Genomic DNA, 63569 nt, shown 5'->3' with positions numbered 1-63569 from the left:
CACCTTAAGAATAAGTATCTTGCTTAGAAGAAGCTGTGTGGTAATTTATCACTGGGGGCAATACAGTGGTTATAGCCCCCGGAAAGAATGCAAAACACAGGCACTGGCCTCTTAGGCAGACTGGCTTGCTGGAGGATATCACAGTGGAAACCAGGGAACTGTGCAGCCTTAAAAACCCCATTCAGAAAGTAGTACGACATAGATCTCCACCCAAGAGAGGTGGCTGGGAGCCATGATTTTAAGTGAGTGCCCACACAGCAACACCAAGGGGTGCAGTTACTCTGAAACTGTGATAGATAACTACTGTCATCATTTACAAAACAAAAGCACTTTAAAAGCATGGCAATGAATAGTTAAATATGTTGAGTATTGCAATGTCCACGAAATAAGCATAATCTTCAATCAAGTATAAAGAAATATATATTTCTTAGTAGTCCAGTAACTTAACTCAAACCCATGGATTTAATGTATTCTTTTGATCTGGATTTCAATAGTAAAATGTTTTCTAACTGAGTTCCCATTGGCTAGGAGACAAATACATTTTTCAAATGACTAGGTTTTTTGGATAGCTATTTCTTGAATATTATATATGTAGGTCAGGAGAAAAAGTAAGGTTACTGATGTATGATTAAATTCTGTTGGCAATTCTGAAATATGGGGTAAAGAGCTGGCTGTACTGACTGATGCATGATGATTGGGCCATCCCAGCTTTACCTAAACTAGGAGATGCCACAGCAGCACACGAGGGATCCTTGCACACCTGACAAAACAAGAGAGGGGAAGAGGGGAACAAAAAAGGTAAGAAATGTGAGGCCAGCCCAGGATGACAGTAAAAGCAACATGTGATACGTTTGACAGGATAGGACAGCCAGTGTTGTCCTTAGGTGGTTTGATTTCTGCTGGTATTATGTGAAGCGGAAGATTTGTTGTGTAGTGCTACATCCTCCATGTATCTGTGACTCCTGTTTGAATCCTGCTCTATTTCTCTTCTCTTTCATTGTATAAATCACGTGCTCTGCATAGTTGAAGTGTAGCTAGAAAAACTGCATAAATTAATTTGAGAAATTAAAAAAGCAACCTCCCCAGCTCCAACTTGCTGAATTCAGGACTAGATCCATACGACTGATGTTAGCGAGGCAGAAATTCTACAAGTCTATAAGAAATCAATGCGAGTTAGGCACCTAGGCAGTTCTGAAAATCCCACTAGATGCCTATCTGCATTTTTAGGTGCCTCAATACCTTTAAAAATCTGGGTCTAAGACATTTACCCAAGATCAAAGAGAGTTTGGAGCAGAACAGGGAATGGAACCTAGGCTAGCCGCCTAATCACTGAACCATCCACCTTCTACCAGTGCAGGAGTATTCCCTACAGTGAGTTTTGCCTCTACCTTTTCAACCTTAAAGTAGAGTTATGACCTGGGTGAAATTTTGTCATTTCAGAAGGTCAGCTTAGATGATCTGGTGGTCCCTTCTGGCCTTAAACCCCATGACTCATTGAGATTGATAGGTGTGCGCTTATCCTTCAGTTAACCTAACTGTAAAGATAAGCCCCCATCTAGGACAAAGGAAGTATGTGAACCTGCCCAGGAGTTTTTGCTGAGTATTGGGGCCTGTGTGTAATTATTTTCCGTATATACATAATGTGGTTGGTTATTGCCTAGCTCTTTTGGCTTCCTTTATCGTTTTTGACTCTTTGTTTTTACTGGAATCAACATGATTATATTATTCCCCTCTGGTCTTTAAATAATCTTCCATTTTCTTCCCTCTTGCTAGTGTGTGTTTTTTGAGGTCATTTGAGCCTAAGAACTTCAGTTCACTTGACAATTGTCTCATGCCTATTTTTTTCATGGTTCATATTTTATGTTCCCTTTATAGCCTAAAACTATGTTTACTTTAAACCCAGCGATATATTATGATAAAACATCAATCTCGCATCAGATGTTACAGAATTTATCATATCTGGAAGCTCAATAAACGGTGAAAGATAAACCTGTTTTTTAATGCCTCCAGGAGCAGGCCCAGAGACTCTTTCTTTAATTCTTGTTGATAGCAGTGTAATTAAATCACCACCACCAAGACTTTAGCTCTCTTGCAGGTCTGTTACCACAGTGATCTTAGAACTTTAAACGTATAAAAAAAAAAGTGTCTTGTAAACCATAAACCATTACACTTCTCCCAAAACGCTGCCCTAATATAGTGGCAGGAAAAAAAAATTGCCGGTGTTTCCTTTCCTTTTCTTTTTTTTTAAGGCAATTATTTTGGTCACTATAATTTTTTCTACATTATAGTCCCTTCCTAGTGGCTGTAAATCCTAAAATTTCAATGAAAGAAAGTTAAGATGCCCCCCAGTTCTACAATGGCATCTTCACCAGGATAGAAGGTCTCAACAAGGCTCTGCAGAGGCACAAGGGTCAGTTTCTGCGTATCTCCTTGCAGAATCAGAGCCTGCATTTTTTTGTGCTGTGAAGATATGCCTGCCAAATGTAAACCAACAGCTAATTGGCTCCAGCCAGATTAGGACAGCAGCGCTGTCATTAGGTGAGGCGGGCCCATTTACATGCGGACTTTATTGAGCAAAGGCAAGCTCTCCTTTTAAGAAACAAGGAAACCAAATACAGAAAAAAAAAATTCCAGGAAAAAGTATTCCCATTCTGCCCACAGCTAATGGTGTGTACCCCATTAGCCTTCAATGGGGCCTTGAATGGGATTGCCCGGTAGTAAATAAGGAAAGAATTTAGCCTGCAGAATCTTTGTTACTGATGATGATGCATAGGAAGGAAAAAAACCAGCTTGACTATTAGGTCTCAGTCCTGCAATGAGTTGCATGTGAAACCCACTGATATCAATTAGGTGCTGGGAAGACACAGGTCCACCCACACAGAGCACATGGCAGAATGAGGGCCTTAGAATCTAGGGGGAATTTGCTGATATTTTCCAAGTGAAAAGGATTGCTTCTCAAACAGACAAGCCATGTATCATAGTGACACATAATAAAGCTGGAACTTTGTCATGCCACTTTGCGGAGGAGAAACACTTTAAATGTTGTAGGTATTTCTTTTTTTTCACATTTTATATATATATATATATATATATATATGAGATCTGCAAGGGCATGGCTCTTTCTATAATTTCCCTGTCTGCTGATTATTTCCTTTGTGCTTCCATAACAATTCTATGTCTGCAGACTCCCTTAGAACTGGGTGAGTCACTTTGGCTTCCCACTCCACCTGGTAATTAGAAGCATTACAGGTGTGCATTGTTTAGCACTCAGCATAGCTTCAGCCTTTCTATAGATGAAGTCCAATCCTCCTACACCTGTGTGCTCTAACTCTGTATAGCTGGTTCTCTCCACCTGCCACATTTTCTGTCATGCCTTATCTGCAGTAACTTGTCATTCATCTCTGTAACCCGGTTGAACAGTTTAAGAACCTCCACTTATGACTGTCAGTAACTCTCAATGTAGTATTGCATTCTTTTATTTCTAGATACCTTAACCTTAGCTTTAGCTTATGGAGGGGATGGTATGATGGGCCGGCCTACAATAGCATGTAGCCAACTTGTGACTGCTAGCCGCAAATATCTTCAGGCTCTGGTGATGGGACACTAGATGGGGTGGGCTCTGAGTTACTACAGAGAATTCTTTCCCAGATATCTGGTTGGTGAGTCTTGCCCACATGTTCAGGACCCAATTGATCACTGTATGTAGGGTCGGGAAGGAATTTCCCCCCAGGTCAGATTGGTAGAGACCCTGGGGTTGGTTTGGGGTTTGGTTTTTTTTTGGCCTTCCTCTGCAGCATGAACTTACTACACGGATGGGAGTGTGGCATATGAAAACCAGTTTGCAGCATGCCCCGTCTACCCCCCATATAAAAAACCATTCAGGTATTTCAAGGAGGAAAAAAGAAATTCCGCTCACTCACTTCCACATCATTAACATTTCAAAGAGGAGCAGCAACAATGAATAAGCTTATAATAATATGTAAATAATATGTGAAACAATAATATGCACCAGTAATTGTCAAGGTATAATAGGGTAATATTTTCAATGAGTCATCATTGAAGTTGATTTGCATGCACATTTGAAAGACTCCAGCTACATAAGAGCAAAAGGAATTGCTCCTGTGCTTCTCCAAAATGATAGTTTCATACACTTTTTAACCATTTAGTCTGGGATTTTCAAAGGAGTCTAAGGGAAATAGCAGCCCGGCTACCAGTGAATTTCAATGGGAATCAGGCACCTTGCTTCCTTTGGCTCTTCTGAGAATCCCAACCCTTATTTTTTCCCCCCATAAATCATGATAAAGGAGAAGCTCCTAGAGGAACTGGCTAGCTAGACCCTGTACTAGCACATGCTAGCGCTTCATTAGCTTGGCTGTTTATTTAAAACAAGAGAACAAAGAGTAGACTTCACTTTTATTATAGCAAGGCTTCCTGGTGCATTGAGGGCCAGATTTTTTGAAGGTATTTAGTCACCTAAAGATGCAGCTAGGGGCTTAGTCAGATTTTTACTAATGAGAATAACGCCCATGATTATTAATATTTAGTTTTTATAAGGCTTGATCCTGTGCCATTAAAATCAATCGGAGTTTTGCCATTGACTGTAATGGGAGCAGGACCAGCGCCCCATAGCACTTTGCAGTGATAGTTCTCAAAGCCGTTTTTAAAGTGGTGGTGTTAAACTCATTTTACAGTTGGGGAAACTGAGGCACAGACCCTTCCCCAAGATGCCAGAGCAAGTCAGTAGCGGAGTCAGGTTTTCTGACTCCCAGGCCACTAGGCCACACTGTGTTCTCATAAGAACAGCATCACTTCTCGGTGGCAGCGTTAGGCACCTGCAACACGTGCAATCGCAGGGGGCCTGAGGCAGTGATGCGGTCCTGACATGGTGATTCAGTTACTTTTCCTGGTGACAAACGGCGTTATAGTGGAGTCGGAACGTGTGCTACCTGGGGGGGCATGCCACTGTGCTCTACTAAATGGCACCCTCCCCATAGCTCCCCAGTGGGCCTTGAAGCCCTAGCTCGCTTCCCTGGTTTCCCATTTTATTTCACACCTAGTTACCACCATTCTGGACAGGAGGGCTGGATGTAGCTACCATTGGACCTTGTCCGGAATCAACCAGAAGTTTTTTTCAGTGCTTTCTTCTCCCATGGGAGCCTAAGGGCTTGTTTACACTTAAAACACTGCAGCGACACCGCTGTAGTGCTTCATTAAAGACACTACCTACACCAACAAGAGGGGTTTTCCCATCGCTGTAGGTACTCCATCTCCCAGATAGGAGGTTCTCCCTTTGACCTAGCGCTGTCTGCATCAGGTTGGTTTAACTGTGTCACTCAGGGTTGTGGATTTTTCACACTCCTGTGCAATGTAGGTATGCCGCCCTAACTGCGTAGCGTAGAGCAGGCCTGAGAGTAAAAGTTTCTGCTAGAACCTGATCCACCTCACTGAAAATCTCTCTCATGTCAATGGGAGAGCTTCTGGCTCCTGAAGTCATATTCCCTGGATGCTGGCACAATATTTCCAGATCACTAAGGGCTTGTCTACATGGGGACATCCAGGAAAGTTTATCCAAATTAAGTAAGGTGTGAATTTGAACTGGATTAGTTAAACCACATTAAACCTCTATGTAAACAACCTCATTGAACATTAGGGTGGTCTTAATTTGGTTTAGTTTAATTCCAAAGCTAATTAAACTAAACTAAATTGAATTAAGGCCCCTTAAATTCTGAATGCCAGCTACCATACAGGGATTTAATGTGGTTTAACTCAGCTACTTCAAAATTCACACCGTTAGTTAATTTGGATTAATTTTCCTGGATGTTCCCATGTAGACAAGCCCTGTGGCTCTAAGTCAGCATCTAATCAACAGCTTTAAACTTGTGCTTAAGTGTTTTACTGCACTAGGACCCAAGCTATGGCCATTTGTCAATAAATAGGATGTCAGTCTCCAAGATTATCAGGGTGGTACCTTTCCATCAGCATGTAGGTAGCTCTTCTACTACAGAAAATACAAACACTTGCTGCAGTCCAGTTTTTCTGTAAATTAAGGGTGGCCTATGCAGTCAGAAGCTTTCCCCCTTTGTTTGCTGTTTTTGTTCATTCAAGTACTGGGCAAATAAATGGTGAAGAGAAGTGACATGGAAGTTAGAAAGGACAGAAATGCTCTTTATTATTAGTTTTTATTCCATATTGTGCCATGCAACATTTTTCTTCTCCATCATACTAATTAGCAAGAAACTCCATCCATAAAAAATGCCTGAGCTTTTTGCTAGGTCACTGAGTACATGTTCTTTCTGGTAGCAAATGCTGTCTGTGATTATTGTGTTCATTAATTTTAATAATGAAAATAATACTCTTGCACTGGTATATATTAGCAAGTCAATTTCTGGCCCAAATAGAACTTCCTCCATGTCCTTTGTCAGTGCTAGGGGGGCCACCGGAGCTAATGCAATGACAAATCAGCTTTAAAAACGCAATTTTATCTTAACTGAACAGTAATTTAGTGTCCATTATGTTATGCAGGGTGAACTAGGGTAGTAATGATGCACTGTTTATGCTTTGGATGTGATTTTAGGGCACATAAAACATTTAAAAAAAAAAGAAAATTAGAAAAATTAATGGTTGTCTCTGAAAGCAAGATACCGAATATATAGCCTCGTAACTTTGGTTTAAGTCTACACACCTGGGTTCTGTTCCATAAGCTTAAGCTGCATTATTATACTGTCGTCTTATGCATCAGCTACACATGTTCTGGTAGCACCAAACATTGTAGGTTCTTCCAGCAGTGATTGCTTCAGTACTAGGGATTAAACTCAGTGTTGCATTTATTTATTTAGTACCTAGCACCATATAATTAAAATAAAGCTGGTTCAAAGCAAACTGACCACTCTGCCAGGGGAAGGGTAAAGCATACAGAATCCAAAACATGAAGGGGCAATCCTGTAAAATCAGCTGACTCACATACACCTGCCAAACTTTACATTAACTAAGTCTTGATGGTATCTGCTCTGAGGAGAAGGTTGCAGCAGCAACAGAGCAGCAATGCCTAAATACCTTAAACTTTGGGACCATAGTACTGATTAGAAATTTGATTTGTCTTTTGAAAATATTGATTTGCATTTAATTAAGACAGCAGGGAGCTGAGAACCATGGCATAAATACTGTTTCATTATTATTATTATTTAGTTTGCACCTAGAAGCCTCAACCAAACTGGCGTCCCATTGGCGTCTCATGGGTGGTTTGCTAAGCTGTGTCAACAATGCTTTTCAGGCCTGATAAACTTATTACACACAACACACTGTTTTCATAGTGTTTATCCAAAATGTGTCTTGTAAGGTATGTAATGAAAGCTGGTAGCACATTGGTCCTTAATATCATTGTGCAATGTATGCATTAACACTGCATGAGGAATTATGTACATACTGATATTATGTTTTGCAGTCTGTGACAAGGCAAAGTGGACAAACAGGTTTTCTGCCAGACAAAAGCATGTCTGTGCACCTATCCCTCTCTCTATGTAAATTAAGCATCGTGAGCCAAATACAACAGGAGTTACATCTGCAAGTGAAGTAAACAGGAAAAATAAATTAACATGGGGATATAAAGGTAGCAGCGTGCCAACACACTGCAGAACAAGTGACGGGGGAGAAGAATCTTACCTGGCGATATGCTTCAAATGGAGACATTTCAAAGGTTTACTGGACTAGAAGAAGAAGGAAAAAGAATCCCTTTGTTATTCATTTACTAAAGAAACCTCTTGTAGGGTATAGGGAAATCACGAAAATCGGGATGTTGGTATGACTGAAAACCAGCCAACTCTGCAGAAAAGCTAGGGTGAGAGACAGTTCTAGGCAAAGGATTGTAGCTTGTTACGGTTTAGTCTGTAGAAAGTGTATTCTACCTTTATTTTGTTTGTAACCATTTGCTCTCATTATCTTTGCTCACTACATCTTGGAATCCCTGTTCTTTGTTAATAAACTTATTCCCTTTTTATTCTAAATTCATCTCACTGCTGTGATATTAAGTAAAAATATGCATCCGCAGTTGAATCCAGCGATCTGGTGTGTACACTGTCTCTTTGGAGGTGACAGCTTTGGTAATTACTGTGAGTGTCCAGTTGCAGGGGCTGGACACTACAGGGAGACCCTTCTAAAGTGTTCGGGAACTGGGGTACACCAAGTGTTACCTGCAAGGTGGAATAAAGGCCAGCAGGGCTTCTGAGGAGATTGTTTGGGTGGCTAACAGACTGGGCTGATGGGAAGTTGACACCTAGTTTAACCCCTGCCAGTCTCTCGCTTGCTGAGACGGGGTTAGCAAATTGACTCGGAGTCCTGGGTACCTTGAGAAAATGTCATAACTAGGAACATACACATTGTCAGACAAAATCCCTGCTCCATTTATCTTAGAATCTACTCACAGACAAAATCTGGGGGAACAGAAGTAATATTATCCCCATTGTACAGTTGGAGAACTGATATTAATACTTAATATTTTTGTATCTTACCCAAGGTCTCATGGGGAGTCTGTAGCAGAGCTCAGACCTAAACCCAAATCTCCTGAGGCAAAGTCCACAGCTTTAATCACAGATCCAGCCTGCTTGTTTTGTAAAGGATTGTTGCCTAGTGGGTAGAGCAATTAAATGGGAATCAGGTTTTTTCCCTCGCTTTGCTATTGATTGTTCATATGCCTTTGGCCAAGTGCCTTAATCCACTATTTTCAGAGATGGCCTCTGACTTTGACTGCCTGACCTGAAACATGTTGGGCTTGAATTTTAGAGATGTGGAACACCCAAAACTCCAACTGATGTCAATGGGAATTCCAGGATCATAGCACCTTTGAAAATCAGATCCAAGGTGTCGCAAGTTTGGACTCTCAAAAGCCTGAGGCACCAAAAATCAGGGTCCAGTTTTAAAAATGTGGCCTATATTGCTCTGTACCTCAGTTTCCCTGTACCTAGCTCCAAGGGATGTGGTGACACTTAATTCTGCCTCAAATAATGTGTGTAACTTCCAGTAAAGCCAGTAGGATTTATATGTGTAGATCTGAAGGCTATACTTGGCCCTTTCTACAACTCAATAAGATTCTAAGGTGGCAGGTGCTAGGTAAGCTCAAAGTGTAATTTTAAACAATACATTATCATAATCACCTACCTGAGGTAGCACTGACCACAATAAATGACGACTAGAAAAAAACCCCATTTCCAATTAATTACCCTCTGATGGAAAAAGTAAAGAAAAGAATGCTGGAAGGACACTAACAGGGCTTGAGGATACAGTTTGATTTGTATTAAAAATTGTGATGAGGAAAGTTCTTCAGCTAATAAATATTTAGGACCTGATGGGGAGAGGGGCAAGGTAGCTGCATGTCTCATTAACTTCAATGGACATCATGGGTTCTAGAAACTCAGGACCTTAATATTTAAAAAAAAAAATTTTCCACTTCATCACCTAGAAATTTGCCCCCAACACCAGTTTTATAGGTCCTAGTAAAACACAATCTACTGTGAAATGAGAAGATGCTAAGAACGAGGCTGTTCTGAGTCTTGTGTGCCTCACTGCATTTACTTGGCATGATAGAAGTGCTGTGGCTGGCTTCTTAAGCCTGATCATCCGCTCGCTTTCCTAAAGCAGAATCTTAAATATTTCCCTTCCTGTTAGCCTTGTCCCTTTTTAGTACTGTTGACTTCATCCTTCACAGAGGAGAACGGCAACAGATGAATATTCTGCAAATGTACTTTTCCATTTTCCTCGGGGGCTTCTCATATCGCTTGCCAGAGGGCTGTTTGTTAGTTTTTGGTTTCTTCTAATTTCCTTCTGTTTGACAATAAAGGGTATAATAGGAAGGGCCATCTGCACATCTGTTCCTTTCTGCTGAGGATTATTTGGGTTGATGGAAGCTCAATGGAATTCTGAAGAATCAAATCTGTTTTTCATTGGAGGGAATGGCTTTACATTTCTGCTTTAAAAATCCAACTAGAAAAAAAAAATCCAACCAGTGTGCTCAGATGCTTGCCCACTCCCAGGAAAAATGCATTCCTATGTGACCTATTGGTCCTCTTGCCATTTATAAAATAGATCCCAAAATGATGGCTTTAGTGATTAAAAACTGAAGGGGGGAAAGAGTCCATCTGAATCATCAATGTGTTCTCCAGCAGATGTTAATATATGCTGTATTGGGAAAGGTTACTTTACTTTAGATGAAAATATTTCCTGGCTTTATAGCATGTAATCCCAACCCTAAATAAACTAACCCCTCAGGTTTACAGCTGATTGACATATTGGACCTTAGGAGGATGGAACATTCTGATTTTTTGTTTCAAAATTAATTTTTGTTTTCAAAGGAATTTTATATTATATTATAAACTAAAATAAAAAATTTAAATTAGAATGAAACATTTAGATTTTATTCAAATGGGACACTGTGATTGATCCAATTTTTTTTTTAAATTTGTTTAGCAGGAAATTTAAAAATGTTTTGGTTTTGTCCCAACAAATTTCAAAATGTCAGAATTTCCCACAAAACAGGAGTTCCAAGCCTTAACCTACTCTGAAAAAGCATCGGGGATCATGGTAGATAAGAAGCTGAAAATGAGTGCCCAGTGTGATACTGTGGCTAAAAGAACTAGTGCGATAATCAGATGTATAAAGAGCCCATTATTAAATCCCTTAAATTTCTCTTTTTTATGCTCTTGAGTAGGAGTAGAGAGGTTATTTTACCTCCATATTTGGCACTGGTGTAACCACTGCTGGAATACTGTGTCCAGTTCTGGTCCCCATAATTCAAGAAGAATGTTGATTAAATTGGAGGGGGTTTAGAAAAGAACCATGAGAATGATTAAAGGATTAGAAAACATGCCTTATAGTGATAGACTCAAGGAACTCAATGTATTTAGCATAAAAAAGAGAAATTTAAGGGATTTAATAATGGGCTCTTTAATCTAGCAGAGAAAGGTAGAACACGATCCAGTGGCTGGAAGCTGAAGCTAGATGATTTCAAACTGGAAATAAGGTGTAAATTCATAACAGTGAGAGTAATTAATCATTGGAACAACTTACCAAGGGTTGTGGGTCCTCCATTACTGACCATTTTTAAATCACGAGTGGAAGTTTTTCTAAAAGATCTGCCCTAAGAATTATTTTGGAGAAGTTCTATGGCCTGTGTTATATAGGAGATCACACTAGAATATTGTAATGTCCCTTCTGGCCTTAGAATCTATGAAAACAATCAGAACAAACAGACCAGTTAGCACAGGCCAAAGACTTTTATCAGAACCTTATTGTAATGAAGGACAGCCATAAAAGCAGAAAAAATCAGCTGGATATATGACGCATTTGGGACACATGGGCTTCATTGGTAGGTGATGGATTCCCTGAAATAACCCTTTCACCACTGTTATAAACCAATCAACTTCAGTCCCGGCAAAGGCCCTAAAGCCTCACTTTCAACCAGAGTGGGGAAACTGGGGGAGAGGAGGATAAAACTGATCAGAGGCAGACTTCTCCCTGCAAGCCAGTCCCCACCCGGGAGGCTCCTCTGGGAGAGCAGCATGGAAATGAAATTTCAAGTTCCTGATCTCCTCTCAGATCACCTTCTTGGGTGCAATCTGAGCAGAGCTTTGCAAATAACTGACTTTTCTATTTGCTGGCTGTTCCAATAAAGTGGGAAAATCATTTGATTTAGGTTGACCCAAAATGAAAATTTTACAACTAAAAAAATAAAAATAAAAAAAATTAGTTGTGGATCAGATAAAGTGTTTTCTTCAAAACATTTTGGTTTTGAACTTTAAAAAAAATGTTTTAAATATTTTAATAAAATGGAAGTACATTTTAAAAGGAGAAATTAAAATGTTTTGTTTTGAAGATGTTGAAATGAAAAGTTATGGTTTTTTTCCAGGAATTTCTTTTTCAGGTTTTGTTTTTAATTCAGCATGAAGTCACAAAACGTTTTTGTTGACCTGAATCTGCAATTTTTTTGGTGAAACAGCAGAAAAATTTCACTCACCTGTAGATCTGAGCAGCATTTATCTGCTACAACCTCTGGGAGAGTGCAGGGTAGGGCTGAAAAAAGTATGCACTCCCTGCAGCTGCGTGCCAAAATCTGAGCTCTGTTTCTAGGCTGTGTGAGGCTGAAGAGCCTTATTTGATGCAGTAATTTATAGGAAGCAGTGAAGAATTTTAAGGATCAGGTGGGGTGACGTGGTCAGAAGCAGAGGCCAGCATCCTTTCTAAAAGGTGGCACAGCTGCACTGGCCTCTTAGTTGATCTGACAATTATGCACAGACACTGTACTTTCCTGAATATGGGCAAAACATGGAGGTCCTCCCTGCTGGAGACAAGGGGGATTGGCTGAGTACTCTGCTTTACCAGACCTGTGGAGGGGAGGCACTGTAGGGAAATTCTGTTTTTCTGGTTTTCTTCTGGCAGATTCACGGAAAGCTCCACATTTGAAATGTCCCCTTAAACCATTCTCTATTTTCAGGCAATTTGGCAAAAGGAGGAAAGTTGCCTTTTTGGAAAGGACCTGTTGCTAACTGAACTCTGTTTCATTTCACATAGTTCTGGGCTCCCAAACTCTACATGCCGTTGTCTGAGTTGGACCGAGCCAGTGCTTCTCTAGCTTCAATACATTGACACAAGGAAGTAACTCCTGCTTACTATGTAGCTTAATAGCTCTAGCCCTTGACATGGACTTAGAAGGCGTGGGTTCTAGTCCCATCTCCACCTGTCGTCTTCTGGATGACCTTGGGCAAGTTACTTTCCCTCTCTCTGCCTCAAATTTCCCATCTCTAAAAGGGGAATGATAGTGATCTCCTTTAGAAAGTGCTTTGATATTTACTGATGAAAAATGCTATGTAAGAGCTAGGTATTGCTATTAATGTACTCTCCTGGGCCTGTGTGCTAAGAACTACGCATATACTGGGTCATATTCTGTAATCTTGGAAGTCAATAAGCATTGATGACAAAGGAGTGAAGTGTTGTACACATTATGCTCATTATTCCCCCTTAACACATATTTTTTGGTTCTTGCCTAGTTTCCTGTCACAGCCTTAAATCTACTTTTTAAAAGAGTTTATTTGGGTGAGGGGAATATTTCTGACTAAGCTTAAGGTATCATGTGTTCTGCAAAATCTTGTAAAGATAATATCTCAAGTGGTTTGTTTTTGTTTTTTTTTTAAAGTAAGGATCCATAAAGTAGAAGTCTTTTAATGGTCCAGCTGGGTGGGATCATGTGGATGTTTAATCAGGAACCAAAATAAAGAGCCATATAGATTTATAAAAGCTCATAATGTGTGAAGTACCAGAAAGGATTTTACTCAGAGCATGTGTGCCAGGAGTCTTCTGATAAATCACAATACATCACACGTGCTGAGATTGTTTAACCTGCAGTGTATGCACCGCAGTCAAACTGGGGAGAGCCACTTGCCACTTCATATAATATTTTTCTTACATTATAACTGGACTTTTGTGAATTCACAAACGAAGAAATATCTCTTGTAGTTCCCCACCTTGCCCTCAGAGCCACAGTAAATGTGAGGTTAATTTACATGTTCTATATGAAAGTCCCATGCAAAATAGTAGTATACATATGCATGGAAGCAATATATCTTATATGCTCATAAATTGCCTCCATAACAAACAAAATAGTTTCAGATGGGTGAAGAGGCATCTGCTTTCCCCCTCATTTTTAATGTCTAGCTTGCACAATTCTAATTCTAATGAAACTTTGCTCCTACAGTATTTAGTGCCTTTCATCATATCTCAAATCACATTGTTACAGGGATGCTGGTCCTTTAAAATGGCTGGTTTGACCCACTATATCCCTTTGCTGTATTGGCCTTTTTTGGTGTAGGCATTCTGGGAATTGTAGTTCCCAAAGGGGTCAGGTGACTGTGGGAAAAGGGGCTAGGCTATAAAAAGGCTGTTTGTGGTTGCAAATGAAAGGGGTTTATGATGTCTCTTTATGGGCAGGGGCTAGAAGTTTGAGTAAAGGGCCAGAGAGAGGCCTAGAGAAACCTGAGGATGGAACCTGAGCTGGGCTGCCTGAAAGAAGCCTAAGGAAAAGCTGGCAAGCCTTTCAGCTGTTAACACTAATCAGTCACTCTGAATTTTTCAAATGGTAAGTAACTGGACCCTTGTTCAAGTTACTACAAATAATCATAATTTTGTTGCAAAACTAGAGAATAGACTGGGGATGTGATTACTGTGGAACTAAGTTTTACTTACAAAATTGCAAGCTTTTCACTGTGGAATCATTTTGAAGACTAAATATGCTTACAAGTGAATTGCATATTATGTGTTTTTGTATTTAATTTTGGAAAAACATTTGTAGTATTTTTTTCAGCTGTCTTTGTTTGTTCTTCTTTCCTACCCCTTTATCCCTGGGAGGGGTGAACAGTGGATTTTTTTTAGGTTTGGGGAAAAGTGACAACAATCCTACTACTTAAACACTTCCATGAGCTACCATGATTTGATGAAGTACTTGCTACAGCAGGTGATATTGCCAAATGTGGCTGAACATATATTGTCCTGCCATGTTAGTCTCAGAATGAGCAGTAATGTCACTCTTCTATCCTACTTCTCACCCAATGAGCTAGTGCTTTGCATATAACTAATGCTCACAACAGTCCTGGGAAGTAAATAGAAGGTATATGAAGGACACAACTGAAATGCACCAACCTCCCTTCCAGTGAGCTGGAATAGAGGTGATGTTTAACAGGGGACAGCTACAGTACAGGCTAGGAAGAGCAGAAGAAAGCCAGGGGGACAGTTAAATCTATAAGGGAATTGAGGGAGAAACCCAAGCTGGAATTTGGGCAGAAAAGTAGGGTTAACATTTCCCAACAGTGCATTGGGTAAGTTAATGACCATAAAGTGGTCAGACCCTTGGTGTTTCATCTGACCTGTGAGCTGCCATTTTCAAGAGCACAGTTTCCCATTACACTACACGTGGGCATTGACCCAATGTGACTGAGAGGAAAGAGTTCCATCTCTTCACCCAGCACAACTACTCCTTGTGCTATGAGTGTCTCTCATCTGAGCACAGACCTAGCGAGGCCTTGCTCAGCTCATGACTCTAACACAGTGGTTCTCAACCTATTTTCCCTTGTGGGCTGCATATGCAGCTCTCTGTGTTATGTGGGCCGTATCCACACACACACACTATATATATATATACACACACACACTACCCGTATGGCCCTGAGGATGTCATGTGGGCTGTAGTGTGTGGTGATTGGGCTACAAGTGACATGTGGGCCACAGGTTGAAAACCACTGCTCTAATAGGATCTCAGTCTGAGACTGCATGGCTGTACTGCTTTCTGGAAGGGTATATGAAAAACAAATTCATATCAACAAATAAAGACTCAGGTATCTGAATACTTGCACTATATACACGGCGGTGGGGACTCGGGTTTGGAAGTATCTGAGGCTTGTAGGGGTGGTGAGAGGAATCTGGGTAATCTTTAAATGCAACCGTTGTGGAGTACAAAAGAGCACAGCCACCCTATATTGATTTCAGAAAAATAGATCCACTCTCTACTGACCCTTTACCTATTTAAACTGGAAAACTGCGAGGAAGTATGGAGATCCCCTATTCTGTGTACATACCCTGAGAACTGGCCAAAGACTTTCTTTGACTCAGTTCTCTGTGAGAAAACAAAGAAAACTTGTACAAATCAAACACATCAGTGATATTTCCTCTGTCTGGTTATCATTTAGTTAGGACTATGATAAACCTTACACTACAAAAGCTTCAATATGAAGTAAATTATCTGTGTGTAGCAAATTAAGATTAGACACATTTTTGAGGCTGGGAGTTTATCCAGATTGAGAGGAAGCAAATTTCATTCTCTAAGTGCATTTCTACTCTCCTGGGGTTAAAATTGGCTCTCTTCAGTTCTGGAGAGGTATTGATTTGACAGCCATGGAAAAGCATTGAATTCTCATTCCATAGTCCAGCTGTGGAGCAGTTTTGCTGAAGTGAGAGCAATTGAGATGGTACATGCTCCAGTAGTAAAAATATCAGGTGAAAACCTGACCCCACTGAAGTTGATGATGGAATTTTGCCATTGCTTTCAGCAGGGTCAGGATTTCACCCATCAACGTAAGTCTGTAGAGGCTCATACAAACGGTTCATTTAAAACACATTTGTGTTGTGTTTCTGTCCCTTTTTCCATTTTCCTTTTAATAGTGAAACCAGGTAAGAATAGGAACAGCTGAAACATATGTGAAATCAACAGGCTTGAAATAAAAAGGAGAGACCCTGCCCCTTTCATGAGATTCTGTGTATATATTTGAAACTATAGGTTGTTTTGATGGTTTTCAGAAGTAATTGCTTTACCGATAATCTAGAATATGGAACAAAACTCTGGCAGAAGAAGGAGATAGTATGGTCTATTGTCTAGAGCATGGGACTGGGAATTGAGGGACCTGGGTTTTTATCCTTAACCTGCTCTGTAACCTTGTGCTTCTGTTTCCCTTCCTACCCTTTGCCTCTATTGTGCATCTAGACTGAAAGCTTTTTTGGAGCAGGAGCTGTTATCTCACTGTGTTTGTAAAGCACTTAGCATCATGAGGTCTGGTCTTGGTTGGGGGTCTTCAGATGCTACTATAATATAAATCACCATGGCATGCTTCAACCATTAGTATGTAGAGAGATACACTGTGAAAATAGTTGAGATATCCATTTTAATGATAATGGAAACTGATGCAGAGAAACCTGCAACTGGGATTGGTTTATCTCATTATATTTCTGTGGGATTTTTGTTCTTCCAGATCATACGCTTCAGGAAATAATGTATGAACTCTTCAAGGAGTAAAAGGTTTCACCACATGCTATGTGGATCAAATCTCCCTGGGGCTCACTCCCTGTCTCATAAATGTGTAGTTCGTGTTTCTAATGGCTTTGACAGAATATTCAGTAACTGTCAGAATTTCTAGCCTCAGTGCTATGATTGAGTCCAGAGGGAAGGATTTTGAGCCCATAACGCAGTAGGTAACATTTAAGTTACTTTCTGATACTGCATCAATTATTTTACAACCTACACAGCCACTGGTTTTGAGACTGTCAATAAAAAAATATATCAGAATGAATCTAATGGCATTTGAGTTTCCCTTTAATTTTTGCAATTCTGCTTTGCTCTTGGCAATTTGAGAGATGGAAGAGGGGTTGGAGAGGGAGGTCTGAAAGATACAGTCAAATGAAGCATTCTGTTCTGAAAGAAAGGAGTTCTGTATTTCTTGTGCCTCAGGATCAGCCCCACACTCTTAAATTTATTGTGGCCTTTAGGCACAATCCTAGCAACAGGTGTTATGAAAGCAGCCTTCCCCTAGTGGCAACCCTGGCAGGCATTGTACCTCAGCCAACTTTAAGTACAATTGTTGGCCAAAATCTTGTTTTTGAAATGTATGTAAAAACAGAGCCACAAACCCCCCCCCCCTTCCTACCAAAAGACACATCAGTCTGAATCAAAAGCTAAAACCTCAAACTGACTCTTACTGTTCTACCCTTTTAAATGTTCATTCAAGTCTGTCTGCACTTTGTATAATTTTAAGATTGTTTGTAAATGTCTGTACTATGTCCACTGGCCAGTTTATCTGTTAATTTTACCTGCTTCCAATATATTTGCAAAAATCCTATTCTAAGTACAAAAGCCACACTGTGCAATGTAATCTATCTAATTGTGAAAGACACTGTCAAAAATGAAATAAGGTTTGCTCTAAAAATAATATGTAAGTTCTTCAGCTAGGAGTTGGCCCTGAGTGATTGAAGTGTGAATGGCCGAACAATTGAGTTGGGTATAGACAAAAAGAGTGATTGAACAATTGGTCTGAGTAAGGGATATCGAAACAGACATGAAGAAAACACCAGCCTCACCTAAAACGCTTGAGGGAAGAAGAAAGAAGCAAAGATGATCAAACGGCTGAAGAGGAACCCACCCTGATAACTTTGGAGCCAGCACATTTCAAAGGACAAAATCTGATCAGGCTTGCAACAATGTGGGTGATTAAGGATCACACCAAGAATGCAGTTGCAGCATGACAATGCAAAACCCATAGACTGACATGGGGTCCTTTCCCTATTAAAATGGGACAAGAAGATGAAGGCTGGAGGTTCGGGTCTACACCATCACATCAGCCAGGAGTACCGATGCGCATCGGCAGAACCTTGCTCCTCATCCTCATGCTCTAGTTACCTGGCCAGTGACTATCAAGAGGCTGGTAACTGACATCTGGAAGATCCCTATGTATGTTTGTCTGTCTCCCTGTCTGTGTATGCCTGTCAGTCTGTGTGAGTGTGAATGAAAGCATCAATTGAAACGTGTCTCTGTAATTGTAGTATTGATATAATGTTAATACTGTTTTCCTAGTGTTTACATTATTATTAATGCTATTTCACTAAGTAAAGCACAATATTAATGTTGTTACAGTGTTGATACTTTTCTTTTCTTTGATACTCTACAGAAGTTTCTGTGTTCACAATGCGGCTTGTTGCCTTATCCCCTAATAAGATCCTGTAATATTTGTTATTTGGGTAACACAATGCTCTCCTGTCTCTCCCCTGACTCCAGAGGCATGATTTGCTGCTGGCCAATGCCTCTGAAGACTGGAACCAACTCCCCACCTATTCCTTGCTCTCTTCATGCCCCTGGCTGGCTCTGGTGGGGAGTAAGTGGTCTTAATCCTGTGCGTTTGGACTTGAGGGCCTGGAAACATCCATGGGCCTATAAGTGCGTGTGTTGTCCAAGACATAATCTATCCTGCTGACACAGAGAAGATGTCCAAAGCCACGACCTTCTCCCTTCATGATCTGCTTTTACAAATGAAAAAAATTACTTGGGTCCTGATTCAGCAAGGCACTTAAACTTGTATTTAAACTTATACCCATGTTTCAGTGGTTGGCGGAATAGGCATGGATTTATGCACTCAAGTCCCATGGACTTTTTGCTGAATTGGGGCCTTGGTCTTGCTATCCTGTCTCTTGTATTTGCAGAGTAAACCTTCTCCTTGAATATAACTTTCTCACTATTTTGTTTGAACTAAAATAAATCATTGTGTATGCATATTGATGTTCTTATCCCATCCACTGGTGGGGAAGTCAGCATTAATCCTATCCAATATGTCTACATGGATTTGTTACACAAAAACTCAGACCAGTACAGCAAGATGGGAAAGTGGAAGGGAGTGTAAAATATTCCTGACATGAATAGAAACAACTGTAAAAAGTGACCCACTCCATCCCCTCCAAAACAATGCTACGACTTGCCGACCCATGCACAAATTATTTTTAAATACACCAGAGTTATGAACACCAGAGTTATGAACTGACCAGTCACCCACACACCTCATTTTGAACCAGAAGTACACAACCAGGCAGCAACGAAGGCTTCCCCCTCCTCCCCCCACCCCCCAAAAAAAAAAAAAAAAAAAAAAGGCCAATAAGTACAGTGTTGTGCTAAATATAAACTACTAAAAAAATTAAGGGAAAGTTTAAAAAAAGATTTGACAAGGTAAGGAAACATTTTCTTTCCATATGTCATTTAAACTAAGGGTTAAAAGCAGCATTTTTCTTCTGCATAATAAAGTTTCAAAGCTGTATTAAGTCAATGTTCAGTTGTAAACTTTTGAAAGAACAACCATACAATTTTGTTCAGAGTTACAAAATGTTCAGAGTTACAAACAACCTCTATTCCCCAAGTGTTTGTAACTCTGAGGTTCTACTGTTGTGTGTGTGTGTGTGTGTGTGTGTGTGTGTGTGTGTGTGAGAGAATGAGAGAGATGACTCTGCCATGGAGGCTCTTGACTAAGGACAAGGACACTCTGGAGTTAAGTTGGTCCTCCAGTTCTCATTGCACTTTCCAGAATCCTCCAGACTTTCCATCCCCTCTATGGGAACTGGAGGGCTGGGAACTTGGAGTTGAATTCAATTCCACAGACACCATCTTCTTGGCCTCAGGTTTACAGCATAACGGATAGAGAGATAAAACTGTTACCTGCAAAAAGATGAGCCAGTGTCACCAGCTTGCACCACAAGTGCAGGTTTTAATTCCACACAAAGCAACCTCGCCCCGTGTTTCCTGTAACTGCTTCGATTGTGCACTTCGCTCTAATCAGCGTAATGCTAGCCCAGAGATGGGAGGTGGGCAGCTCCCCCTGACCCGCCTTTTTAAAAATGCTAAACATGTGGTATGAAACTGAAAACAGAAAATCGTACAAATCTGGGGAAACAACCTTGTTGCTAATAGACCAATAGCATAAAATGTCACAAAGCATCCTCCACTGACTGGTTCCCCTTCCCCCTTTACCTAAAGGCTAATGCCTAGCACAGATTGTGTGAGGCCAGCTGAGTGTTCAGTAACAACAACCCCTGCAGGGCTTGGTTAAATAAATAAATGCTGGCCAGCTTGTAGACTAGTTGCTGTGGTATGGGGCTCCAGTGATGTGGTAGGATGGAGGATATACCAGGTGGAGATAGAGTCTTGGTGGCTCCTGCTCAATCTACTCTAAATTGTGGCAGGCGGTAACCCAGATTCCCTCATTTTCCATCTTCCTAACTGGGGCAAGGACCTAGGTGCTTCTGAAAAGAGGGGGAGCAGGGGTCCTTCCGCCTTGATAAGGGATTCACCTCCCTTCATCTTTGCTCTTTGTCAGGAGTTTGATGTTACATTGATGGTAACAAAACCAAACATCATAAAACATTTTAAGCAGTCAATGGGGATTGGGGCCCGTGTTGTTCTTAATTGGATAATGCCCATCCCTCCCTAGTGTGGCTTTTTCTTGTACCGCTGAACGAGCAGTGTTTTTTCAGACCTTAGCTCAGTTCATTTGAAATGATGCTATTTTTAATGGATGCGTTTCATACTGTATTTTCATTCCTCTTCAGCAGGAAAGGAAAGAATACAGCACAGTTCTGTAGGGTTTTCCCCCCTTTTACACTGTTTCTAGGGGCCAAGAATGGATAATTGTTCATGCTTCTAGGACATTTTTAGACTAGTCTTGGATTGGGGAGTTTAAGTAGCTCCATATTTCTCATGGGAAAGCTTATGTTATAATGTAACCATAGCTTTCCTAGGCCCCTGGGTCCATGCAGATATTTTTTCAGCAATCAGCTATACATCTTTAAATAGGCTTTTCTGCTTTACATCCTTCCAAGTGACACCTCCTTATTCTAGAGTTTTATAGGGGGGAAAATGCCCAGTTGATCTGCTTAACTGGAGCCAGTTAGATCAGTGACAAATTTGCTTGCCCCTAATAAATAACTGGAAAGCTAATACCTGGCTTGTTTAATGGCAAGCTGGGAAGACACTAAATTTTGAGTTGGGGTCTGTGACAGGGCTTGATATGCTGTCACTCGAATCCCCAAAGCGATCAGATAGCAAGTGTCAAAAATCAAGAAGGGGGTGGGGATAATAGGTGCCTATATTAGAAAAAGCCCTGGATATCAGGACTGTCCCTATAAAACTGGGACATCTGATTACCCTACCACCAACATGGATTAAGTGGGACTTAAACAGAGGATCAATTAACAAGCTGGGCCACAGTGGAAGGGCTAATTAGAGGGAAAAACAACCCCAGCAGCTGTGAGCTGATAAGGGGAAGAGTGGACAGTTTGATAGAAGGCAGAGCTGGCTGCTGCTGCTAGTATGTTCCCTTTCTCCCAAGAAGTAAAAGGGGGAGCTGACTAGGACTTGTAAAGAACACTACAGGCAATGACCTGCAAGAACATTGTAATAAAGTGTAGTGGCGGGGCTGTAGGGAATATGGCCTGTACCTAAGGTGAGAGAGACTCACAGGGGACGACTATGTGACCAATCTCAATGACTATAGGAAGGTGGTAATTCATTATTTTAATCTATAAGGAAACATGGTTGTGCAATCCAAAAATGATGCTACTACCCTAACTCCTTCAGCTCTGAGGGCTGCCCTATTCCAGTCTCAGATATGCAGGTGCATCTTGAAAAATCCAATTCTGCCGGTCTGTGGATCGAAGAGTGAACCAGCAAGGCTGGGAAAGATAGCTAGCGGCAGATCTTCTTACATGGAGTGAAATCCTTGCTAAAGCTGAGTAATTCAGTTCTGTGCAAGAGAAGTGTGGTGGCTGAGAAGATGTAATTCATCCTGTAACTTGGAGCATCCACTATCTGCTGAAATAATAGCTCCTGCTTCTCTATGCCAGTTGTGTGTAACACAGGGGACACTGGATGTATGTAAATACTGATCCCTTCGTCTTCCCTTAGCTTGGCCACACTTCTGTCCTGTCTTCCACATCATCTTAAAGCAGACTGACAGAGTCTGCAGTGTGCTGTGGCTGTGCAGTCACTACCACACGACTTCACTGTAGAGTTGTAGAAAAACAACTTTCTCTTTCTCTGTTGCTATGGCAAGAGTGATCGATAAGAAAGCAGTTAGCCTTATCGCCTCAGCTTGTGTGTCCATCAAATCTCCTAAGCTAAGCAGGTTTGGGCTGGGTTATTAGTAACATGAATTACCTTTGAGAAACATCCGGGTACTATCCAGTAGTACTTTCTGAGTCAGTACTGAAAGTGTCCCTCAGGTGACTAAAACTGAGCTATTAAATATGTTGTGGCATATTTTCACTCGAAGAGTAGGATTGATACCCTGGTGTCCTTGCCATATGACTTTCTGCCATGTAAACTACCTCTGCAGTTTCAGTTGCATACAGCATTTTTCTTCATTCTTGTCTTAGCCGCTTACATGGTGCTGTTTGCATACCAAGGTATAGGTGCTACTTTCCATTCTTGGGAAGACTAGCCTTCAGCAATGGTTGAGATCATCCCTATGCATGGTCTATATATCTGTTGGCTAAAGCTTTTGGGAATCTTTCAGGTTGAGGTACTCCATCAATGTAGCTATTGTCAGATATTACAGTAGAGGAGTGTGACAGAATGCTGGGAACCAACAGCTGAGCCGGGACTCTGATCACTTAAATGCCAATTAATTCCTCAGGGAGGGGACCTGACTCTGACTAATTAGCAGATGAGAATGGGCTGGGGAGGACTGAAGGGCTAATTAGCCTGTTGATGCAGAAGGTAGAAAGGGGCATAGAAAGGAAGTTCTAGGAGGAGAGAGAATCAGGTTAGCAGAGCCAGACCCAAGAAGGATGTCTGGGTGGAGAGAGCTCGTCCCTCTCCACTTCTTGGCAGAGGAATGCCGGATGCTGTAAATGATGTGGTGTGTAGGTCAGTAAAGATGGTGGAAAGGCAATGTGCCTGGCGGTTAACAATTGAACATCACTAAATAGCCTGTGTAGACGGAGGAGAAGACAGAAGCCGGATCTCGCCCTTCACAAAGAATCTAAAATACTGTTTGTTGACAATGAATTTTCATTCTCCTTTGTTGTTGTGTGATGATGCCTGCCTTGCAAGAAAACAGATAGCTTCATTCTTTTCATGTGTCTGCCAATAGGAGACTAGTAAGACTTGTGTCAAATCAGCAAGTCGCTTGAGGGTGGCCTTTAAAGCATGTCCATGAAGGTGGCACTTAGCTTATGACAACTAAAGACTGTTTTCTAATTTTTGCTGAGTTCTGGTTTTGCCTCCCAGATTGCAGCATTTCTCTTATCAGATGGTTGTAATGACAGTTTATTCCTTGCACTTTGAAGATGTCAAAGCGCTTGTAAGTCCCTAGGGGAAAACTTGGCGTTGTCACTGTTCATAAAGTGTCCAAGGGAGATAAACATACTGTTCTTTCAAAAACCCCAATGCCTTAGAGCACTACTAGGTTGAAGTTAAGCATTTAGAAGTCAAGAAATGACAGTTATGTTTGTACATACAACCTTTACTCTGCCCATCTGAGCATTGTCAGAGTCTTTGATTACATGATTAATAATAGAAATGTCCATTTTTTTCTATGATTCCTCCATATGCACAGCTGACTGTTCTTATGCAGTAGACTACAGACTAAATATGACAGTACATCCTGCAAACACTTACTGCATGTGTAACTGTACTCATACTGAAGTCAGTAGGACTACTCATGTGAGTAAATACTTGGAAGGATGTGTCCCAAGCTAACTTTGCAGTTCATGGCTCACCCCCTGAACTGCATCTAAGAGAAGCTATGCTGTCGGTTGGAGAAAAGAATTATATGTACATGATTATTGACTAAAGGCAGAGCCCTGTACATATACAGTGCTCCAGTGATATCTATGGCTCTGTGAGAAGCGTGCTCCCTGCAGTCCTAAATCAATCAACACAAAGTTCTCACCTACATACTCAGGAGGACTAGGTTGTTACAAGCTTTGCTGGGGTATAAGGAAGAAAGTGATTGATTGGTAGAATATGGGTAGCCCAGATTGTGGCAGTTGGCACTACTTCCCCAATTCCTACCCCCATGCACAAGTAGGCAGGGAGGAATGGGAAGTAGAAAGAGTTCTGGCATTGTCCTTCCCCCACTCGCTGGCTGGATTAGAGGTCTGGGCATATGGACAGGAGTAATTTGCTGCACAGAAGAGAGTGAAGTGATTTATTCCTCTTGCAGGGCAGGAGAGAAGCTGGGGTGAAATTATGATTTAGAGTCACAGTTTGTTCTGTGGTTCTCTCCAAAGGTGGTGTAGTTACATACTAACCTTCATTCAGGGCAGGCTGTGAGTTTACAATCTAGCTGTTGGCAATGGCTGTCTCTGTGCAACATTTCAGTTTCCCACTTTCAGTCATTTGTGCTCTGATGCTTTTTAAAAAAAAAAAAAAAAAAAAAAAAACCCGACCAAAACCTCCTAGCAAATGGTTGGACCTCCCCGATGAGTTCCCAAACTTTTAAAAAAGTTGTCTTCAGAGAGAGACCAAGCACAGGAAATTTCACCCTGACCAGTGAAAGTTTGGGAAGTACATTAATACAGGGACTTAGCATGGGAATGCTCATACAAACTTTGCTATGAAATATTTTGATATGCGGTGAAACAGTGCTGTTTAACTGAAAAATTATCTATGAACAAATCTATTATTCTGTCACGTTTTAAGGAAACATACTTGAACCATAAACTGTCCTGTGTTTGTGAAATGATTTTTGTCCACTTTCCTGCTTTATACATGTTTAGATATTTAAGGAGGCACCTACAAGTATAGCACGGACACGCACTCACGCAATCTGGAAATCAAGTCCTGGATTGGCAGGGAACCATCACCAAGCAGTGATCTCTCACGGTAGGAAAAAAATGTATTGTAGACAGTCTAGCAAAGTGCTGATGCTTCTTGAAGCAATCTTGCCAGTCAGCAACCACTGTGGGTAGAAACAGAAACCTGGCTGTTCTAAAAACTGAAGACACTCTGGCACTCTCCCCGCCGGCTACAGTTATTAAAAATATGCTGAAGTAGCACCATCCAGCAGCCTGAAATACTTCAGACAGCGTGATGATAACCCATCCACTCCTGTCATCCTCATAGCATGGTAGAAATGAAAAAAAAACCAAAAAAAAAAACCCATGACGTTCTGAGGATAATGTGGAAAAGTTTCTCACTACCTTTCAGCAAAATCGATGTCTGTGCTGGGGACAGGGAGCTTTTGAAAAACTTGTGCTGCCTATCTGAGGGTTGAAAACCTAGAGGAGCAGACTTCTGAGACACTGAGTTCTGATGTGCCTGATTGGAAAGGCTAAATAAAGTTAGTGTTTCATTCCTGAGTTTGAAATACCATGGAGGCATGCGTTAGCCATGGGGAGGAAAATCAGAAAGAGAGAGACTTTACAATTAAACTGTTTCAAATTCAGTAAGCTCTTTGTCTTTGCTCTAGATTAGTTACTCCTGGGAACTGGCATAACTACTATTTAGAAATGGAAAACTAATTCTGCAAAGACTTGTGCATGTGCATTGCTCATGTAAGTAGTCGTACTTTACTCCTCAGGACTATTCTCATGTGTAACTTCACGCAGGTGTTTAAGGTTGTATAAGTTGTACTGCACTAGTATATGTAAACAGTATGTCTCTCTCCCTACTGTGGACACAGTTACACTGGTATAATGAAAGCCCTGTCTATGCTAAAATGGTTTACCAGTATAGTTATGCTAGTACTCCATCCTATTGGAGATATGGCTTATACCAGCAAAAATAGTTCTTTTGCCATATAACTTATACCAGTTCCCTGAATGAAACAAGCTAAAGGACATTTTTTTGCCAGTATAACTGCAGCTAAACTAGGGCTTTTGCTGGCTTAGCTATATTGGTGAGGGGTGTGACTTTTTTCATAGCTATGTAGACCAGTCTTAAGTCTTTGCAGAACTGGAATCAAAAGCAGCTTTGATCAGCTGCCAGTCATTAATGGAAGCCCCCCTATAAAAGTTAGGGTTTCATTATCTGTGTAGTTTAGCCAAAGTAAATCATCAACTTACCTATGACACTTACCTGAAATTTTATAATGACAGGTTTTACAATTAACACCTAATACTATTAACTGAAATGAACTGAAAGAAAAAAGTTCTCCCTCTTTCTATTGGTTTACATTGTGAATTTGGCAGTGCTTGGTCTAGTTTGCTGGTGAGTGCTATCAGATGAATTGGAGTAACAAAGCATGAGGTCCAGTTAAGCTGGTCTGGGACTGTAAGATTCCTGTCCACATAAGCAGGTGATACAGTTAAGTGATATCCACGTAAGTGGAGACCACCATATGCAGACATATGCCTTGCAGGAGACCCTAACAGACATGGAACGCCTGAGTTTCAGATATGCTAAGCATGAGCGCACTCAGGGAAGTGAGCAGACAGATGCCCTCTTGTGGTCGGAGCTTGTGGAATTGTTGATAAGATTTGCAGCAGAGGATGACTATCCCTCACATATTTTATAATTGTCCAAAGAATCTGCCCTTCTGCTGTTTCATCTGACAGCCACCAAATCCACTGTAGGGTGTAGAATTATTATTTAAACCAGTGTGTTGTCATGAACAAGCCATTGTTTCTGAACAGACATGGGAGGTACTTTAGGCTGGCTTTGATATCCTGTTCTGCTGGCATCTGAGAGCAGCAGCATTACGCAGTGTCCAAATGGAGTATTCCATTCAGCCAATTAGCAGTTAAATATGCTCATCTAGCCCTCTTCTGGAGGGAAGGCATGCCAAAATAAGAGCTACTACCGGAACCGCTTGCAGAGGAAAATGCTAAACAAGCTTCTCTGTAGCATTTTGTCTGTAGATAAACACTAATGTGTTTAGACCTTAAACAAAAAAATAGGTGAAATCCTATTGTAGGTTTAATGATGTAAGGAAGAGACATGCACCAACGAGCTTCATTCATAGTGCCTGATGTTGCAGAGGGCAAGCAATTCCTGCAAAGCTGGTGAAGCCTGCAGGTGTCTGTGGATAATTCCCATTACAATGTACTCCTGATCCTTTGGCAGAGCTACTGCATAGGGAGAAGTTGCCCATCCACACGAGAAATAAATTGATATCAAAACCTTGGATTTGAAATCCCCTCCCTTAAGAATTCTGGGTAATCCTAGTTCTGGAACCAAATTCTGTGTGTGAAGCTTTAGTCATAATACCATCCTTCCTCATTAGTTTTTCCCTAAAACAATTACTCCTGAGATAGTTTCCCTATGTATGCAGCAACATCATAACCGTACAGTTTGAGCATTAAAACAATGCTAAATATTATTTAACATATGATAAATGCTAACAATTGGTTGGATCTATTGCGACTAATTTTATTAATACTCTGATCTGTTTCACCAACGAATTAGTTATTTGGGTAAAGACTTTTTCTGATAATTGTAAAATACTTTCAGATATTTTGTGGGGAATCATTTTAGACTCATAGACTTTAAGGCCAGAAGGGACCATCAAGATTATTTAGTCTGACTTCCTGCACATTGCAGGCTACAGAACCTTACTCACCTGCTTCTGTAACAGACCCCTAACCTCTGGCTGAGTTACTGAAGTCCTGAAATCATGATTTTAAGATGTCAAGTTACAGGGAATCCACCATTTACACTAGTTTAAACCTGCAGGTGACCCAGGCCCCATGCTGCAGAGGAAAGCAAAAAACTGCCAGATTTCTGCCAATCTGACCTGGGGAAAATTCCTTCCCAATGCAGGGATGCTGGAACTTTGGGTGCTGGGGGTGCAGGAGCACCCCTTGGCTTGAAATGGTTTCAATCAAATACAGGGGTTTATAGTTTTTGTTCAATGGCTTTCAGCACTCCCACTGTAAAAATTGTTCCAACGCCCAACCCCAAATATGGTGATCAGTTGACCCTGAGCATTTTGGCAAGACTCAACAGCCAAACGCCAGGAAAGAATTCTGTGTAATAACTCTTCACTTTCACCATCTAGTATCCCATCATTGGCCAGTGGGGAATTTGCTATTAGCAGTCACAGATAGTCTCATCATACCATGCCCTCCATAAACTCATCAAGCTTGAAGCCAGTTAGGTTTTTTTGCACCCCACTGCTCCCCTTGGAAGGCTGTCCTGGAACTTCACTCCTCTGGTTAGGAATCTTTATCTAAATTCAAGCCTAAATTTGTTGATGATCAGTTTATATCCATTCGTTCTTGTGTCAACGTTGGTGCAACATTTTAACATTGTCAAGATTTAAATTCTATTGAAAAGACACAAAGTCAGTTTGACTACTCTAACTTCAAGTTAAGCCTCTAAGCACCTCCACAAATGCAAAGGAGGCTAATTGCCCAGTGTGTTCCAGAGGGAGTATCGTGGTCATGGGACAGCAGGTATGAACACCAAGCATTGCTACGTGCAGGCTAAAGGGTCTGAGTTAAGGAACCCGAGGGTTAAGGAAGTTAGAATCCCATTGAAAGCCAAAGGGAGTTAAGCACCTAACTCCTATAGGCCCCTTAGACAATCCCAGCTGGAATGTCTGTTTTGAGAGGTTTTAGTCAGCCCCTTGAAGGTATGGGAACATGCTTTCTGTGGTTTGAGTACAATATGCATGATGGAATGAATTAATGAATGTTTAGCTGAATGATGATAGCAGTGATTGATATCTAAGGCTGTGGTTATGGTACAGTACAAGTGGTGTTGCTGTAACATATGAGCCCTTCTGACACTGAATTATGTTTTCAAATGACACACTCCCTTCTGCAACTCATAGAACGATGGATGGTAAGTTTCACTGCGTACTTTACTGACCAACTGACAGTCTCTGAATAGTGGCTGATAATACTGTGATGACCTTGTGGCGAGGATAACAGAGCTGCAAAGAAAAAAAGGAGCAAAGAAGAACAAGGACAAAATATACAAATCATACTGGAGATAAAGAAATGCTCAGGCTTATGATGGCAGTTCTTGGGGTATCACATGATACTGTAGCTCATTATCTTGCAGTGAAATACACAGATTAGACATACCAGTTTAAGAAACAATTCTGAACCACAAGAGCTAGGCGAAATAATTTTGCAATGTAGTTAATTCTGGTAGTGAACTAAAATAGCAGTGAAGACTGAAACACCTGAGTAGTGAATACCCTATATGTGCAGTCTATTGGCTCATAATCCTTGAGCCTCTTCCTCTTTTATGGTTATGCACAGGCAGGATTAAATTATAACACAAGTATGGTACTGGTGATACAGGATCAAATTCTCAACTGGTGTAAATAGTTGTGGCTTCATTGAATTCAAGAACTTTACACCAATTTACACCATCTGAGAATCTGGCCTAAAAGTCTGTTTTATATCAAGTTAGACTAGTTCACATTTATTCCCACTGCTCTGAACTGAGTGGCAATCTTGTCTCCATGCTGAACAAAGAGTGAACAAAGAGGTAGTGTGTAGTTAACTTTGGAGGTTTTGTTGTAGGCGGATAGTATGTTGAGGATAAACCACAGACCTCATAAAGTCACACTGTTTTACCCAGGCTTCCAAAGGTTACAATTTATCCATGATGCCATTACATTTTAGTGCACTCAGTGGATTATGTGGATTGAAGGATGCGTATCTGTTCATTTCCAAGTGTGCACATAAACCTTTTCATTGTTAATGAGAGTTACATAATAAATGCATTAAGAGGAGAATAACTCTCTGATTCTGGAACAGTTTTCTGCTAATCTAAAGAGAGGGTGGGGTAGAGGAGGGTTAAAGCTGGAAGAAAAATTTAACTTAATGGGGAAAGAAACCCTCTCATTTAAAATTTGATTCTGTAGACAAAGAATAGTTGGTTTTCACTTTATAAAACGTTAAGCTTTTGAATAGTTCTATGAAAAATACCCCATTCCTATGAATAATGTTCCTAATTTTCCAATTACTGTATGTATTAGTTGAGAATATTTACTAAAGAATGAATAATAGAATTCATTATCTTGATTTTTCTTAAAACTGGAATTTGCTGAAGGCACTTCGTCTATTCCCATTATTGTATCATACAGTTTTTGTAAAACCAGTAATTAACAGGCTTGACACTTTTTGTTCTAAATTTGAAAAAAAAATCCTCATTTTGTTAATACTCAGTGTAATTTCCCTAGTTACCTTTTCCAGTGAAAAATGTTTACCACAAATAGTGTAATGTATGTAGCGGAAAAGTTAAAAGAATTGGATTCTGTCCTCAAGTGTGTTATTAGCATGCTCTTCTTGAATACATTAGTTGACTGATCTATTAGCGGTACAAGGTGTTACTGCCTGCTTAAATTACTCCATAATGAAAACTAAGCATTGTGCAGAAGATTAATCAATTATGTTATGAGGACACTGAAGCTGGAGGGGGAAGGCTTTTTTTTTTTTTTTTTTTTTTTTTTTAAACTACTGCTGTTGCTGGCTATAACTCCTGCTGCAACTTTTATATAGTGGTGCAGAGTCCAGGGACAATCTTGTAAATGGTTGAAATGAACATACACTGACATTGATTCCTTTAAAGGACCTGTTTTAAATAACCTAGTGGCTCCAGGATTGGATTTGGGTAGAGTATAATGGAGCAGATACAGAATCACTTGAATTCCAATATATAGGCTTCAGTGGCTCAGCAAGTATTCTGGGTGAGGTTTCAACACAAGACGTAAGTGGGGGCCACACAGAGCAGTGACAGTGTGGAGAGAAATATTAACCTCTCAGAAAACAGGGAAAGCCATAGTACAAGGAGCTGGGGGAATGTAGTTTCTGGCTAAATATCAAGTTGACAAACATAATGTGCAAATATAACTCTTCTATACATGACACTTTCTTATGTATTTTAAAACCTACATATGAAAGGAAGATCACCAGGGTTTAAACTTCTCTGTTTTGAAAGAGCTTGTTTGGATAAAGAGTTGGGATGAACCACTTTCCATCTGGGGTAGATCTATCGGGTTTGTGTTTCACAAACAAATGTTATTTTTACTTGCAGCTGTGGTGTAAACTTTAATGGAGTCCAACGCCAAGAGGGACCCCTGTGATCATCTAATCTGACCTCCTGTACAACACAGGCCAGAGAATGTCTCCAAAATAATTCCTTGATCAGATTTTTTAGAAAAAAATCTAATCTTGATTTAAAAATGGAGACTCCACCACCACCCGTGGTACATTGTTCCAATGGTTAATTACCCTCACTGTCAAAAATGTACATCTTATTTCCAGTATGAATTTGTCTGGCTTCAGCTTCCAGCCATTGAATTGTGTTACACCTTTCTCTGCTAGATTGACGAGCCGATTATTAATTATTTCTTGCTCAGGTAGGTACTGAGACTGTAATCAAGTCACCGCTTAACCTTCCCTTTGTTAAACTATAAAAGCTCAATCTTTCACCATAAGGCATGTTTTCTAATCCTTACATCATTCTCCTGGCTCTTTTATGAACCCTCTCCAATTTATCTACATCCTTTTTGAGTTGTGGAGTCCAGAGCTGGACACAGTATTCCAGCACTCTAGTGCCAAGTACTGAGGTAAAATAACCTCTCTGCTCCTTGTTTAGCAGGAGTCCCTGTTTAGGTATCCAGCCATTGCATTAGCTCTTTTGGCCACAGCAGCACATTGGGAACTCAAGTTCAGCTGATTATCCACCAGGCCCCTCAGATCTCTTAGAATCACTGCTTCCCAGGGTAGAATCCCCCATTCTGTAAGTATGGCCTACATTCATTTGTTCCTATATGTGTGCATTTACATTTAAATGTATTAGGAAGCATATTGTTGCTTTTGCTCAGTTTACCAAGTGATCCAGATCACTCTGAATCAGTGTCCTGTCCTCTTCGTCATTTACAACTCTCCCAGTTTTTGTCATCTGCAAACTTTGAGTGATTTTTATGTTTTGTTCCAGGTCATTGATTTAAAAAAAAAACAAAACAGTGCAGAGCCATGAACTGATCCCTGGAGGACACCCCCGACACCCCTCCTCCCCCCCCCGGAAACACATCTGCTTTATGACTTTTCCCTGTTTACAATTACATTGAGACTTATCAGTTAGCCAGTTTTTAATCATTTTAATGTGCGCCATGTTGATTTTATATTATTCTAGTTTTTGTCAAAAAGTCGTGTTGGTACCAAGTCAAATACCTCACAGAAGTTGAAGTATATTACATCAATGATATTCCTTTACCAACCAAATTTATAATCTCATTTAAAAAATTGTTAGTTTGACAGGGTCTATTTTCCATAAACCCACGCTAATTTGCCTTAATTACATTATCCTCCTTTAATTCTTTATTAATAGATTCTCATATCAGCAGCTCCATTATCTTACCTGGAATCAAAGTCAGACTGACAGGCTTATAAATATCCAGGTCATCCTGTGTACCTTTTTGAAAAAATTGGCACAACATTAGCTTTCTTAAGTCTTCTGGAACTTCTCCAGTGCTCCAACAATTTATTGAAAATGAACATTAATAGTTCAGCAAGCTCCTCAGCCAGCTCTTTTAAAACTTTAGGATACAAGTTATCTTGACCTGCACTTTTAAAAATGTTTCACTTTAGTAGCTTCTATTTAAACATTCCCCAGAGATACAAGTGGAATGTGAAGTGTTATCACCATATAATGAGACTATATAATCTGTTCTTTACCCCAAATGAAGAACAGAAATATTTACAGAACACTTCTGCTTTTTCTGCATTATCATAGATAATTGTACCAATTCTAGTATCTAGTAATGGACCAATACCATTGTCAGAATTTTTTGTTTCTAATATATTTAAATGATTCCTTGTTGTCCTTAACTCTGCTGGCCATAGGGTGTACCTTTGCTTTCCTTATCAATTTTCTACATTTTTGAACTTCAGATTTATATTCATTACTACCAACTTCCTCTTTCTTCCATTGGTCAAGATGGGTTTTTTTTTTTTTTGTTTTTTTTTAAATAAAGTATAGCCGCCTTCACTTCCCATTTAGACCAAGTCACTTTTTGAAGCAGCACAACCTTCTACCTTAATTGTGGCTTTTTGGGAATCTAACAGTGTTCTTAAATTATTCCCAATTATCATTCACATTTTTCTGATTAAGGTCTTCATCCCAGCTGATGTGGCTCTTAACTGTTTTAGTTTTGTGAAATTGGCCCTATTAAAGTATATATATCATTGGTCTGGACTTGATCACATTTACAGTGTGCAAGGAGAATAAAGTCTCAATCACTGGTACCTAAGTTACCATTAATTTTTAGTCCAATGATGAGTTTCTCTTTATCTGTTTGCAGAAGGTCTAATAAAGAATTCCCCTGTGTTGGCTGAAGAAGTATTTGAGTTAGGAAATTTCCATCTGTTTAGAAATTTCAAGGATGTCTTTATTCTGGTAGTTTGAGACCTCCAGCATGTCACTCAGATCGAAGTCCCCCGTGATCACAGTTTGTTTTTGCTACATATTATAGATAGGCATGTAAGGAATCCGTCATTCTGTTTACTAGTGTGATTTGGTGGCCTGTAGCAGACAAGAACTAATATCCAATCTTGTGCTTTACCTGTTAGGACATTGATCCATAACTCAGAAGAAAATTATCTTGAATGTTTATCAGTGACTTGGAAACAGGTAATGCCATTTTTTTATATCAAGTGCCACTTTCCCTCCCCCTTTGCCCACTTGATCCTTCCTAAATAGGTTATAATTATTGATTTTAACATTCCAGTTGTATGAATCATCCCACCCAATGTTGACTTATGCCCAATAAGTAATACCAACTAGATAGAATTTATGCCCATAAATGAGCAATTCCAATTCCTCTCGTTTGTTACCTACACTCCTAGCCTTGGTATACAGGCAGTTCAAGGACTACTTCTTCTCATCATGTCCTTTGGATCTTGCATGGGTGGTGTATATAAAAGGCTGGGGGGGGCTAAAACTCCCCCAAAAAAGGCGGGTCATGAAGGGGGGAAATGTGGCACATGCGGCGCAGGTCACCCCTCTAGAGATCCTTCTGCCACTCACTCCTCTCCGCCCCCTCCTCCCCTCCCATTGCTTGTCTAATTCAGGAAAAATTGGTGAGGCTGTGGCCCTCCTGTTCTGAGAAGGGAGCGGGGAGGAGTGAGTGGTGGCTGGGGGGGGGAGGGGCGGGGCCACGGTCCAGGTGCCGGTGGCGCCTCCCACTTCTGGGGAGCTTCTGATGCTCGCATGTGAGCCTCCGCAAACAAAAGACTCATGCACTGCTTATGGGTTCTTGATTAATTTTGTTCTCAACATCTCAATTTTGTGCTAAGTGAGTTCTCATATTTTCTCTTTATACTTTTCCATTTCGTTATTAGTTTAATACCCTCATGACTACTCTAGTCAGTCTGTACTCAAGAAGATTGGTTTCCCTTCTTCTGAGGTGGAGGTCATCCAAACTATACAACCTCCTCTCCTCATAGAAGATGGACCAATGTTCCACAAAGCCAAAGCTCTCCACACTATACCCCTTACTGACCAGCAGTTCACTTCCAGAATCTTCTTTTGTCTTCCTTTGCTCATGGGACACAATGGATCTCAGAAGATCATGTGGACATTCTTTTTCAACAGCCTTCCGAGTTCCCTATAATCCTCTACCATCTGTCTTATCCCAGGACGCAGTGTCATTAGTACCAATATGACCCATGAACTTGGCTGTCGAGTAGAGGTCTTTGCCACATGTAAGTCATGACTGGGGGAAAAAACCATATATATAGACCATGATCTGTGGAGATGTAAGTGCATTTCTGGATACATAACAAACTATTTATGCCTGTATGGTTTGTAGAGCTAGATCCCCAGCTGGTGTAAATCAGCATAGCTCCACTGAAGTTACACCAGGTGAGCATCTTGTCCCGTATTCTTTTGCTGAACTAACTGAATTGGGGATCTCTAACGGGATCAAGGAAGATAGAGTATGCAGCACTCAGATAGGCCTTTCTAACAATTTGGTTTAACTTAAGCTGAAGAGCTATTTAAAAAAAAAAAAAAAAAGTCTCCATATTGCTGTGTATTATGAAAGAGGTTGCATATCTGAACAACTGTGAAGGATTAGTAACAATAAAAACAAATTATACGTAAAATCAAAAGGGAATTTATATATTGTTTCTGCCAAGTTGACAGAGTAAAATAAAACCCACAAGATGTACCAATACAATATATTGACGTCTGGCAGTAAGTAGTATTTTAAATAAAATTAGCCGAACAGCCTTAAAATGTCAAATAATAAACATCTTCATACACTAGAGGCTCATCTCATGTCACTCAGAAATATTAGACTCTTTGTATAATCATAATGCTTTAACATGCAGTGGAAAGACCCACATGAAAACCAGAATAGTACGTTTATTCTGTTCATCCCATTGAATTATGTTCTTTGGTGTCTCTCACCAAATTTTGCATTTTTTTTTACCTTATCTATAATTGTCAATGTTATTGAAACAAGAGTACAAAAAACAGATGAAAGTATTGTGGTATGTCTTAGTAGAGCGAATAAAGTAAAGGTAATCCAAAAGGCAAGAGCGACCCAAGTCAGTAATAAGGGTAGGTGAGCAGAGACTGGTCCTTCTTTTTAAAGGCATCATCCACTTATAAACATCTGTCATAGCTGTTAGTGACCTGGTGCTCCCCTCTATTGGATGGTGTGTAGTGGAGCCAAATTGCACGAATTAAGTGGAAACTGGACATGGGGCTGAATGAAGGCGGAGGGAGTGAAGCTATGTGGAATGTCCCCACCCCCTCAAAAGTCATCATTGGCCTGCCTGCACGAAATGTAATATACCCACACGTGGCAAAATGGGACTTTTAGGCTGCAGGGGGGAGAAGTGGGGAACATCCATTCTGCGTAGCAAGTTTCCTCTCTGACACAGTGCCTATAGCACCTAAAAAGAAAACTTTGCTAATGCTGCTTTGAGCAGCATTAATTCCTCTGAACTCCATGAGTGCTGCTGTTGGTAGAGAAGGGATGGCAGATTAGCAAAGGATCTAGCAGCTTTGTAATGCTGGACAGTGGGAATCTGGGAGCACACACGAAAACAGAGCATCTCTGAACAGTTAAGCAGAGTTTCCCATGGCTGAGGCCTTGGTTACAGCCACTGACTTTCCTGGACATGTTTCCTGCTCCTTCTGTACTGGCACCAACATAATCTGGTCCAACTAGAACAGAACACTTTATAATGTGCATCCGCCAGCTGTTTAATGTGTGAGTAAGCCCATGTTCTGAGTTTCTCCTTCCCCCATCGATTTACATATTGATGGGACTAAAGAGAAGTTAGAAAGAATAAAAACATCTACACTCCAATTGGAAGTGTGATTACAGCTCAGAGTGATGTACAAGTGATAGCTTTAATCTATCTTGGATGACTAAAAATAGCAGTGAAGACAACTACATGTGCTTCAGCACGGGCCGTAAAAGTCCACTTGGCAATCTGCGTATGTAGTTGTGTTATTAGCCTCTGCTGCAGCCCATGCACTGGATCTTCACTGTTACTTTTGGCCATGCTAGCTAGATTAAAGGTAGTGCAGGTGTGCCTACCCGAGGTGCAATCACACCTTTGATTGCAGTGACAACATAGATCGCTGAGGTCCATAGTCAGCTTCAGGGACGAAGGCACTTCTGTAATTGAGCATTAAACACCTTCTTTCATTTTATAGGCTTGTGTTCTTGCCTTGCTCACTTGGGTATCCCGATGATTTAGCCATTTACAACTTTGAGGTAAGGAAGTCCTGTACGGACTATGCTACGTGGTGAGACGAAAATGGAAACTGACATGTCTAAGCCTTTGGAGCCAGCATAACTGGAGAAAGGGTGGAAACTGGAGAAGGTTAGCTACGAAAATATTCTGAATTTGGAAGCATAATATATTCTAGGTCTAAGGGAAACAGAATATTCCTGCTACATTGATCAGTATGGTGCTAATCGTGGGTGCTGCTGCTGTTAGCATTGTCAAGCAGGAGACAAGCGTTTGATTTCTTTTCTTGGTCTTTCACTCTCCAGGATGACACAGCTCTTAGGCTATATAAATCCTAGACTCTAAAACAAACAAATCTCAGACCATCACATTAGCACCAGTGCAGTTCTATTGATGGTGGCCCTAGCATATACTGGCTGCTGCTACTTTCACCACTGTGGTGTTGTCTAACCTTCTTTAAGGCAGGTCCAGACAACATCCTATTTAGAAATCTCAGCCCTGTCCACACTAGCACTCCTTTTTGCCCATTGCTACTGTTTTGGAGCTACATTGGTGCTAGCACAGCAGTGGTGAGGGGTTCCCTGTGGAGGAGAGTCTGCTGGGAGGCAGTCAGACACTCCTCTTGCCATGATAAAGCGGTGAGGAGGACTCCAGTTTCAAGACAAGGGGTGAATAGGTGACCTTTGTGGGAGATTGAAGTGACGGACGTTTGAGGACCTTGAAGATGTACCCCAAAGAGGCATCTTGCTTTTTAAACATTTTGTTATCCTATAGATGGTTTTGTGATTATTTTTTCTGAGTGTGGCTTTTTGTTTTTCCTCTGTGTTCTGTCAGTAAGTGGTGCTGGGAAACAGTATATTTAGACATGGGCCTGAATCAAAATCCTGGATACTTCTGAGCTTGGGACTTTGAAATGTGAATCTAAACGTTTCTACTGTTTTGGATTCAGAGTTGAGATTCTGCCCGTGACAGAGAGGGGTTTGAGTGGTTAATATGAATCTGGTTCTGGGGTGTATGGTTAGGGCTCACCTGGGTGAGATCCTGGCCCCACTGGAGTCAGGGGCAAAGCTTTCATTGACTTCAGTGCTGTGCTCTAGCTAGTGTGCTAAAAATGGCAATGTAGCTGGGGGTAGCGTGAGTGGCAGCTCAGGCTAGCTGCCTGCAAACATGCTGGCCTAGACTCCTCGGGTACATACTTGGGCAGCTAGCCCAAGTCGCTACCCTTGGCTACATTGTTAGGTGAGCTAATGAGTGTCTGTCTACCTGTGCTGGGAAGCACACTTCCAGCTGCAGTGCAGACATACACTTACTGAGGGTATTAGCCCCATTACTACCTTACATAGGTGGACTAGTGCACTTGTAACAGATCAAATGAGAGAGAGAGAATGTTTCGTGGGTTCCTGCTGGCACCTGATAAATCTGTGCCTTTCAGAAAGCAATCTGTTGCATTTGGTCAATAAACTCTTATCGATCTGGGAACAGATACAATACATTATCTGTCTCAAGCAGTTATGGGTTACCCCAGCAGAAATTTCTGCCGTGGCTTAAAATGGGACCTGTGGATGCAGAGGAGGAGGGCTGTTGAGAGAAGTAATTAACATTATTGAAAATAGAACTTGTTCCTGTGAGGGCTGACTGAACACATGAGCTCTGTTTACATTTTGTTGTGAAATAGATTTTAATAACACCACAGGCAAATTGTGATGGAAAAGAACAAATCACCAGCATGGAGAGGTTTTTAAAATGTTTTATTTATAGCCTTTTAATAAGGGTGCAGAGTAGATTCTATGTGATACATTAGTTCTGAAGTAAATTTAGAAAGTTACCAAAGAAAAGCTCCAAAGTACCTTAGCTTGTGTTTAGATTAAATAATACATCCACGTGATGCTGGCAATTTGAAAAGAGTGACGCTTTCAATTTAAACTAACAGTTTCAATTTGGGCATCTGAACTCTATATTTAACTCTTTTTTTCCCAACTAACAAATGAAATGCTTGCTTTGAAGTAAGAAAATTATTTTCATTTATTTAAGAGAATCTTCCTTCTAAAACCTGGGTCCTCAGAGAGCATTTGAAAATTTCTTGGGTAGTTTGCTCTAAGCTTAATATATATAGCAGATATTACCGTTTATATATGAAACACCAGAGTCATGACTTATTAATCAGCTTTCTCTTACAATGATAAACTTTTGCCAGTATAAATGCTACCTTTTCCCTGAAGTGTGTGGTGTTCTCTGGGTAACACATTCCTGAAAATACAGTTATACTCTCAAAAGCAACTGAGTTAAAAAGGATGGCATCTTTGTATCCCACATTTTGTTTCTCTGTGATTCCATTCCAAATTTGCTATTTGTAGTTTAAATAAATGTTTCTTAACTCCTAATACTGTAGATTTTTTCCCCTAGTATCTGAAAATCAAGCTGTGATTTTCCTCATACACAACAGCAGTACTATTCCACAACTAACAGTCAGCAATTCCTATCAGTGGTGTGTGAACAGGAAGAGTTCAGCTTGCTTTCTCAGAGCTATTTGATACTGCATTTCTAACCAGAGTAAAATGTCATACCTGCTTACTGTAGTGATATAAGTGTGTTAACCATGAGTATTTGCAGAGAGCATGTCTGTGAAGTAATAATATACCATTTTAATAGTTGCTTCCTTGACCATAAATACACTTTTCCCTAGAGATGGAATATAATTTTTTTCTCAGCTCTTATTTATAACTCTTTGAATTATACAGACAAGATAAGTTTGCTGCTGCTCATACAAGGTGTGACAGTTGGCATTCACCTGCCCATAATTCATATTTGATTCAAAGAATTAATGGTAAGGATAAATTATAAATATCGGGTATCTCCAAAAGTCTTGCAGCAATAAAACAAAATCTTTCACTTGTCTTTAGCAATGTAGTATAAAGAAGTCAGACTGCTTGTACCCTTTCTGTAATCCATTGTCCAAGTATTAGTCCTAGATACTAGATTATTCAAAGAATCAGGCCAACTGTAAGGAACAGAATATCACAGGCTGCTTTGTCATTATGTCCCACCTTCATTTTTTAGCCAGGTGTACTTCTGCACAGTTTACATATGTGGTATTGAACTTGTACATGGGTGAAACTTCCCATGTATAAAGCGATAGCTCAGAATGGTGCCTAAATAACAATCCGAGACCTCACCTTTTGTAACTGTTGCAGACTTATCACAGATAGCATTACTGTGAGCTTTTCCATATCTCTCTGCCATTGTGCTTTAACCCTCACCTGGAGTGGTCATCGTGAGGGGTGAGAAGGGAATTCAGTCTCCGTGCCAATTTCAATCCATGGTCTGGGTATCTAAATGAACAGAGCAAAACATAGGTGACAGTGTTTCTTCTAATGAGTTAAGAACCAGAGAACTTGGATCCAGATCTGGCTTTCAAATTGATCCTCCAAAGGTTGGTATTCTTTGATCTGTGGTTTTGGTTCAAACCCATCTTTACTTTTAATCAATGGTTTTGTAATCTCTGAAATAATTCTTATGTATCCTCATTTTGTGTTCTCTCTGTTAAAGGGAAGGTAACTAAAGACTCTGAGATGGGAAGCTGGAACAAGACAGTAGCATACAATGACTGATGGGTGTTTGAACAGTTGCCATCCAATTGTTTGATCAGTTCTATTTTCTGTGCAATAAGGTATCTTGCATATCAAATCAGTTTCTGTTTCTAAATCTATTGTATGTAATTGTTAAGAATTAGTAATTAAGGCGTTAACTTCAGTCTTAATGTACTAGTGCTAACCTTAAGATTCCTGATGTTAATTATGTCGATTACTCTAAAGATGATTGCTGAACTATATCTCTGAAGCTTTCTGAAAGTGAATTGCTTCAGTACTTCTGACACTATCTCATTAAAATTGTTCTCAGAGATTTGGCTTGACTTCTTACTATGAAATTTGTTCACTGGCTAAGCCCAGTTTTGATTGTTTTGAATGCCACGCCTTCCTACCTTCCATCATCCTTTCAGTAGCAACAGACCCAAATTGAAAGAGAAAGCAAATTATGCCCTGCTGAGGAACTCTGGGCTCTGTCTGGTAGGTAGGGTAGAGTTAAGCTATGCTTCCCTTTGCATGAAATCACAGCAAACCTGTTAAAATAGAATTTTCCATTCACCATGACCATCGCAATCTGGGGACATAGTATGTTGCATGCTTCTGGTTGCCTATGGGATTGTATCCCATCCTGGCAGATAGTGACTTGATGTCAACTTCTGGCTGGTGCAATATAACTGAGTATGAAGCAGTTGGCCCTTCGGATGCTCCAGCTAGTACAGAATGTGGCAATGCATATCCTCAGGAGCATGGGCTATCTTAAGTGCAGCAAACTTCTCCTTCACTCTCGCTCTATATTGGCTCTCCATACACTGGCTCTCCGTACACCATTGAGTAAAATTCAAGGTCTTGGCCCTTATTTTCAAGACACTCAATGGTCTGAGCTCAGCATACATAAAAGATGCTTGAAAGTTCTATGATGAGAACTCTACTCACTGGGCACAATGGAGTCCAGCAAGTGTAAAGCTCAATTGTGCAGGAGACAGAGATTTCTTGGGGGGGGGGGGTTCAAGAACAAGGAACAGCTGTTGTTCCCATTAGAGAATAAGAACCACCAGAAATGGATTCAGAAACCACCAACCTTGCCTTGTTTAATATAAACACAGTGTACACATGATTTATAGTTTAAAACCTCCCACCCCCCAACCAAATAACAACCTGCTACCCTGGCCTGTACACACAATTACTCCCCCGGGGAGAGGATCCGAGAGAATGGATTAGATTAGTCACATCAGTTAATGGAAGGTGCTCAGGTACTGTGGTGATGAGGGTAGTGTGAGAACTTGATTAGACTAAACTAGAACCTCCCTTACTATACAACTTAAACCCTTTTATTAGACATGATGTGCTTACTTTGTTCTGCACATCACCAAGGGCAGGTGGAGATTAAGATTTCCTTACAAGCAGTAACCAAATCAGGACTATTGTAAACCCATGGAAGTCAGTAGTGACCCTAGAGATGAATTTGGTCCATTGAACTTCAGGTTAACACATTCAAAGCAAACCTGTCTTCTCTGAAATTCTCTAATTTATGACTGTAGAAATATTACAGAAATATGAATGTGAACATGTTATTCCCGACTCCCTTGTAAATTAAATTCTATATGATACCAACACAGTAGCAATCAGGATTTGTGCTTGAGTTAGTAGTTCACTGACTTAAGCATGATTGGGTTGCTGGCATGTGATTTCCATGGGGGGGTATGGGGTGTGTTTGTCTCTGGGACTTGCTTGCTCATGTTGATCCATCAGAACCCAAGTCTGTTGATCTTTAGAGCACGCTGAGAGAGCCCTCTGGTCTCTTTGGCTTTTGTTGACTTGAGGGGTGGCTTATTTTGTTGGGTGAATTCTGCTGTTAGATGAGATGGATAAATCATTTTGTCTGGGAATGGTGTTCTTAGTTTTGCCTACATGAATTATTATACTGCTGACTATATGTGCTTCAGCTTATTTTAATAAATATGGAAATGCAAATGGAAGCATTCCCTCTAATCGGCCACATGGAGGACACTTTCAAAAACTATATATGCTCTAGTTAAAACAGGATTTATCTGGAGAAGTTCCATAACCTGTGTTATGCAGGAGGTCAGAATCGATTATCTCACAATACCTTCTGGCCATAGAATCTACTTCCTCTAAAAAATTGCACTTCCAGTGTCATGGTGTATGGAACTGGTGAGGACCACAAAGAACTAGCAGGTTCAGGTGGGTCACTGCTGGTTAGCATTGGTGAGGGTGCAGTCAAGTAGAAGGTGGTTGAGTGGTGTGGCAATAGGAACTTGATATGTCTCTTTCCATCAGTCTCTGGAAAAAAAAAAAAAAAAAATCCATGGCACTGATTACTGTACATATCATAGGCAGCCAATGCCTTCAATACAAACACATTTGGAAGCTTCACACTGTTACAACTTGTTGTACATTTTATTTTCTGAAGTGTTTATAGTTTTTCAAAAAATGTGCAAACAAGTCTTTATTCTTCAACTGTGGAAGTGTAAAATTAGGATTAAAGGAAAGAGCGAAGGATGGTGAGTGTTTAATAATAGGCATAATGCTGTACTGATGCGAATTCCCAATGTTCACTCCTGCCAAACCAGCAACTGTGACATGAAACAGTAGATCACACAAATAAATCCAGCACAATCTTTCAGAATGTTCCCAAATATACACCAGCCCATACACAAAACCTGTTCATCTGCCCTCTAACAAAAGGCGAGGATGGTGGGTGGGAAATACTGATGGTAGCTGCCAGCAAGTGTAGCTTTGATCTATGGGCAATCAGAGACCTCTGCTGAGGCTCGTGGGCATAGTAGCTACCCTTCATTCTGCCTAACTAAAGCCTTTGTTCTTTCACTAAAGTTCTACAGTGCTTGGATCCAGGATTTGGATCTGAGGAGACTAAATGATTCATGACGAGTGCAATTAGAATCTATGCTGGGCATTATCATAACCAAAGAATAAAGGATTTGTAAGTCCCAGTATATACTTAAAAGGTGAGATCTTGACCTTGCTCTGCATCTTTGACATGATGTTGCTCTTTTTGGTTATTCTCAGTTTCACATTCCCTTTGTACATTTTCTAAGTGGTTGTCACAGAGCAGGGAACTTATTCCCATCTCTATGACTTGCTGAGTGACCTCAGAAAAGTCACTCAGCCATGCTATGCCTCAGATTCCTTATCTGTAAAAGGGTTAAAGGTCACCCATCTCATGGGTATGTTGGGAGTAGAGCAGCCTGATATCATTTTAAAAATAGTTTGGTTTTCCATAGCAGCTTCCACCGGATGATCTCAAAGAGCTTAAATTAATTGGTGCTTATAAACTTCACAGAACTCCTTTTCACCTGGGTAAGGATTAGTATCCCCATTTAATTGAGGATTTAGAAGGAAGGCCCCAATTCTCAGTGTCCATAAACTTTGGGTGCTGCATTTCTTTGGTGCCCAGCATGAGATGCCCAAGTGTCTCAATTTCACTGTCTAAAAATAGTGGCACCCAGTATTAGTGGACTCTTTTGAAGAGGTTGGACATGTCTAAACAGGGACATCCAGGAAAATTAATCTGAATTAACTAAAGGTGTGACTTTGAATTGGATTAGTAAAACCACATTAAGACCCTGTGTGAACACCCTCATTCAGAATTAGTGGTCTTAATTTGGTTTAATTTAATTCACTTCCAAAGAGAATTAAGGCCACTTTAATTCTCAATAATATCATCCATAGAGGGATTTAATACAATTTAATGAATACACTTCAAATTATTTAATGCAGATTAACTTTTCCTGAATGTTTCCATGTAGACAAGCCCTACATCTTATGTTAGTTGCCCAAAGACACTGACAATGCATGTTGCAGAGCCAGGAATGGAACCCAGAACTCCCCGCTCCCTAGTTTGTCACACAGACTTCTGTCTTCCTCGAATCTGTAACTAAACAGATCTGCCTGCTTTCAGATTTCATCAGAAACTAAGAACTCAGCCCATGCTTCTCAAAAGGCTTGTTAAACTCATTGACTTCCCAAATCAACCTAAGTCTAGTTTGAACAGTTCAAATACAGTGAGGGTAAATCCATGTGCATGAAATCCACAACAAGTTTTGTACAGACACTTAACTGAGAAGTGTCTGCACTGGGTCCAACTCCTGCTAAGGGACCTGACTAACTTTCAAAAAGTGCTGAGATCTCTGTATGAGCAGTGCACTGTAAGTGGAAAAAATATTAATAAAGATGGGAATGACATTTCCAGTTCATGTGTTTGTCATCGTTTCCCCCCCTGCATTACTGGTAAAAGGATTAAAGCAAAAATAGATTCAAACTAGAATGCAGGGCCTGATGTTCTTCACACTTTGGAGAAGTTGCACAGTTGGGGACTCCCCTTAAAACGGCTCAGATGGAGGGGGTCTTCTCCAGCATGGAGGAGCTGTTACACAAATTTAATGTAGATACACTGGCTGCATTAACTCCTGTCCAGAAGTTACTGCTGGGCTGCTGAAGGATCATAGGCATGGGGGGATGATGCATATACCACCCAGCCCCCTACCTCTTCATGAACAGATCTACAGCCCTAGGGTGGGCTGCAACAGAGACAGATGGTGACTGAACCCACTCTCTTTCTCTTGCTGTATGAAATGAGGAGACCTGTGCAAGGAGGGTCCCACTTGCATAGAGACTTTGGGAGAACCAACCCTATTCTTGATAATGATTTGTGAACAGTTCCTAGAAAAGAATCTTGGGCAGATTCTCATTTAAACTGCCATCTTGTTGTTTTAAATGGCCAGGCATAGGCATTCATCTCTAATCCTGATCCTTCATCAAGATATGCTAGAGCAGATTAGTGCTACTGAAGTCGATGAGAATTTGCATGGGGGCAAGGGTCCATGCTAGCCAATCTCAATGCGGCATTGGTGCCATATATTCTTTCAAGCCTTGGAACAATTTTTTTTTCTGGCAACTCTGCTAACAGCTGTAGGAAACTTGTCAAAGATCCTGGTCAGTCTGTGTCCCTTGAAGCTGATGTTTTTTCAGTATGTATAATACAGGGATTAAATGGCACTTCTTGTTTTGTTTTTCCCCCTGCAGTCTTATGTTTTTTAAGTTTTTATACATTACATGGCTGTTTTTCTTTTAATCCTCAGCCACATTAATTTTATCTAATTAGTGTTTAAACTGTATTCATGGAGGCATTCCAGAATATCTCTAGCATGCCATTTTGAGCACTGAGAGTACTTTGTCTTTATTGTCCCACGATAGGGAATATAATTTTTCTTTGCAGAACACTATCATATCAAATTAATTATGAGCTTTCTGTGCTCCATTTCAGTAAAATGTATCATCACCCGGTATCCACATCTCCATCAGGACAAGAGGGGAGGGAGAGGATTTCAGCGCCAAAGCAAAATCACTTTTATTTCCTGTCTGTCCCCCCCCCCCCCTTTTTTTTTTTAATTGCAGTATTTTAATGCCCTTGTAGTAATTATGTTAATTACACTGGGAAAAACAAATGGATCCACTGCTCATGTGCACAAAATTCTTGAAGTGCAATATTATAGGGGTCCTATTAATGGAAAAACATCTTATCCTTGGTTAAGGATTAAATTAAGGATTTATTTAAGGTTAAAAGCAGATCCTTGAGGACTATTTTTGTTGAACTTATTTGTAGTTAAAGCAGAGTAAATTTGTGCTTATTTCTGTACCAGGAAGCTTCACTTCAAATCCAGCTCTTTTTATAAATCAATCACTTAGTATGTTAAATAGCAAAGCCTATATATAAACTTTTAAGCAAAGAGTGTACTATAAATAAATCCTGCAGCACATTGCAGTATTTGGATTTTTTTATTCAATCAAGGGAACTTTGTTTTTTAGTTTTTAATGTTGAGCTATGGCCAGAACAGAGATGCCTTAAAGATTTCAGCACCTTAGCTCATCAAAAGGTGTCTGTTTCTTGTTGGCTAGTCCATCAGCATGCCTGTGCAGGGTTGTTAGGGGATTTGAGGATATGCCCTTACTCACCTACACCGGTCCCTTACTTTCCAGAACTGTGTGAGGGACAGATATCAGCTGCTACTTCACCTGCCCTGAAAATATAGAGTGGGTGGAGCCTTGATCCATTTTTTTCTCCAACTTCCCTCCCAAGTATGTCTCTCAGTACAGCTGAGCTAGTGTGGCAGGGCACAGGGGCTGGAAAAGTCTATGCTCCCTATTGATCAAGGAGGGACATGAACTGAACACATGCTGCCCCTTACTTGGGGAAAATAGTAAGTTGCTAGCTTGGCCCTTTATTGACTTTGGTCTGTGCAAACTGCTTAGCTAGAAACCTGATCCACCCATATTTAGGGTGGGTTGAAGTCTCAATTTGTACAGCTGGGCCGATGCAGTGTGCCCAGCATAACTTCATCTCCAAGCAGACTCCTCTTCCCAGGTCCAAGGATTTTGCTCCTATCTCTTCTCTCCCCTCCTGTGTGCCCTCCCTCCCCACCAGTTCTACCTTACTTGCCTTCTAGGCAGGTGCGCTTAGTCCCTTCACTGTCTTGTGAGGGCTACGCAGAATCTCTCTCTCTCTCTCTCTCTCTCTCTCTTTGTGTGTGTGTGTGTGTGTGTGTGTGTGTGTGTGTGTTCTGGAAGGCTGTTATGCTGGGCTATGGTCCCTCCAAAGGTCATTCAGGAGTGGCCTCACTTTATCTCTTTGTCAAAAGCAATAGGAGCAGGGAAAACATGCAACTGCAGCCATCACCATGTTGATGCAGAGGCAGAGCGCACTCCATAACACTCAGATTTACTATGAATATGATTAAAACCATGGCAGGGAAAAGGAAGGACACCAAAGAATGGGACTTGATTCTGCACCGTGTTTTACATAATGACTTATGTGTGTGCAGCACAGCCCCCCTCTTCCCCTATGTTCTACTGGCTTTGTACTGCATCAGCCCCAAAAAAGGATGTAGCTGGGAGTGAAGATTGTGACTGCTGAGCAATCCCTGGCTCCTGGGTGATGAGGCCAGGTGTAAATTAGAGCAGCTTCAGTGTTGTCCTAAGGTAAGCCTTGGGACCTGTTCAGGATTAGGGCAAGTGAGTATAAAGGTGGCTCAGCTCTGATGTGGCCTAGGATCTGCCCCAGTAAGCACCATATGGATGCAAAATGCTGTTACTTCAAACTGGCAGTGTGTTTACACTCACTTTGCAAAGGGGTAACCTACCCAAGGTGCAAGGCATTGAAGAATCAGGCTCTGGGTGTTTGAAGATACTCCTGATTCTGTATCTACATTTTACAGTAAGGGCCATATGCTGCCCTTCATCTCTGGTGGCATTCTCGTTAACATCAATGGGAACGGCACTCAATCAGAAGCCACATTCTTCCTGACCACGTCCAAGTAGACTTTGATTATGGGCCTTGAGCCCTGGAGTGCAGCTCACTTGGAGATGTGATGAATCTACACCATTAATTCAGAAAAACTGAGAGTTTCTACAAACTTCACTGTAGACTAGTTTCAGGATTCATCATTGTTTGCCATTTATTCCTATAGGCTTTTTCACTGGAAAACCAAAAAGCCCTTGTCATACAATACTCAGATCTTCAATAGCAAGTAACGCCCAATGGAAGTTATGTATATCTATCAAGAAAGACCACACATCCCCCTTCCTTGCTGTTCATTTCCTTTCTCTCCGTTATACACAAAGCCAGCCAACTTTGTTCAGCTGAGGCAACCTTGTAGGAACCAAAGGATCATTGGCTGCTAGGAATGAATATACGGCACCTTCATGTCAAAGATGAAGACATCAGGCCTGCCCACACCAGAGCAGGTCAAACCACACCAACATCTGCTTTGCTATAAACACACATGCATCCTGCATCTCCAAAGCATGGCTGACAAAAGAACAAATAGCAAAGTAAAATCACCTGCCATCTGCTATATGTTCTGCAAATTCATTTGAACTTCAGTTTAACTGCATATGTTGTGTACACAGTCCTTTAGCAACCCTGTCTATTCAGTGGCAGCCTTTGCTCTAATTCTAATTGGACACACACTATGTCCCTATTTTCTGATCCACTAAGCAAGAATTGTTACAGGGCTTCAGGGACTTATTATTCACTGAGCATATTTCAGACAAAAGATTCTGGTTAAATATGAACATTTGACAGATGTTCCTAGAGTCTCACGTGATAATCAGTGCACTGATCTATTACAGTGAGCTCAAACAGAGACATAAACACTGCTTTTAATTAATATACATGGACTTATTTGATTTCCCCCACCCCTCTGTTGCTCATTGGGCCCCATGAAACTTCAGTTTTCTGTTGATTAGGTTTTATGTCTTTATTTTTTCTAGACAAAGGGGAATTGGTAGCTGATCCCATTGCTTTTGGAGCTGTTATCCAAGTAAATTCTAAGCCTTTAAGGCATTCCAGATGATCAGGATGTTTGTGGGAATTACTGAAATATATCTGTGGAGGTATTCAATGATGGGAGAGCTTAAAGCTCTGAAAATTCATCTTGTTTGAACACCTGTGGCTTGGTTGTTTTAACAGACTCAAGCTGTTAAATGATCAATTTCTATTGCAAGAAAACTCCTCCCCACTCATAAGAGTCACTATTGTCCTCTCATCCATTCCACATCTCTAACTTGGAAAGGGGAAAGGAGATGCTGCAAATGCCAGTATCTTTGGTCTTATAACTGGAACCGTAATTAGGAATGGGCCTGACCTAAAACCTTAGAAGATAACCCTTTACCCATGAACTTGGGAATAGTTTGGGGTAGGATTTGATCTCCTAACTTCAGGGCCCAGCTCCAATCATAATGCTTTTCCTTTTCCACTGCTCACTATGTGGAGTCAATCCTGCAGTCCTTGAGTTTTGTGTGCAGAAAGACTGTAGGGTTGGATTCCTAGAGACAGGAGACCAGGCAGGACAGTGTAAAGTTGTGTGAATTGAAAGAATCCCTGCCAGATATCCAATTTCTGTCACTTCACATATCAACCTTACTTGGTCACTATCCGTTTTCTAATTGTTTCTAACATTCTGTTAACTTTTTTTGACTGCCACTGCAGATTGAGTGGATGTTTTCAGAGAACTATTCATAATGACTCCATGATCTCCTGAGTGGTAACAGCTAATTTAGACCACCATTTTGTATGTATAATTGGGATTATATTTTCCACTGTGCATTACTTGGCATTTATCAACATTGAATTTCGTCTGCCATTTTGTTGCCCAGTCACCCGGTTTTGTGAGATCCCTTTGTAACTCTTTGCAGTCTGCTTTGGACTTAACTACCTTGAGTAGTTCCAGAGGGGTAGCTGTGTTAGCCTGTATACAGCAAAACAAAACAAAACAAAAACCTGAGAGTCCTGTAGCACTTTAAAGACTAACAAATTTAATTTCTGCAGGCATAAGCTTTCATGGGCTGTAACCCACTTTGTTAGAGGCAAGAAATAGAAATCAGATAGGAGGTATATATATATATATATATATATATACACACATACATCCAATGGGTAAGGAATAACAATGAGGGAAAGTAGGTATAAGCAAAGTCCATTCAGTTAGAGTAGATGAGGCTTATGCACAATCATTGATTAGAAGGTGAGAATGTGTGAACAGTGACAATTACTTCTTGTAGTGAACAGTGACAATTACTTCTTGTAATGAGAGAACCATTCCAAGTCCCTATTCAGACCCAGTTTGACTGTGTCAAGTTTGCAGATGAGTTCCAGCTCTGCAGTTTCTCTCTGAAGTCTGTTTTTGAAGTTTTTTTTGTAGAAGTATGGCAACTTTCAAGTCAGCTACAGAGTGTCCTGGGAGACTGAAGTGCTCTCCGACTGGTTTATGGATGTTACCATTTTTTGTCTGATTTGTGTCCATTTATTCTTTTGCCTAGTGACAGTCCGGTTTGGCCAATGTACATGGCAGAGGGGCATTGCTGGCACATGATGGCATATATTACATTAGTAGATGTGCAGGTGAATGAGCTCCTTATGGTGAGCTGGTGTGCAGGTGAATGAGCTCCTTATGGTGCAGGTGAATGAGCTCCTTGTGGCTGATGTGGTTAGGACCTGTGATGGTGTCACTAGAGTTGATGTGTGGGCAGAGCTGGCAGCGGGGTTTGTTGCAGGGATAGGTTCCTGGGTTAGTGTTCTTCTTCTTTGGTGTACGGTTGCTGTTGAGTATTTGCTTCAGGTTGGGGGTTTTGTATCCAGCTGCCTTTTTACATTACCGCTTTTTCCAGGTCATTATGAATGTGTTGAACAGCACTGGCCCCAATACAAGTACTTGGCAGACCCTGCTACTTATCTCTCTCCACTGTGAAAACTGACTGTTTATTCCTACCCTTAGTTTCCTACTTTTTAAACCAGTTACTGATCCATGAGAGGACCCTTCCTCTTATCCGTTGGCTGTTTACTTAGCTTAAGAGATGTGGAATGGTGTCAAAGGCTTTCTGAAAGTCCAAGTACACTATATCCACTAGAACACCCTTGTTCCCTTGTTTGTTTGACCGCCCTTAAAGACTTTTAATAGATCGAGGTTCGATTTCCCTCTACAAAAGTTGTGTTGACACCTCTCCAACATATTGTGTTAATCTGTGTGTCTGATAATTGTGTTCTTTACTATAGTTTCAACTAGTTTGCCTGGTACTGAAGTTAGGCTTACCAGTCTGTAGTGGTTAGGGTCACCTTTGAAGCCTTTTTTAAAAATTAGTGTTTCATTAGTTACTCTCCAGTCATCTGGTACAGAGGCTGATTTCAGTGATAGGTTACTTACCACAGTTAGTAGTTCTGCCATTTTATATCTGAGTTCCTTCAGAACCCTTGGGTGAATATCATCTGGTCCTGGTAACTTATTACTGTTTAATTTATCAATTTGTTCCAAACCCTCCTCTATTGACACTTCAGCTGGGGACAGTTCCTCAGATTTGTCACCTAAAAAGAATGACTCAGGTGTGGGAATCTTCCTCACATCCACTGCAGTGAAGACTGGTGCAAAGAACTCATTTAGCTTCCCTGCAATGGCCTTGTCTTCCCTGAGTGCTCCTTTAGCACCTTGATCATCCAATGGCCCACTGATTGTTTGGCAGGTTTCCTGCTTCTGATGTAATTAAAAAAAAAAAAAAAGTAGCATTTTGCACCCACTTTACATGGGTGTAACTGCAAGATGAAGGCAACCGTGAATCAGGCCCAGAGAGTCCAATATTGCTCCAACTGTAGGCAAAAGAAGTTTTTTCAAGGATTTCAATGGGAGTGAGATTAGGCTCAAAATGACAGGGAGAGAAAACTGTTGTCATTATTAACACCGATAACATTGTGAAAACAATCTTTTATGTGCAACTCTGCCCTTGGTGAGAAAGAGATATAATCTCAGTGGAAAATTTGTGGGTGGGATCTCAAAAGCTCTCGCTTGCCTTCAATGGGAATAAAGTTAGACCAGCACTGAAAGCCTCTTTGATGGAGGATGGTTTGTTTGAGTTAGCACAGCTAAAGACTCAGCCAAGCTCTGCCAGCTATAGTTTTCTTTTGGCAGGAGCATTAATAGACTGAAATGCTCACAGATTCTTAACTCCCCTATAAAAGGTGTTTTACAAAAAATAAAAATAGATGCAGATGAACATTCAAAGACAAATGAGTGACTGTGTGTTTTGCAAACAGTTGGATGGAACTCAAAGCACAATGTATAAATAGCAGTATGATTAGAAGGATTTTCTCTGGAATTTATATTTAATAACACTTAGGTTCTTTTTTTCCCCTCTGTGAAAAAGTTGGGAATGTTAGGCAGTTGGGCTGAGATCACTGCCTACTGTGCCAACCAATATTGTCCTGTCGTTTTCCTTGTGCTCCCATTTGTCTGTATCCATCTCCTGTCTTATATTTAGAATTTTTAAGCTGGTTAGGGCTCTTTGGTTTTGTATAGCCCCTACCACAGGAGTCTCAATTCTAGACTACAACCTCAATAGGGATTACCACAATAATAATAATAAATAATGTACTTGCTACCTCTAGGGATGTTAAAAAGTATTTTAAAGAGTCAGACCATGTGAAACAGGTAATCTCCTTGCCTTATGCTGTGGATTTCTCTCTCCCTTCCCTTTGCCTAGTTTCATGTGTTGATGTAATATCTTATCAGGCCCAGATTCAAGCCTCTTGGGGCTGGGGCCATGTCTTTATTCTTTCTGTAAAGTGCCACTCCCCTCTTTGGCATCTTTAACTATAATAATAATATTCTAGATTGTGCCCTCCAGAACCATGCATGGAGGGGGCCCTCTGCATGCAGATCTCTCCCCTTTGATGTGGAAGGGGTGGGGGGTTGAGATACTGCTGTGGCACTGTGTACCCCCTTGCCTGGCCGCTGAAGAATCATGCCACAACGGGGGAAGGGGTGGATACTGGGTGTTCCAGGGGAGTGGGGTGGGCAGACTAAGGCCAGGGTTGAGTGGGATGCCAGAGGAAAAAATGGCCCCTGGCTGCAGTATTTCCTGTGTAGCCCTCTGTGAGGGAGCCTCAGGGGGAGCTGCATCCAGTGGGAGTCTTGGGAAATATGGCTGCCAGGGAGCTAGTGAGGAAGGCCAAGGATCAGAGCTGTTGTGTAGGAGCAAGGCCTCCTTGTAGATGGTCCTGGCCTTTCATGGATCCCTGTTCAGCTTGCTTGTTTTCCTCTCCTTGGCTGTCAATAGGGTTGCCAACTTCTGAATTATTTAGTGTCTTCCTTAAAGACCCAGCTGTCAGCAACAGATTGTATGAGAATCTCAGCTTTCAGTTTTAAAACAAGTAAATTTCTAGCCCCCTGGTTATGGACGAAAGCTTGAAAATGGGAAGTGAATGCAGAAACCAGAAGGCAAATATAAAGATTTATGTTTTTAAATCTCATGATTTTTGAGCCAGTAAAATGATCTGGAGGGAGCCTGGCTCATGTTTTCTGAATGCTTGGGGTTAGCAATACTGAACTACTGTGATTTGTCCTTTATGGATGAACCTGTGTCTTAGTTCTCAGACATTTGCATTGGCATGTGCCTTTTATCCTATGACACTCTGCATCCTTCCTGTTCTTTTGTTTATCACTAACAAAACTCACTTATTTTAAATGGGTTGGATTGGGCCTGCTGAATGCTAAGCTTCTCGTAAGGGTTGTCCCTTTATGGCATATCACAAATATTGGCTTAGGATGTTTCCATGGACCTTATTTTTCAATACACAAGGTCTGCAAGAACGAATATCCAAAAAGAAAGATGATTGGTAAAGTACAATGACCCCTTTTGTGGTCATTCACACTGTTACTATCCCTTTTTTAACTTCGTTTCCTCCTTCCAGTACTTATCATCTTTCCTCTGGATATTACAGAACTATCCTTTTAAAATGTGAGCCAGAAATCAAATACCATACATTATCTGTGACAAGGCTGAGCTAACAACTGAAATTGTGTGAGACCTCCTGATAAGTCTAAACCAATCATAAAAAGAATTAGTCACTGAAGGCTTTAAACTTTAATCCCATTTCAACGTTTCTGTGCGTATGCCATAGCAAAATGAGGGGCAAAGTGTCAGATCAGCTAGGTACTGCAGGAAACCAAACACATTCCACTGTAGTCAACTGAAGCGACCTTTAGCTGAGGAGTCTTGGAATTAATATTTCATATATTTTTGATTGGGAAAATGGAATTTGAACATTTTTATTAAAAATGAACTAATACCCATTTCATTTTTAAAGTGTCAAAGTGCACTTGTCTTGTACCAAATTATTTTTTTTAACTGATTTGTGCAAACCAAGAAACTTTTTCCTAAGAAGTAATTTACCTAGACTTCTCAATGGAATTTGCTATTATAATGACATGTGGTGATGCCTTTATAGCCCAGTGAAGTATGGCATTTACACACTTATTTGAGCGTTTCAAAGGCGACTACCAGGATTAGCCACGTAATTGCCATTGAAACTGAGTTGTGCAGCTAACACTGCTATGCACCCTTGAATATCTCAACCTTAATTCAGTATGAGGAAAACTGCACTACATAGTAGACATATGAAATATAAGCAAACTAGAACCCAATCCTGTAATCTGATCATTCTTGTGCCAGGGTGTAGCTTCACGAATTTCAGTAGAACTCTGTGCAGGTGTGAGGGTTGGTTCAACCGCATAAGATTGCACAATTGGATTTGCATGTGTCTATTCTCAGTGAAGATTTATAGTCTTTCCTAAGCTAGTTGGTGTCTTGTCAGATTCTGCTTAAATGAAGCATGGGGTGAAGTTTCAAAGGAGCTCTGAAAAAGGTAACTGTTTTCCCCACAAACTGACGGACAAAAGAGAAAGATGAAAATGCCTAAGTATGAAGGCTCAGTCTGTGGTTAAAGCAGGATTTTCTTTTTTCTATGCAACAATAAGATGGTAAAGTTTAAATATAGAGCGTGAGGAAAGAAAGCATTTCACCCTATAGACCACCCTATTCTGAGAAAGCTCCATCTATGTATATGAAAATACATAAAATGCTAGTAGATGATGCTCAACAATATGTAGCATAGTTCCTGGGTTTTGTAGACCCTATACAAATTGGGCACTGCAAATGGCTTCCTTTGGCTGCTATTTACATCACCTCTTAACATGGTTTTAGAAGTGGGGTTTGCCTTGGTGAATTTATATTGTCCAGTCCTTAAAGCATGTGACACTGAAAGGAAAGCCACTATTCCTTTGCATGAGAGAGATGTCTTGGTAATGTATGAAGTTTTAGCTTTGCAAACCACTTTTTTCCTTTTGCGTTTGGTAGTATTCTTAACACACGTTGAGGTTTCCATTTTTGGGGATAAATTCTGAGGTCCTTGATCAGTTTGCATTTTATCCTTGTTCAAACAAATTCCCATTAGGCGCATTGCTGTTGGCTTCAGGATGCTGGGCTCGATATGGCAAAAGTAGCTCTTCTCATACTATGCACTTAAGAGGTGGGCTGGATTGCCCTTATGTTGTACAGAGGGCCCAGTTGGAGTGTGTAAGGGCTAGTGGGGTATTAGATGTGGCTCTCCACACAGTCACATACAGAGCTTTCTCATTACGCATGTATCAGAACCAGCCTAGTACTCTGGCCAATGCTGAAGTTCAGATTTGCCCCCAAGAACCTAATACTATTACCTCTTGATCCATCATGTACCTGCTCTGTGTTGACAGCTATGCTGAGCAGTGCTGGAGGGGGGAAAAAGTTGAGAAACATCACTGAACATTATCTGTTGTCTCTAATTCTCTACACTCATTTTTTGAGAGAGAGAGAGAGAGACAGATGCCTGGTGTACACTGATAATGTAGGTTGACGTATGCGGCTTACATTGACCACATAAAGTATGTCTCCCCACTGGCATGTCATTCCCGCCAACCTAAATGGTGGTAAAATCTGACTTAATTAAACCACCTCCGCAAGTGACGTAGCGCTGAAGTCGAATTCTGTGGGTCAAATGACTGTCAGTGTAGGCAGAGTGCAACATAAATTGACGTCTCTGTTGTGACTGCTCTGCACAGTCGCAGTCTGCTGCACTGTGGCCATTTAAACAGGAAATAGCTCCTTCCCGCAAGCCCTGGGAAATTTTGAATTCCCATTTTCGGTTTGGTCGGTGTGGAGAGACCTTGCCAGCACAACTGGCCATGGTGATTGCATGCCCCAAACATGCTCCAGCCTGGAGTCTACCTGAGGTCTTGGATCTCACCAGTCTGTGGGGTGAAGAGTCTGTTCTGGCTCAGCTCCGAGCAAGCAAAAGAAATTTAGATATCTATGAGAAGATATCTTGTGGCATGTTGGAGAAGGGGCACAACAGGACGTGCACCAGAGCCGTGTTAAGATCAAAGAGCAGAGGCAGGCTTATCAGAAAACTAGGGAAGCTAACAGTTGTTCTGGCTCCTCACCCAAAACATGCTGCTTTTACAAGGAGCTACATGCGATTCTTGGTGGAGACCCCACCACTATGCCACCACATAGCGTTGATAACTTGGGGGAATGCGAGTCCAGGATGAATGAGGACGAGTCTGTGGACGAGGAGGATGGTGAGGAGAACAGGGGGCAGGCGAGTGGGATATCCGTTCTCCCAGAAAGCCAGGAACTGTTTGCAACACAGGAGCAGCCCACCCAGACGCAGGAAACCGTGACTGACCGGGATGCTGGGGAAGGGACATCTGGTGAGTATGTATTGCAAATTGCATGTCTTTGTCTATGTCCCCTGTTCAGAATCTTGTACCAGCAGGAAAAAGTGGTGTGTGTGGCGGTGGGGCTCTGCTTCCTCGTACTTGGTGTGCTTAAGCATTGGGTTCAGCCCGGAAAAGATTATTTATATGCACAAAAATCCTCCATGCATATCTCCAGGAAGCTTTCATGCAGGTACTCTGCAATCCTTTGCAGAAGGTTTCTTGGGAGGGCAGCCTTATTTCTTGCACTGCAATAGGACACTTCCCCCCCGCCATTCTGTTTTTGAATTGTGCAGGCATCATCGCGGAACACAGCATAGCAGCATAAGGGCCAGGCCTGTAGCCAGATACTTGCAGCAAATCCTCCCTTTCCACCTGTGTGACCCTCAGCAGGCTGATTCACTCATGGTTACCTAGGGAAGATGGCGCACATTTACAATACCCGCTCAAGAAAGTTTTTTAAAGTGTGTGTTATTGCACAGCCAGCGATGGTTTCTTGGTTCAGCACACCGCAAATCACTAAGCAGGACATTGTTGCTATGGGCCTTGGGAATCTACAAACGGGTTCTCATTTTTTCCCTCCAGAGAGGGTTAACCCGTATCCACTCCCCACCTTTTCTTCTGGTTGTTAAAAGCCCGATCAATTGGGAGCCCAACATCCATGCTGCAGCATGGACCCTAGGGATTTCCCTAACATAGATGCACTCGCCCCTTACTTACCATGGCTAGAATGGCACTCCGACCCCTGCAAAATCAGACAATGGTATGCGGTTGTAGCCTTCCCTTGGGAATGTTCAGGGGACTTATTTTTACACTGTAACATTGCTTTTCGTCTATGGGATGAGTTAATAAATGGGTACTTTGTGCTTTGCTTCCCTCACAGTGGACAACGTGGTCTTCAACACATCATGTCTCATTGTCCTGTAGAGTGCCCGGTGCAGATAAGAAGGCAAAAAAGAAAAACCCGGGATGACATGTTTAATGAGATAATGAATGTCTCCGCAGCTGCTGACGCAGAGCTAAGAGTGTGGAGGATTTCATTATCGGACAGGCTGGACATGGACAACCGAAAGGCAGCACAGGAGTATGAGTGTTCAACACAAGAAGAGATGCTGCGTATAATGTGTGGTTGAGCTTCAAGAAGCTCAGCAGTAAGACAGACTCCCTCTACAGTCCCTGAAAAACTCTGAGCTAGTACATTCTTTCCTAGCCCCCACCCCAAAGCAGTCTAGGAGGAGGTTGAGCAAGGTGCAGTACGTTCTGTACGCCTCGCTGGTTGAGGCGAGCAGAAAGAGGTGATGGCTCCTTTAAGGAGTAGGGATGTGTGATTCTTTTGTGTGTGCACAGCCAAAATGGGCTCTGTATCCCTGACCCCACACAATGCATGCAGAACATTCCATTTTCTTCCATTTTCCCCCTCTGTAAAGGATCAGCAATAAAGAAAGTACTGCATTTCAATTCATGAGTCTTTATTTAGTGATAAAAAGGGAGTAAACGAAGGGGGATGTGGGGGGAGAGGGGGAGGAAAAATCAGAGGTGAAAGAGGAAGGTTTGGGTGGGAAACATACTGCTTCACAATTCATTACTGTTTATTGACAAGAAGGGAATAAAGGTAGGGGGACGGGGGGGGGGGAGGGGGAACTGGCTTGGTGGGGGATGGGTAGGGGATGTGAAGTGAAAGCACAGCACAGATAAGCAACACACATTACTGTTATGTCTCATTGCTATTGTCGGTGTTATTACCGGTGTAGGCTGCGTGTGTGTGTCCCCGTGTAGGTGCTGTCCCAGCTCTGCACAGGTAACTGAGACGGCACTCATGATCGAATGAATCAACACGACCATGGATTAGCTGAGCAACGAAGGCACCCAGGCAAGGTTTATTGCAGTTGAAGCACAATGAGAAGCTACCTATAGAATAGCTACTGGTACACTTCAAATATGAGTGCTCCACACAACTTAACAGCGGGACTTGCCGTTATCCCCTAGGCCGGACAAAGTTGTTCCCTCTGACACCCTCTTTTATACATTGTTACAGACAATTTTGTTTTGCCCCCTTCAACATAGGTAGTTGCCACCCTCTTGACGTAGTCTAATATCACCCTTTACAGTTAATTGAATGATTTGGACAAAACAACTCTATCACCTTATTAGACATTTCTATTCATCGAAGTGTAATTTCAGTGAGTCAGTTATTTCTTTGGTGTCAGGATGTCTTGGTGCCTTCTGCACCTGCTGTGTATTTTTAGTAAGATTTGAATATTAGTAATATTTTGGAAATGTGTATGCTTGCAGTATCAGCACTTTCTCTATGCCAGTTTCAGTTAGGTCGTAAGTTCACAGGCTGGTTTCTGTTAACTTGGGTTTTTTCCACTTATACTCCTGTTCACTTGGCTTTTTCCACTTAGGCCTTAAGCCTTAGCCTGTTTTACAGGTCTTAAGCTCTCACTTCTTAGTACAATTGCAAAAGTGGTTTTTGAATGCTTCCCTGAGGCGTAGCTCTCCATGATTGACTCTCAGCGTTGCAGTGGCATCTGGCTGCTCAAAATTTGCGGCCAGCCTATCTGCCTCCATAACTCAATCCAATGGGAACTTCTCCCCCTTTGTCTCACAGACATTATGGAACACACAGCAGGTAGAGATAACTAATGGGATGTTTTTTTTCACTGAGGTCTAACCTGGTGAGCAGACTTCACCAGTGCACCTTTAAATGTTCACATATACATTCCACCACCATTCTGCACTTGCTGAGCCTACTATTAAAATGCTCCTTCTTGCTGTCCAGGTGCCTGGTGTAGGGCTTCATTAGCCAGAGGAGCAAGGGGTAGGCAGGATTGCTTAGGATCACTATTGGCATTTCAACATTGCCAATATTTATTTTTTGTCAGGGAAGAAAGTGCCTGCCTACATCTTTTTTAACGGACCTGAATTCCTAAAGATGCATGCATCTTTCCAGACCACTCCACACTGATGTTGGTGAAGCATCCTCTCTGATCCACAAGGGCTTGCAACACTATTGAGGATAATCCCTTTCAATTTATGTACTCTGTGGCAAGGTAGTCCGGGCTAAGATAGGGATGTGCATGCCATCTATGGTTGTAGCAAGGCGGCCTCTGTAACATCGCAATTTTCAGCAGTATGGCTCCTTTCCTGGCCCTGAAAATACTGCAGAATAAGTCGTGAGGTATTTGTGAGGCTCACAATAATAGTGCAGAGCTGTGTGGGTTCCATTCTTCTCAGGCAATGTCGTGTGTGTTGCAGAGAGTGAAGGGTTTGAAAAAACGGTGCAGAAAGGCAATCGTTTGTTTGTTTGAACTGGGACAAGGGGGCATGAAGAGTACGTTGAATCGTGGGAGGATGACAATCTTCCCAAAAGCCTCTGTGGCTAGTTGCACTGTGGGATAGCTACCCACAGTACACTGCTTTGATTGTTGACCCAAGCACAGCTAGTGGGGATGCAATCCCCCAATACAATGAGTGTGGTGTAATTATGTTCTTCCGACTTCTAAAATTTGGCAGGTGAAAGTCAATTTGAAATAAATTGACTTCACTCCGCAGTGTAGATATACCAGAGAAAGAGCGATTTTACTATACTTTGTCTGCATTTTCTTCTTTGTTACCTCAATTAAATATAAAAAAACAGAATATTTTCCCTATAGAATTTTTATTAAAACAAACAACCTCCACCCCAAGATATTTAAAATCTGTAGAATATTCCCCAAGAGACATTTTAAATTCTTGTAAGGCTGGTCACATTTTGATTCTGAATGCATTTATATTGTCTCTCTAACGCCTAAAGCTCCAGCAGGAGAATTTTCTGTAAGGCATCAATCTATTTGAGTCTTTATCCCACTGAAATGTTGCAAGAGAAACTTCTAGTAATCAATCTTGGATACAAGGGCAGGATTTGGAATCTAGCTAGCCAAAGAAGTGAGAAATGACTAGGTCTTGCAATATTTTTAGATGCTAACATTATGATAGGTGCAAAAAAAAGTGAACCTGAAGTAAAGTGTGAGTATGTATGTACTCCCACACCCCAAGGAGGCTGGCTGGCATTGAAAGCCATTAGAAGCAAGAGATGATGACGTCACGCTCCCACAGAGATGGAGTCACTAATCAAAATCTTAGAATCTAATCATAAATGTCCATGGTTGTGATGTATTCTAAATCATTATGAACGCAAGTTACTCAAAATATTTGAATGGCATTACTAATGCTCTTCTTACAAGGACTGGGTGCTACAGTAAAGATACTACAGTTACTGGGGAAAATTAAAATTTATTAGTGACTATTAGAGCTCAGAAATGTTGCCTGTATTTGCAAGTGACTCACGTCTAGGACTAGAGTAATTTACTAACTTACTACTGTATCCCAATGTGTATCCATCCTAGCTGCCCTCATCTATCCCATTTTTATTTATGCATAATATACCAAGGCCTTGAGATGAGGCAGCACTGAAGATCTTCCCAAACAGCCTATTTTAAAATGTTATTCCCCCTCATGCTTCCACCCACATGGTGGTAGCTGCAGGCATTCTTAGGACTTAGCTGTAAATCTTTTAATAGCTGAAAGCTATGCAAAAGAAGCTTTTGTTTGAATGAGTCCAAATTGTCCTGGAAATAGGTATGTTCCCAAGAGTAATTGATGGTCATATTCTTAAAAATAACTAAATTACAGATGGGATCTGCTCAAAACTCCACATCTGAACCTGGATCAAAGAACATAGTTCAAACTTGTAAAGTTTATAAATGAGCTTCCTCTGAATACTTTAATAGTCCAGGCTTAGCTGTCAAACCCACAAAGTGGTGAATGCTTGTCAGCTGGGAATCTCTTCTGCAATCGGCCTAGCAGGGTTAAAATCCTGGCTCCATTTAAATCAATGGCAAAACTCCCATTGACTTCAGTGGAGCCAGGACTTCACGGGTTTGATTCAGTCCATCTTTAAATGTCAATAAACTGCGGAGAGTACATCTTGGAGACCAGTGCTACCATATCTAGCTGCTATAAGGGTCTTGGAATAAGACTGGCAAAATTCTGAGTGAATTCCTTGTGTGACCATATTTCATTAGGATGGTCAGTGTCTAAGGCTGATTTATTATCCTAAATCAATAAGGGTCTGATCCAATGCCAACTAAAGGCAATTGAAAGACACCCATTTACTTCAGTGGGTTTTGTGTTAGCTCTTAGATCTGGCTTCTCAGCACTATGAACCATTTTCTTCCTTCATTCTGAAAATGTTCTGGTGTCTGAGTCTGTCTCTCTGGTCTGATTCCCTGGTCTCATTTACCCTTAATCCAAGCACATGACGTGGCTGGTTGTGAAGATATACTACTAGCAGTATATAGAGTGCATATAACCGTGGCACCTGGGCTGTTAGAAATAATTGCTAATAAGGGGTCCCAGTTTTTTTTGAGTATCTCATAGTTATGAGAGAGAGTCCGATGTTACATATGTTAAAATTCTCCTCTTCTGTAGTAGGCATCCTCTCCCATTAAAGACGGGCATGTTCGGTGGTGGAGTCATCAAGTGAGTATAAGTAATGCCTTCCTGCTACATGTTGAGTTTGTTTAGCTTTAATTTCCTATTCTGTTACTTCACCATTGTGATAATCTCGCATGTGCAAACATGTTCCACGCTGGCTGAAAGTCTAAATAAGCTATTGTCTTTATATATCTCCAGTAACACCAGTGAACTAAACATCATTCCTGTGAATGTATCAGGTGCTGACTGTTCTTAATCAAACTACTTTACTAGGTGTTCTCCCATCATAGCTCTTAAGTTAGTTTGCAAGATTGATCTCACAACAGATGTTAAACTTACTGCATTGTGGTTTTCAGGTTTGTCTCTTGACCCTTTTCTGAATAATGGAGTTGTTTTTGCTATTTTTCCTCATTTAGTTAAAGAGGGATCAAAAGACAAACTAGAAAATTATATAGCAGTAAGTTTAACATCTGTCACAACACTATGGGGAAGAGATTGCTTTGAAAAGGGTATGCTGTAAGGCAACTCAAGTCTGGTGAACAGTCAAATTAGTGTGTTCCCATCTATCTTTTCTTTCAGTTTTTCTTCTGATGTGATTCTCTAGCCTCCTTACAAATTCAAGGAACTACTAAATTAAATAATTTCTTTACACAAATTAGAATTCTTGAGCAGATACTTCCTTGTACTAGACTGTCAATTACAGGTTATTGCCATTATTTTTATATGACCTGGAGAAAGCCTTAACGACTGGGATGCAGCGAATGGATGTGTGTGTGTATATGTGTGTGTGAGGTGGGGAGTGGGGGGGGGGAGGAGGGGAATAGGACCAAAAATTAGGATGTTGGCATTAAATTATCAGGTCCTGATTTTAAATTCTAATGCAGTAGAATTTGTCAAGAGAAGTTCTGAGTTATTGTGCAGTGTTCCCTCCAGTGTCAGGTCATGCAAATATTTATTGCAAGCATTAAATGGAGCAGTCTGTATATTTGTAAGTCTGTTTTGTTTCACTTGGGAGCCGTTATGAGTTAGGACTGCAGTTCATTCTGTTGCATCTGCCCTTTTTGGGGAGGGAAGTGGGGAGACAAACCAAAAAGTTCACTTACTGGGAATCAGCACGTCTTATTAGGCACCTGGGAAACTTGGGGAAGTGCAGCTTTGGATAGGGTTAAGGAACAGGAGACTGAGAAGATCAAATAATGTATTTTATTACAGTGTGTCCTTCAAAATCCTAACTTTCTGCATGAAGAGATTTATATATTTCATTTAATCAAAGATCTGTCATCTTATTTCTTGTCACTTTAAATTATAGTAAATGCTTATCATTTCCCAAGACAACATTCCTCTTGTTTCTAGCTCTAGAAGAATGTTTCCTTCCCTTCTTTTTAGGTTAAAAGTTGCCTGATCTTCCATTAGGAACTCTTAATGAGCTGGG

General features: G+C 41.0%; 1 long non-coding RNA gene across 1 annotated transcript; it reads left to right on the top strand.

Moving 5' to 3' along the window:
- Positions 1-13954: 13954 nt before the first annotated feature.
- Positions 13955-40850, top strand: LOC137155304 (uncharacterized). The gene is made up of 3 exons (XR_010920407.1): positions 13955-14116; positions 25057-25162; positions 40504-40850. It is a non-coding gene; the product is annotated as an uncharacterized lncRNA (long non-coding RNA).
- The last annotated feature ends 22719 nt before the right edge of the window (positions 40851-63569 follow it).

Source organism: Emydura macquarii, unplaced genomic scaffold, assembly GCF_026122565.2.
Source record: "Emydura macquarii macquarii isolate MOO-44397 ecotype Brisbane River unplaced genomic scaffold, CSIRO-AGI_Emac_v2 contig_1348, whole genome shotgun sequence".
Lineage (NCBI taxonomy): Eukaryota > Metazoa > Chordata > Testudines > Chelidae > Emydura > Emydura macquarii.
Note: the sequence above shows the minus strand (reverse complement) of the source record. Positions and strands in the feature narration are given on the sequence as shown.